The sequence below is a fragment of the Haemaphysalis longicornis genome, unplaced genomic scaffold (genome assembly GCF_048455015.1).
Source record: "Haemaphysalis longicornis isolate Haplotype H1 unplaced genomic scaffold, Haemaphysalis longicornis Haplotype H1 scaffold_1, whole genome shotgun sequence".
Lineage (NCBI taxonomy): Eukaryota > Metazoa > Arthropoda > Arachnida > Ixodida > Ixodidae > Haemaphysalis > Haemaphysalis longicornis.
In genome coordinates this window covers 378,455,096-378,527,184 of record NW_027526203.1, presented here as the reverse complement: position 1 = coordinate 378,527,184, position 72,089 = coordinate 378,455,096, and positions in this window count along the sequence as shown.

The window sequence follows — 72,089 nt, the reverse complement described above, 5'->3', positions numbered from 1 at the left end:
TTCACCGCATCCTGCTGCAACTTGATTAATCTTGGCCCCGGGAAATTGCCGCCGCACCGTAGGCGCATTAGCCGGCCCGCGCCTCGGTGGCCCGGACGCCGGCGAGCGAGCGACGTCACCTCTGCGGCAGCGCGGCGCAGGGTCAAGGGTTCGGGCGTAGCGCATGCAAATAACCGAGGCGGCATCTGGCTTCATTATACACCCCGGCGCTTGCCAGTCGGCCCGAGTCCGCTTCCCGTCCCAGGGGAAGGAAGCAAGAGCGCCAATTAGAATCCAAGAGCGGGCTGTCCCGCGCCAGAGCGGAGTCCGACTAAGTGGGCCTTAATCGCGTCCCTACTAGTCCGGGGCAGGTGTTTCTACGCCGATGTACACGAAGCATCTTCGGCCACTTCGCATTTCACGGCAGAGTCTCGCCTGTGTATACGCGCATTATTCATCACGTTCACATGCTGAAAGCTCCGGGGGTGAATTCTCATAGCCGGTAGCCGCCAGCTGCGCCATCGCTCCTGCAGGGCCGCTCTCTGTGATGCCACGACGTCTGCCACTCGGCGGCGATGCGCTCTCTTCGTGGCGCCGTCTGCTGATCAGTGCGCTTTATCGCAATGGCGGAGGGTGCATTCCACGCGCCATGGTCACTGGTATGCGACGCTCAGCCGACGCACAGTTACAACGACGCATCCAGGCCATTCACGCTGTCGGAAGATAGTGTGTCATAGCCCGCAGAGTGTTCGTCACATGACTTTAATCAGGCGTTACCTCATCCCCTTAGTCCCCTTAATGCCCTTTATTTGCCACATTAGCAATTTGATACCAAATTATCAAGGCCCTAAGGCCTTTTATTGCATACTTCCATAGGGCATCATCTCTCCCTATAAAGCTCCACATAGTACCAGTACCGAGCCCCATTGAAGTTGCCTTTACGGCTATGCACAACAGCTTTTCCGGAAGTACTTTTCTTTTTCAGGAGCAACGTACGGTGCTTTAAGTGAAGATATGAAGGCCCTAGCACACTTTAATAAATACCTCCGTAAAACCCCATGCATTCCTGTGGAGCGACATTCACTGAACCCCTTTAGAGTCGGCTTTTTATGCACTGTTTTATAGCTGAGACTATAATTTTAGGGTCAATATAAGAAGCGTAATGTCAAGTAATGATGACGCAAGGGATTTTTATGAAACACCTCCATAGCCCCTGATCTATCCCTATGGCGTGCTATACAACGAGCCCTTTTAAAGTCGATTTCACTATTATAAACAAATACTTTGCTGAAAGGACTTTTTTTTTTCTTTCAGGGGCAGTATAGGAGGTCTGATTCGAAAATATGAAGGCTCTAGGGCCTCCTATTAAATACCTCCATACAAACCCATGTATCCCATAAAGCTCTGTGTACTGAGCCCCTTTAGAGTACGCTTTACGGCTATACACAAGTGCATTGCTAAATAGACATTTTTCTCCGAGGAATATAAGGTCTGATGTCAAAGCATGATGGCAAAAAGAGTCTCTTATTAAGGCGGAAGCCTTAGGTGCCCCATTATGCGAAAAGCCATCGTCGTTGTTGCTTTCCGGCCAAGACAATGGCCGGTTACTGAAAAGAGCAAATAAAAACACAGGTGGGATCCGATGAGATTTGAACCAGGATCTCCACAGTAGCGGCTCAATGCACTATCACTGAGCTATCTCCGCACTTCTTTTGTTTATTACATGGTGACCATACGACTTTTATACGCTTACAAGGCGCGCTCTGTAAGCAGTCTAAAAACATTCACCGTTTAAGAAGCGGTACTAGTAAATACAGAGCCCTTCCACTCTGTGAAGAAGGATGGCCAGCAAAGCTGTGGTACCGAGTCTCAACGTGAGCGACAATATGCCTTTCCCGGGCCGTAGTCAAAAGGGTGCACGAAGAAAAACACACTCGTTTGTAATTTCCGATTGAGTATGCTTTTTGGTCAATTGCCTCAATGGGACTTTGACGAACTAGAGTTTTATTCCAGTGAACAAGTATGGAGCTGTCCGCCGTTCCCCTCCCGTAGAAGCCCATCTATTGACAGCAGATGAGAATTCCCCGATATATACCACTTCACTGTGAACTATATAATTTGCAAAAGTAAATAAATCACGGCGCCATGCTAGAGTCGTCTTAGCGGCTAATTGTCATGTAGATTTTTTGGGGATTGTTTCAATAAAACAAGGTGTAGAGCCACTTTCTGTAATGATACTCCCTCCGAAGATGGACGTTCTTCACTGTGCAACACTCATGTGGGAAAGCCATCTTATAAAAACCAAACTTACAATGATCTTTTTAAAGTCTGCTTCACCTATGAACACTAATGCAATGCCAGAAAGACACTTTTTAAAAGAAATATAAGCCATTCGACATTAAAAAGTGAAGGCCCACGGACTTTTTTTTTTTATTTTCATGAGTTTTTCCATACGCTGAAGGTATGACGCACAGTTTTACGATCCCGTGGATTTGAGTGGGCACCGCAACGTGGCGCTACGCTCGCATGCGATTCTTGTCTACACGTGTTGTCGGAGACGATCTGCTGGATAAAAGTTCGAACTAAAATTCCGGAAGGCACACACACGCACCAAGAAGGTAGAGCTAATATGGAGGCTCACTTTGGGCAGAATGCACGTTTCGTATAGTCAGACACTTTGACAGCAGTGGTACCGCAGTTGTCGTTGTTCCTTTCATTAGGGCACATACCCATTTGGGCAATTCGCCAGGAATTGGAAGCTTCGGAACAGTGTCTTTTGGTGAGTTGCTGCAACATGTTCCATTGCATGTGCCGCAAAAGTATACTAGACGACATGATACATTCTTTAATCCCAAATGCCTGCGTGGCTTGTGCCCTATGTTTCGATTGCAGTGTACATACAATCAGTACTCTGAATATTTAAATATATATCATCATTCGCCAACTCTGTTCCGCAAACACGTCTGTAAGCTTGTCATGTAAGCGACCATTTTTTATCATTTGTCATGCGCTGTCGCTTGTGCATAAAATTGTAACAAAGAAATCCTTTCTATTGTTTTCAATTCACTTGCCTTCTCCACATTTATATTCATTATATACCCTGCTTCTCACATATAAGCTGTACCCGCCGCGGTGGCTCAGTGGCTAAGGCGTTGCGCTGCTGAGCACGAGGTCGCGGGTTCGATTCCCGGCCGCGGCGGCCGCTTTTCTGATGGAGGCGAAAAGCAAAAACGCCCGTGTGTACGAGATTTCGGCGCACGTTAAAGATCCTCGGGTGGTCAAAATTAATCCGGAGCCGTCCACTACGGCGCGCCTCATCGCCTGCGTTGCGTCGGCGCGTTAAACCCCTACAACCAACCAATCAATCAATCAATCATATAAGCTATCTTGAGTGACTCCGTTTTCGCACAACTTATTGTTATCATCTATGTATATTTTTGCAATAGGATACATGTACGTGCGGTGTCTCATGCCATACTGCCAGGTGCTGTAATTGTGTTTGTGTGTGTGCATGTATGTGGTTGAATGTACATTTGGGTGTATGAGAGCGTGTAATTTTTTCTGCGTAAGCAACGCTGTCCCAAATCGCTTTACTTCTGAGGTGTGTGCTCGTTTGTTGCTTGTGTTTCTTTTTCTTCGTGCGCCAGCACAAAGGCCCTCCGGCTGTTCCTGGGCACGTTAATAAACGACTGATTGATTATTATTATTATTATTATTATTATTATTATTATTATTATTATTATTATTATTATTATTATTATTATTATTATTATTATTATTATTATTATTATTATTACTAGGCGCCGCATGATGGCGCCTAGTAAGGACAAGTGTCTCCTCTGCTGCCTCGCTTTCTTCGGCAGGCAGGAGTTTTTTCGATGTTCTGCGTGTAAACGCCGTGCGCACGGAAAGTGCATTGTTCTTCCGGACGAGGAACTGCAGTGTTTGATCTCCGGTGAGCAGCCGTTCGTCTGCAATCTCTGTGGCTGCGGCGTCACCCGCTAGGCCTAGCGACCCCGGTGACCGAACCAGCCAAGGCGGTCAGCCAGCGGGCGTCCCGGCCGAACGAGTGGCGTCCCCTGTCGGAGCAAGCTTCGTCCCTTCGGCGGGCCTACGCGCAGAGGTAGCTGCCCTGAAGAACCTTCTGTCCGAAGCCTGCGCCAGCCTCTCTTTTCTCGGGGATGTTGTCACGGAGCTGCGCGAGGAGAACCGGCTTCTGCGACGGGACAATGTGGCTGGGCTCGCCCTGCAGGCTGCAATCGTCGCTTCCCTGCGTGATGAGGTTCGCTGCCTGCGAGGGGAGCTCGCCCGTCCGCCGCCTTCCCCGCCTGCTTCCCCGAAGCTTGCTGACCTTTCCACGCTACCGGTGACTTTACCGCACTCCGGCTTCCCCATGAGGTCGTCGTTCGCCGCAGCCGCCGCCGACGCAGCTCGCGAAGGCGGCCCCCTCCTGTCCTCGACGAACGCTTCGGCATTCGTAGAACGCTTCAGCAATCAACCAGCTGCGGCGTCGAGGGATTTTGGTTCCCCTTCGGACTGCCCCTTGCCTGCGCCTCTACGGTGCAGTCGCGCCTCTGCGCGACTACATGTACCTCTTTGCCTTTTATTTGTTTCGCTTCGTGGACTTGCCGGGCCCAGTCCCTCAAGCCAAATCGGCTTTGACGGGCCCGCTACTCTGTATAGTCACAACTAAGGGCAATAAGTATTTTTTTCCCCCTCAGCCCCCGCCTCCAAGGTCCGACACTGCGTTTAATGGCCCGCCGGCGAGCTTACTGAAGAAAAGAAGCCCTCCTCGCGTTGGTGCATCGGAAGCTTCCGAGTTGGTTGTGGTGCGCCGACCACCGAGCACCAGGGCCATCTTTGTTTCGAAGTTGTCGGCTAGCACGACATCTGGGCAACTGTTGGCCTACTTGTCGATTGTGCAAGTCACGCCATTGTCGTGCAAACGCCTTAAGACCAAGTATGACTCGTATTCCTCTTTTCGCGTAACTGTTGACGCAGAGTGTTTTAGGCGCCAAGGCGACCCGTCTATGTGGCCAAAGGGCTGCCTCTTCAAGCCGTTCCAAGGCAAGGTCCACCCTGGCATGGTGCACAGCTGTGAAAGTACTGACCATGACCAATAAGAACGACACTCTCGACATCTATTATCAAAACGCTCAGGGTCTACGTAGTAAGTCCTCCGAATTTCTTAGAAATGTTGTGTGCTCCAAATTTTTTTTTGAAACTTGGCATTGCAATGATATCTCGTCTTCCGACTATTTTCCTCCGAGCTATGAAATTTTTAGAACCGACAGGAAGTTAAGTGGGCCTAAGCAAAAGGGTGGCGGGGTTCTCATTGCCATCGATCGCTCAGTGCAATTCGTGCGGCGTGCAGACCTCGAGACCCTAGAGGAATCAGTGTGGCTTGAGGTAGGCCTCAAGAGGGGCGAGAATCTGCTCATCGGTGCATTCTATATATCCCCGGATGTATTACCTTCTGAATTTAATCGAACACTCACATCCATAGAAAATGTCTCAAATCCACACTCCAACCATAAGCTCATTATACTTGGGGACTTCAACACCCCAGGTATTAAGTGGAACAGTCTTTCATTTCAGCACAAAAATCATTGTGTAGAGCAGAAATGCAGCATGTTATTAGATTTTCAATCGTTCACCGCCTTGCAGCAGTTCTGCCACATAGAAAACTTATGTGGCAATGAACTAGATGTGTGCTTCTCGAACTTGAAAAAAGTTCAAGTGTGTGCCTCCGAAATATCCCTTGTGCACACCGACAAGTTTCACCCCCCTCTTATTGTCTCTGTCTCGGTCGCGACCCAGCATCGCTCCGGCGGTGTTGACAATTGTGCAGTCCCGCGATATGCTTTCAAGCGTGGAGATTATGCTGGGCTGTATCACTTTTATTCATCTGCTGAATGGTCTAGTGTTTTTGATGTCAATGATGTTGACGAACAGGTTCGACGTTTTCCCGAAATCGTCAGGAGTGGCATGGAAAAGTACATCCCTTGTTATAAGCCTGTTCATTCCAAATTTCCCCACTGGTTTTCTAAAGAACTTCGAAGTTCGCTTAAACTGAAGGACAGCGCCCACAAAAAGGCCAAGCGTTCTGGGCTTGACAAGTGGAAGGCGGAGTTTAGTCGGTATCGCTCACTTTGTAAAAGCCTCTACCGGCGTGACCACCAGCTCTGTATAGAGTCGTTAGAGGCTGCTGCGTCTCAGAAACCGGCTGAATTCTGGAGGTATGTACGCGGCCGTTCTAAGGCGTCTAAAGAATACGTTAGCCTGCTTGATTCCGATGGTGAAGAGGTTGAGGATGTTGCCACCAGTTTAGCTCTGTACTTTCATTCTGTCTTTCAACTGCCAGATGGTAACGATGAACGCCTATCGTTTAATAATATGTCTAATTTTAATACACTTATGTTTGATAAAAAAATTGACAATGATAGCCTTAAACGGATGAAACCATCATTTTCCTGTGGTGCAGATGGAATTCCAGCAGCCCTCATGAAGGCTTACGGCAACATTTTTGTGCCTGTCTTAACTTCCATTTATAATAACTGCTTACTTTTCGGCAAATTTCCTCGTGCATGGAAGATCGCTCGAATTTTTCCAATATTTAAGTCTGGTGATAAGTCAGCCGTTTCTAACTATCGCCCGATCTCCCTCCTTTGTGTCGCCTCAAAACTCTTTGAGTCAGCTCTGCACAAAGTTCTTGCTGCCTGCGTCAAGAACGTTGTGATACCAAATCAGCACGGCTTTTTCTCGGGTCGATCGACGGTCACAAATCTTGCAAGCTTTATGACACAGGCTTCGGCTGCAGTTTGTTGTCCAACTATCTCCTTGACCGGTCCTTTTACGTAGATGTAAACTACAAAAAGTCCAGTGTTTATATATACCCTGCAACAAGTGGTGTACCTCAGGGTTCCGTGCTGGGTCAATTATTGTTTTCTATCTTTATCAATGATGTGTCAACAGTGTTAACAAACTCTTCTTTTCTTCTCTGTGTTGATGATGTCAAACTATTTAGGCACATTAGCGGTGTTCCGGACTGCTGTGCCTTTCAGAGGGATGTGTCGGAATTATCGGTCTGGTGCAGGAAAAACTGCCTAATTTCAAACCCCGCTAAAACAAGGGTTGTCACTTACAGCCGGAAAACCCACCGTCTGCTCTTTTCCTACAGTATTGAGGGAGCTCCTCTGCAAAGGGTTAAGGAGATTAGGGACCTCGGGGTTCTTTTCGACAGTACCCTCTCTTTTTCTCCTCATATTAGGAATTAGAATATCACAAAGGAATTCTCTTCTCCAGATCTATTTCTAATGCTATACAATGCAATATGTATACCTCAGTTAGAATATGCTTCTGTTGCCTGGAACGGCATCTCCAAATCTAATAGTGAATTAATAGAACGTGTGCAGAAGAAGTTTTTATCCATATTTAAGCACCGTCTTCACAATCACAGTTTTCATCCTGATTCTGACTTACCCATAGTTCCTTCCATCCCTTCCTTGAACTGCAGGCGTATGCGTGCAGATCTTACATTTCTTCACAAAATTGTTCATGGTGACCTTTCTTGCGCAGACCTACTTAACTGTTTAGAGTTTAGTGTACCACAAAGGTCCACCAGGTCGCATCGCCCGTTCTTGACCGCTGCGCGCAACTCCAATCATTCTCCTGTGCGCAGAATACAGAATTGTTACAACCGCTTCTTTGAACGCCTTGACATCTTTCAAAAATCCTTTACAGTTTACCGTACTGCGCTGTTGAAAACAGTAAGTTAAAAATCTGTGATATCTCTGTCGTTCGTTGTTTTTTTTTTTTCTTCTGGAATTTGGTCTCCCGGCGGTTGTGTCTAACCAACTGATAGTTGCCTATTTTTCAAACTGTTTACTGTCATATATTCGTCTTATCATTTGGTTCTACGCTCTTGCAGTTCTTTTTGTTGTATTACTGTCAAACTTTGTTGCTCTGCTTGTTGTGTGGCCTTTACAACAAGCAGAGCAACAAAGGTATCTTCTTTTTTATCTTTTTACCTGTACCCAGGCTCCGCCTGTGCTTTATTTCTGTCATTTTCACTACTTCAATTTGTGTGTGTCTTGTCGCTTGTTTGTTTCTTGCAATATGTTTCTTGTACTTTGTTTTTATGTAACTACGTGTGCGCCAGCACTCAGGCCTCTGGCTGTTCCTGGGCAGGTAAATAAACATGATTGATTGATTATTATTATTATTATTATTATTATTATTATTATTATTATTATTATTATTATTGTTGTTGTCTTTTAATGTGAAAAACGCATTGAATAATAATCAACATGGATTTGTCCCTGGCCGCTCAACCGTCACTAATCTTGCCAGTTTCATGACGCAAATATCTACACCTGTATTCCAGAGAGGACAGGTCGACACCATTTACTGTGACCTCAGCAAAGCGTTCGATGTAGTCAGTCACTCAATGCTTATGGTTAAACTTGCTCATTTTGATGTTGACACCGCTGTTGTGAATCTATTGCATAGCTACCTTCGTGACAGATCATGTTATGTTGCCGTCAATGGCCAAACGTCCTCCTTTTACAAAGTGACCAGTGGTGTACCTCAGGGTTCGGTATTAGGCCCACTCCTCTTTTTAATGTATGTTAACGACGTTTTTTCTGCCATTCGCAATTCTTCTTTCCTTTTGTATGCAGATGATATAAAGATATTTAGGGAAATTCATTCATTTAACGACTGTCGCTTGTTGCAGTCTGATTTGTGTTCTTTTTCAGAATGGTGTAAAAACAATAACCTTTCTCTCAATATTTCAAAGACAAAAGTCATGAGTTTTACTCGCAAATCATCTAGCGTATCTTTTTTATACTCTGTCAATTCTGCGTCTTTATGTAGGGTTTGTGAGATCAATGATCTCGGTGTTCTCTTTGATAGCACCTTGCATTTTTCAGCTCATACTAAGCGTGTTGCTATGCGGGGTCTTCGTTCTCTCGGCTGTGTTTGTAGAATATCGAGAGAATTCAATTCTCCTATGCCACTCCACAAATTGTACACCGCAATATGTCTTCCTTAACTTGAGTATGCATCTGTGATCTGGAATGGCATCTCTAATTCTTTAAGTAACGTATGAGCGTGTCCAGAAAAAATTTCTAAGCGTTTACAACCATCGCTTCGCTAAAAATGACTCTGGCTCGTGTTCTAACACCATTCAACTATTGTCACTGCCTTCACTTCGCTGCCGGCGAAATCGCGCCGATCTCTTCTTTCTTTTCAAGCTCGTTCACGGTACTATATCCTGTCCTATACTGCTCAATAGTATTAATTTTCGGATTCCGCGGAAGCAAACAAGAGAGAGCAGGCCGTTTCTTGTAACTACCCGCCTCTCTCAGCACTCAACCCTCAACAGGATACAAAGTCTTTATAATTTTTATTTTCTTGACCTTGATGTTTTTGATGGGTCACAGTCATCGTTTTCCTCCAAGGTTTCTACCGTTATAAGATAACAGCACATGTGCAATTTGCTCTATCCTTCTCTTTTAGTTTATCTGGCGCATTGTTGTATGTATCTATGTATGTATTTATGTATGTATATTATCTGACTTTTCGTCATTATCATTAGCTATTTCTCATACTGTGTTAATCTACTTTTGTCCTGTCATCCTAATATTTCTGTGCGCATTGTATCTCTGATAGTTTACTTCTGAACAGTCATCTTGTTCTATTGTGTTATTCTTAGTTTTTTTTTGTTTCTTTTTTTTGTGCGCCAGCATCAAGACCTCTCGGTTGTTCCTGGGCACGTTAAATAAATGATTGATTGATTGATTGATTGATTGATTGATTGATTGATTGATTGATTGATTGATTGATTGATTATTTAGAAGGGCCCGGGTGACACAAGCTCTAGTCTGAAATGGGGAAGGCGGCAAAGGAGCTGAAGGCGTCTACATCCTCTTGTGTATCCCCATGGTACTTGCGAAAGTCTACAGGGACGTGACAGTCTCTTCTGGGTGAGCCCGGCCCGGAGGGGGCGATGCCCACTCCTGGACCGTCTTGCTGTTCGGCGGAAGATGGGCCGCCGTGAGCGCCGACCACTTCCACGGCATGTGGGCCATTGTGGGCCTCGTTAGTGCGTAACCCGAGGAGCAGGTCACGATGGTCGCCTGTCTCCCTGTAATTCTCGGGGAGGGGGGACACTCTCAGGTGTCTTGAGCGGCGGGGAAAGCATGCCCACCACTTTGCGAGCACGTCCTCAGTATAGGGCAGCCCCGTCTCTCATTTGGCGTACCGGGACTTGGGCCCCCTGGGAAGTCCTCCTGGCAGTGGTCGTGGGTCATAGGGTGTATCACTACGGATCTTCACCCTGCTCTCTTGTTGGGCAGAGGCTCTGCCGTCCGCAGGGTCAGGGTCATGCCGCGATAGGGGAACCGGGTGTGACGGGTGCGCAGCTAGAAATACTTCACCGCGAGTGCCTGCGAGCTATTACGGGCCGGCCAACCTAGGCACACCAGAATCGAGGAACCGAAAACATAAAAGCTGTAGAATAGTGCGTGTCGCGTGACACCTGAACGTGATGGCACGTGAGTAGTACAGGTGCACAGCAGCCGCGCAGAACCATGATTCTAAGGAAGCTGTGGCGTGTGCCAGTCTGCTTGCTGGCGTAATTTGCATCTTAAGAAGCAGAAACAAAAGCAACGAAAGAGACGCAAACACGGTGTAGAAGAAAGGAACCGGTCGAAGTTCTGTGCCAAAAGGCAAACTAAAGCGAAGAAAGGGACGCAAATACGACATAGCAGTGAAGAAGTTGTTAATAAGTTACGCCAGGCTTCCGCCTTCAAGGCACGTAAGCATACTTAAGTACCTTGAGACAGAGAGCGAGAGAAAGAGAGAGGGAGATATATATATATATATATATATATATATATATATATATATATATATATATATATGCTGCTCTGTGTGAGGGAATAGGAAGGGGGAAAAGAGCATACATAGAGGGTGACTGTTATGATGATTGAGATATAAGTGACGATATACAACTACATAAAATGCCTATAGCATGTACACTACATGTTCAATCGTTCCCCACAAGGAGGCCTGGGCTACAGCTTAGCTGCCAAACCACTGCCTTTCAGAAATGCCACCACTGCCTTAAAGGCATTGTTTGAACGCTGCGGGTCTGGCCTGGGTGCCAGCAGGACGTCTTCACACCATACCCGATTGTCTAACCGGCCCAACGATATGGCCAACTTTTCTCTGTGATACGCGTAGCAGACAGTTGCATAGAACGTGTTGAATAGTCTCTGGTATATGAAACACTTTACAGGCAGGGTCACTCGCACTACCTATGAGCGATGAGAAAAAGCTACGCAGAGCCGCAGTGGGCGGAACAGCGAAGTGCGGCTTCGCTGAGGCCCGGTGGCAACAGGAACCTGCAATCATGATCCACTCGATGGAGCCTTCTATGGCGGTCGTCAGGGTGGACCCGACCCAGTAGTTCACCCTGGCGCCGCGGAGAATCGGTTGGAAAAGCGATCGTGTCCGGTATTGCAAAGGAGAGGCGCACGATTACTGCGCCTGCTGAAGCCTTTTTTGTCGCCGCGTCAGCCCATTGATTGTCGGTCGACCCCCGCTGGCTTGACCCACTGAATCGTCAAAGCATGACCTTGCTGCCAGGAAAAAAGCACAGTTCCACCCCGTCTACAGCAAGTATATAATAAGGTTCTTGCCTCGTAACACGATCACCTGGAATACTGGCTCTGTGTCACAGAACATGGTCCACGCTTGAGGTGGACCACTAGAGATAAAACGAATCGCCTCCCGGATGGCTACCAATTCGGTTGTCTTGTGGTCCAGCGTGAAACGTTCGATGACTCCCAGGCTTGGAATCATCACAGCCGCGCTTGACCAGGACTCAGTCGTCGAGCCGTCGGTGTAGACGTCTGTACTTCTGTCATGTGTGTTTGTCAAAAACGCTAAAGTCAATTGTTTTAGAGCCACTGACGGCAAACAAGACTTCTTGATTAAAATGTGGACGATATGTTCTTGATTGCACCCACAGAGGACCAAGGAATTTTTATATACCTCCATAAGACCCCGTGCATTTCTCTGGAGCTATGTGCAGCAACTCCCAGCAAAGTCGGCGTCACTACTAAACACAAATACATTACTGGAAAACATTTTTCCATGGGCAATATAAACGAGAATGATCTGTTTAAGCGGGTACAAATTCTACCAGGCCTAAACTGAAGTAACTGACTGATGATGGAATGCGAAGTTGCGCTTTAATTCCAAGAAACAAAACACTTTAAACGTTGAGTAAATTTTTACTTCAAGTTTACGTATGCAAACCGTAAAATATGAAAAAAAAAAACTGTTTCTTGATCTTCCACATGAAACCCCTTTTTTAAAATGGAATCAGTTCTTGGTGATGATGAAAACGTTAAAGAAACTTCTCACTACTCTTACCATCTAGAAGGTCCCGACGATAAGGAAATAGCCACGTGCACTACTGGCTTGTATGTCTTTACGTATCCCCTGGCCGAGACAACGCCAGTCGGAGACCCACCCGAAGTGGCGGCGCAACGGGCCTCTTCAGCAGCAGCCCCGCTCGCCTCCGCGTCGACACAAAGAACACGTGTGAAATGAGCGAACGTTGCACGCTGGCAGCTGAAGACGCGGCCAGAGCACGTGATAAACGACCTCAAGGCATCATCGTCGGCGGCGCTCCCCCACTGCGAACTTGTCCGGGGGGCACATGTGTGTGGCGAAAGGGTTGAGCCACGGGGCCCCCCGAGTTCCCACGAAATCGCCCTCCGGCGGTAAACTTCTTCACAATAAATCGTAACAACGCCTAACGACTATGAAAAAAGAAACGCCTGTTCGATCGAAGCAACCAATAAATGCCCACCACCGCTCTGACTTCCCGCACCACTTCCCCGCGGCCCCTTAAACGATCGAAATATGCACGTTATAAAAGACCTCCTCACCTGTTCGCTGCGCAAGAGCTTCGTCTTCGACGCCACACATCAGTAAGCATGGCGTCATATGTATATTTTTTTTACCCGCAATTCCTTAAAAGCGGCGCTCGTATGAGGGCGCGCAAAGCGTGCGTGCGTGCGTGCGTACAGAGCTCCCCTTGGTTTGTGCGCGTGTACGTGCGTGCGTGCGTGCTCGTCATTCGGTTGCGCGGGGGGCGAAGAAGTTTGAGCAACCTTGACCCCGCGCCCCACCGATGCGAGCGAAGGCGCATCGCCCCGAGCGCCATCTGCCGGCTGGAACGGCTAGACGCTCCCTGTTACCGCCACCCTTCTTAGAGGAGCTAGGATAAATAAATGAACACGCACACGACGCTGCAAAAGGGGTTGTGCTTTTGAAGCGCACGCTCGCCGCTTCCCATCGACATCTTGCGCGCTCCCACGAAAGGTGATGCGAAGCGAAGATGAAAGAAAAAGCGCTGAGCGTTAGAAGGGGTCGATGCACAAAGTAACGAAGTTAAAAGCCAGTAGGCAGGTAGATAGCAGATAGACGGATAGATAGATGCACACACACAGAGAGAATGAAAGTAAAAGGGAGGAAACTGAGTGTTTCATCTCGCGTTCTCACCCTCCCCCCCCCCCCCCCCCCCCTCCGAAGGTGCAAGCAACACCAGGCTGTCGATTCAGAATTTAAAATAATACTATTAAAAAGGAGATGATAAGAATAAAGAACACCGACGCTTTTTTCTTCCCTGAGGACCGTTGGAAAATACCGGCGAGCGTTGGGGGGGGGGGGGGGTGCCGAACACGCTCGCGAAATGTGCACACTGACGGAAATGTATAGGTAAGTACCCGTACCCCACTTGCCCCTAACCTTGACGTCTTTCTATAGTAACCGCTGCGCCGAAATGCTTGACATTTCATTAGGCCCCTCTTGGCTCCGCATCGGTCACGAATATTCTAGATGGAAACATCGCAGTTCAGCTGCAGAGCCTTCTGTCTTCTGTATCACGCTCCCCTCAAAGCCGCCCTTCCCACACACACAGACGAACGGACGGGCGGATGGATGGCCGGAGGGATGGATGCACGGGCGGACGGACGGACGAATACTTCTTTTGTGTGTAATGTGTGTACTGTCAGAGGTCGAACTGAACTAGTTGGTAGCCTAATTGCGGTCGTGAAACGTTATGAGCGCAGTGATGCTTGTTCAGCCGCCGCCGCAGTCGGCGGCGAAAGTTTTGCCAGATACCGGGGCCCTTGGATTTATAGTCTCGGACTCACCGCGGACTCCCCGAAAAGCAGTCCGGCATTCGATTTTCCCATGTATCCCTATGGTTTCGGGGAATCCTCGGACTACCCGCGGACTATCCACGGTGAGTCTGAGACTGTAAATCGAAGAGCCGCACTGACGCCTTCTACTCCAACAGATTATTCCCACTGGCTTCCCTGTCCGATCGAGCTCCTGATTATCACGCTGACCTGGGTGACCTGCTGACGCCTGCAACACTTCGGGGCTTCTTCGGCGGCACTTTTCGTGCCTGCTCTTCGGCGGACCAGCTCATTCTGCTCCTTTTGGCGGCTGTTCGGCGGCACAGTTGGAAACCCGGACCATGTGACCACCGTTAAAAGGGGGCGTATTTCATCGATGCCTCGCAGTCGGCGGCGAACGTTTTGCCAGATACTGACGCCTTCTACTCCGACAAGTACTCACTGTTCTCTGTTAAGTTGGCATCTTACTGCTTGGTGTTGGCCGCTGACTGCTCTGGTATTGCGTAACGTTGAAGTTGTTTTTCACAATGACAGAACCTGACAGTTGTATTGTGTGTCAAGAGCCGGTGCCGGGTGATGGCAGATTTATGAAGTGTTCCGAATGTGGCCACTGTTATCATATCAGTCAAACCTGCTCCGGCATTATTGCTGCTAACACTTTTACAACCATGGGACAAGCAAAAAGGGATGTGTGGGTGTGCAAGACATGTCGTACCAGTAAGAAGCGTCAGGGAGCGGCAGCGGCCTCTTAGTCTGGCAATTCTCAGATCGGCGAGTGTCCTGTCTCTGAGGCTGACTTGCTCACCCAACTTCGCGAGATTATAAATAGTCTGCAGTCCCTGCCAGCGCTGCATGAAAAAGTAGATTCTCTGCTCTCGCTCAAAGCGGAACTCGCAGGGCTGTCTGGGCACGTTCAGGAATTGCAGGAGTCGGTTGATTTCACATCGAAGCAGTACGATACTGTACTACGTCAAGCGAAAGCTAACCAGCTGAAAATTTCTAAAGGGGAGGAAGAACTGAATGGTTTCAAAAAGTCTGTGTTCGAGCAAGCCATTCAGATTCAGCGACTGCAAGAAGAGGTAAATGACGCCGAACAGTACAGCCGTAGAGCAAACCTTGAGATTTATATACTGCCGCTCGAACCAGATGAGTATTTGGAAGAAAAAAATTTCAGAACTAGCAGTCGCACTAAAGCTACAAAGGTTCTCCACCACTGACGTGGTGACAGTTCACAGACTTTCTGCTAAGCTTGAAACGACTCCAGTAGTTCTGGTGCAGTACGCGTCAGTTTCGCTCAAGGAGACTGGGTTTGACTGGGTATGGCACGAAGATGCGTTTACGTCCCAAAAATGTTTAATGATTTGCCAGATGAAATATTTGCTGCATCCTCTACAATGCAACTTAAGAAAGCCTTGATTGTGTACGCTGTACAATCTACTTATTTATTCAGTGTAAATATTGAAACTAGGTGTTTTTTTATGCGTGCTTATCTTGTTTATTCGGTGCGTTCTTCTGAGTTTCAGGTAACTACATGTACCTCTTTTGCCTTTTTGTTTCACTTCGTCGACTTGCCGGGCCCAGTTCCTCAAGCCGAAGTAGGCTTTGACGGATGACGGACCCGCTACTCTGCTTTGTCACAAACAAGCGCAATAAATTATTATTATTATTATTATTATTATTAAACGCCTTAGGACTAAGTACGACTCCTATTCTTCTTTTTGCGTAACTGTTAACGAGGAGTGTTTTAGGCGCCTGAGCGACCCGTCTATGTGGCCAAAAGGCTGCCTTTTCAAGCCGTTTCAAGGCAAGGTCCACCCTGGTATGCTGCACAGCTCTGAAATAACTGAAAATGATCAGTAAGTACGAGAGTTTCGACATATACTATCAAAACACTCGAGGTCTACGAACTAAGTCCTCTGAATTTATTAGAAATATTGTATGCTCTAAATTTTCTGCTGTTGTCATTACTGAAACCTGGCTTTCCGATGATATCTCGTCTTCCGACTATTTCCCTTCTAACTATCAAATCTTTAGAAGCGACAGAAAATTAACTGGACCTAAACAAAAAGGTGGCGGGGTTCTCGTTGCCGTTGATCATTCAGTGCAGTGCATGCGGCGTGCTGACCTCGAGACCCTAGACGAATCAGTCTGGCTTGAGGTAGGCCTCACGAAGGGCGAGAAGCTACTCATCGGTGCATTCTATATATCCCCGGATGTATTACCTTCTGAATTTAATCGAACACTCACATCCATAGAAAATGTCTCAAATGCACACTCCAACCATAAGCTCATCATACTTGGAGACTTCAACACCCCAGGTATTCGCTGGAACAGTCTTTCCTTTGAGCACAAAAACCATTATGCAGCGCAGAAATGCAGCATGCTATTAGATTTTCAGTCGTTCACCTCCATGCAGCAGTTTTGCCGCATAGAAAACTCTTGTGGTAATGTTCTAGATGTGTGCTTCTCAAACTTAAAAAACGTACAAGTGTGTGCCTCCGAAATATCCCTTGTGCACCCCGACAAGTTTCACCCCCCTCTTATTGTCTCTGTCTCGGTCGCGACCCAGCATCGCTCTGGCGGTGTTGACAATTGTGCAGTCCCGCGATATGCTTTCAAGCGTGGAGATTATGCTGGGCTGTATCACTTTTATTCATCTGCTGAATGGTCTAGTGTTTTGGATGTCAATGATGTTGACGAACAGGTTCGACGTTTTACCGAAATAGTCAGAAGTGGCATGGAAAAGTATATCCCTTGTTATAAGCCTGTTCCTTCCAAATTTCCCCACTGGTTTTCTAAAGAACTTCGAAGTTCGCTTAAACTTAAGGATAGCGCCCACAAAAAGGCCAAGCGTTCTGGGCTTGACAAGTGGAAAGCGGAGTTTAGTCGGTATCGCTCACTTTGTAAAATCCTCTACCGGCGTGACCACCAGCTTTATATAGAATCGTTAGAGGCTGCTGCGTCTCAGAAACCGGCTGAATTCTGGAGGTATGTACGCGGCCGTTCTAAGGCGTCTAAAGAACACGTTAGCCTGCTTAATTCCGATGGTGAAGAGGTTGAGGATGTTGCCACCAGTTTTGCTCAGTACTTTCATTCTGTCTTTCAACTGCCAGATGGCAACGACGAACGCCTATTGTTTAATAACTCTAATTTTAACACACTTAGGTTCGATGAAAAAATTGTCAATGATAGCCTTCAACGGATGAAACCATCATTTTCCTGTGGTGCAGATGGAATTCCAGCAGCCCTCATGAAGGCTTACGGGAACATTTTTGTGCCTGTCTTAACTTCCATTTATAATAACTGCTTACTTTTAGGTAAATTTCCTCGTGCATGGAAGATCGCTCGAATTTTTCCAATATTTAAGTCTGGTGATAAGTCAGCCGTTTCTAACTATCGCCCGATCTCACTCCTTTGTGTCGCCTCAAAACTCTTTGAGTCAGCTCTGCACAAAGTTCTTGCTGCCTGCGTCAAGAACGTTGTGATACCAAATCAGCACGGCTTTTTCTCGGGTCGATCGACGGTCACAAATCTTGCAAGCTTTATGACACAGGCTTCGGCTGCAGTTTGTGAAAACGGCCAATTGGACGTTATTTATTTTGACCTCAGTAAGGCGTTTGATGTGGTGAACCATCAGTTATTAATTAACAAGCTTGCTAAGTCCGGTGTAGACGCAAGCCTTGTTGCCTTGTTGTCCAACTATCTCCTTGACCGGTCCTTTTATGTAGATGTTAACTACAAAAAGTCTAGTGTTTACCCTGCAACAAGTGGTGTACCCCAGGGTTCCGTGCTGGGTCCATTATTGTTTTCTGTCTTTATCAATGATGTTTCAACAGTGTTAACAAACTCTTCTTTTCTTCTCTATGCTGATGATGTCAAACTATTTAGGCACATTAGTGGTGTTCAGGACTGCTGTGCCTTGCAGAGGGATGTGTCGGAATTATCGGTCTGGTGCAGGAAAAACTGCCTAATTTTAAACCCCACTAAAACAAAGGTTGTCACCTACAGCCGGAAAACCCACCGTCTGCTGTTTTCCTACAGTATTGAGGGAGCTCCTCTGCAAAGGGTTGAGGAGATTAGGGACCTAGGGGTGCTTTTCGACAGTACCCTCTCTTTTTCTCCTCATATTAGGCTCATCACCCGGCGAGCACTCCGAAGCCTTGGAAATGTGTGTCGGATTACAAAGGAATTCTCTTCTCCAGATCCATTTCTAATGCTATACAATGCAATATGTATACCACAGTTAGAATATGCTTCTGTTGCCTGGAACGGCATCTCCAAATCTAGTAGTGAATTAATAGAACGTGTGCAGAAGAAGTTTTTATCCATATTTAAGCACCGTCATCACAATCACAGTTTTCATCCTGATTCTGACTTATCCATAGTCCCTTCCATCCCTTCCTTGAACTGCAGACGTATGCGTGCAGACCTTACATTTCTTCACAAAATTGTTCATGGTGACCTTTCTTGCGCAGACCTGCTTAACTGTTTAGAGTTTAGTGTACCACAAAGGCCCACCAGGTCGCATCGCCCGTTCTTGACCGCTGCGCGCAACTCCAATCATTCTCCTGTGCGCAGAATACAGAATTGTTACAACCGCTTCTTTGAACGCCTTGACATCTTTCAGAAATCCTTTACAGTTTACCGTACAACGCTGTTGAATACAGTATGTTAAACACCTATGATATGTCTGTCGTTCTTTTTTTTTCTGGAATTTGATTTCTCTGCGGTTGTGTCTATCCAACTGATAGTTGCCTATTTTTGAAACTGTTTACTGTCATTTGTTCGTTTTTTCATTTGTCTCTACACTCTTGCCGTTGTTTTTGTTGTATTCCTGTCAAACTTTGTTGCTCTGCCTGTCGTGTGGCCTTTACGACGGGCAGAGCAACATAGGCATCTTCTTTTTTTATTTTTTACCTGTACCCAGGCTCCGCCTGTGCTTTATTTCTGTCATTTTCACTACTTCAATTTGTGTGTGTCTTGTCGCTTGTTTGTTTCTTGCTATATGTTTGTTGTATTTTGTTTTCATGTAACTACCCGTGCGCCAGCACTCAGGCCTCTGGCTGTTCCTGGGCACGTAAATAAACATGATTGATTGATTGATTGATTGATTGATTGATTGATTGATTGATTATTATTATTACCACTATTATTATTATTACCACCACTTTCAACAGAAGGGTAATAGGTTACTAGATTTTTCATCTTTCACTTCCATGGCACAGCGTAATCACATAAAAAACTGCAGTGGAAACATTCTGGACCTGTGCTTTTCAAACTTCGATGGTGTTAGTGTGTCGCGTTCTGATTGTGCTTTAGTAATACCCGACAAATATCATCCTCCTCTTTCTATTTCCTGTTGCCTTCCTACAATACTCCACCGTTCTGTAATTTCAAGCAATGCGCAACCTCGCTACACTTTCGCCCGGGGAGATTACGTTGGGCTGTATGGCTACTTTTCTGCTGCCCCTTGGTCAACAGTCATTGACCTCTCTGATGTCAATGAACAAGTTGACCGTTTTACTGAGATTGTGCTTTTGGGTATGAAGAAATAAATCACGCAATATTTACCAAAGAAGTCCAAGTTCCCACACTGGTTTTCTTCTGAATTGCGGGATGCCCTGAAATTCAAAGAACGTGCGCACAGAAAGATGAAGCGCTCTGGTGCGAATCAGTTCGCTCAGGAGTTCCGGCGCCTACGTGCCCTATGCAAAATATTGCACAAGCGTGATCATGCTTTGTACCTGGCGTCAGTTGAAGCTAAAGCAACTCATCAGCCGGGTGTCTTCTGGAAATACATTCATTCTAGATCTAGTACAACGAAAGAATCTATTCGTCTTCTGGATTCCAACGGCGATGAGGTTGCAGATGCGGCCGACTGCTTTGCTCGTCAGTTTTCTTCTTTGTTTGGGCTTAGCGGTGGTAGTGATGACGGCAGCGTCTCTTGTCACCAGGACGGTAACTCCGCTTGTTTCCATTTGAATGAGAACATCGTGCGGACCAGCATCAAGCGGCTAAAGCCCTCGTTGTCTTCTGGGCCAGATGGTATTCCTGCTGCAATTCTAAAAACGTATGCAAATATATTCGTTCCTGTGTTCACCTCAATATTTAATAACTGTCTCCGGTCTGGCACGTACCCTCGCTCATGGAAAATTTCCCGTGTATTCCCTGTTTTCAAGTCAGGCCCAAAAACTGACCCCATGAACTATAGGCCAGTGTCGCTCCTTTGTTCTGCCTCTAAAATATTCGAGTTATCTCTTCATGCGGTCTTGTCTTTCTCACTTAAACACGTCCTCATTCCTAATCAACATGGCTTCATGCGTGGTCGCTCAACTTCCACAAACCTCGCATGCTTCATGGAGCAGGCTGTCCCAGCAGTCGTTGGTAGAAGCCAGCTTGATGCGGTCTACTGTGACATGAGCAAGGCCTTTGATGTAGTCAACCACTCGTTATTGCTTGCCAAGCTCATTCTGTTAGATGTTCACGCTTCTTTAGTGGGTCTTATACGTTGCTATCTCCAGGAGCGATATTGCTATGTAAGTGTTAACGGTCAAACATCATTTAGATACAAAGCAACAAGTGGCGTACCCCAGGGCTCCGTTCTGGACCCCCTTCTTTTTTTCCATTTTCATTAACGATGTTGCTTCTGCCATTCAAAATTCATCTTTTTTGTTGTATGCTGATGATATGAAAATCTTCAGAGAAGTGCGTAATGTTCAGGACTGTAATTCTCTTAGGCTGATATCGTGTCATTCCATCGTTGGTGCACCAAAAATGACTTAATTTTGAACCCCTCAAAAACTAAAGTTGTTTCCTATAGTAGGAAAACTCAACAGCTGCAATACTCCTATAAAATAGCAAGCACTGCACTGCCGAGGGTGACCGAAATTCGGGACTTGGGAGTACTATTTGATTCTTCTCTGACTTTCTCTTCCCATGTTACACAAATTACCGGACGCTCTCTTCGATGTCTGGGTGCTGTTTGCAGGTATTCTAGAGAGTTTAAAAGCCCTCTTCCTTTCTTAAAGTTGTATTCAGCTCTCTGCTTACCTCTTCTCGAATACGGTTCTGTTGTTTGGAATGGAACTTGCAAGTCCAATAGTGACCGCATTGAAAGGGTTCAAAATAAGTTCCTTTCTATCTTTAGGCACCGTTTCCGTCATGTACAAGAAGACGCAAATGGCAGCATGTCTTGTCTCAAAAGTATTCCTTCCCTTTGGTGTCGACGAATGAGAGCTGACATTATCTTTCTTTATAAACTTCTTCATGGTGATATTTTGTGTGATGACTTGGTTGTACTTATCAATGTCAACTTGCCGAACAAACTTTTCCGAAGATTTCGAACGTTCAGAACAAATGCTTTAAGTAGACGACGCTCGTGCATCTGCAGAATACAATGTGCATATAATGAATATTCTGATCGTCTTGATATATTCCAGAGCTCTTTGTCTTTGTTCTCTAATGAATTGAAAACTGTTGTAGCTTAAGTGCCTTTATGTCATTTATGTGGCGTATTTCTGTTCCGTATTTATTCTATGCAAATCATCATCTTGCTTGTTTGTTTTTCACTTTTCCTGATTTTGTGTTGCTTGAATTTCTGTCGGTTTAAGTGTCAGTGCTTGTAACGCTGAACTTCGTTTTTCCATTTTGAAACCTCCTAAGATCTTGTTACAAAACCTTTGTTTTATGTGTATAATCTATCTCCGTCATGTTAATTGAGTATTTGCTTGTGTATTTTCAATTTTTCACATGCCCTCAACGTTTTGCTGGCCGGGTGTCATGGCTTCTAACACTAGGCTTCCTTTTTTTCTTTTTTTTTGCTGTTTTGCTTTCTGGGATCTCTGTAACTATTTTTACTTTATTGTTTCTTTCATATATATGGTTTTATGTGTTGTGTTGTCTTGATTTTAGTTTGTTTTTATGAATGCTTGTATATGGTGTGCCAGTACCAAGACCCTAGGGTTGTTCCTGGGCACCAAAAATAAAGGTTGAATTAAGGTTGATTATTATTATTATTATTATTTTTTTTTCGCCGCGTGATGGCGCCCAGTAAGGACAAGTGCCTCCTCTGCTGCCTCGCTTTCTTCGGCAGGCAGGAGTTTTTTCGATGTTCTGCGTGTAAACGCCGTGCGCACGGAAAGTGCATTGTTCTTCCGGACGAGGAACTGCAGCGTTTGACCTCCGGTGAGCAGCCGTTCGTCTGTAATCTGTGTGTGGCCGCGGCGTCACCCGCTAGGCCTAGCGACCCCGGTGACCAAACCAGTGAAGACGGTGAGCCAGCGAACATCCCGGCCAAACGAGTGGCGTCCCCTGTCGGAGCATGCTTCAACCCTTCGGCGGACCTACGCGCAGAGGTAGCTGCTTTGAAGAATCTCCTGTCCGAAGCCTGCGACAGCCTCTCTTTTCTTGGGGATGTTGTCACCGAGCTGCGGGAGGAGAACCGGCTTCTGCGGCGGGATAATGTGGCAGGGCTTGCCCATCAGGCTGCAATCGTCGCGTCCCTGCGTGAGGAGGTTCGCTGCCTGCGAGGGGAGCTCGCCCGTCCGCCGCCTTCCCCGAAGCCTGCTAGCCGTTCCACGCTACCGGTGACGTCACCCCACTCCGGTCTCCCCATGAGGTCGTCGTTCGCCGCAGCTGCCGCCGGTGCAGCGGGCGAAGGCGGCCCCCTCCTGTCCTCGACGAAAGCTTCGGCATTCTTAGAACGCTCCAGCGGTCAACCAGGTGCGGTGCTGAGTGATTTGAGTTCCCCATCGGACTGCCCCTTGCCTCCGCCTCTACAGTCCGACACTGCGAGTAATGGCCCGCCGGTGAACTTAGTGAAGAAAAGAAGCCCTCCTCGCGTTGGTGCATCGGAAGCTTCTGAGTTGGTTGTGGTGCGCCGACCGCCGAGCTCCAGGGCCATGTTTGTTTCGAAGTTGTCTGCTAACACGACATCTGGGCAACTGTTGGCCCACTTGTCGAATGTGCAAGTAACGCCATTGTCGTGCAAACGCCTTAAAACCAAGCATGACTCCTATTCCTCTTTTTGTGTAACTGTTGACGCAGAGTGTTTCAGGCGCCTGTGCGACCCGTCTATGTGGCCAAAGGGCTGCCTCTTCAAGCCGTTCCAAGGCAAGCTCCACCCTGGCATGGTGCACAGCTGTGAAACTTCTGAGAATGACCAGTAAGAACGACAGTCTCGACATCTATTATCAAAATGCTCGGGGTCTACGTACTAAGTCCTCCGAATTTCTTAGAAATGTTGTGTGCTCCAAATTTTCTACTATTGTTATTACTGAAACTTGGCTTTGCGATGATATCTCATCTTCCGACTATTTTCCTCCGACCTATGAAATTTTTAGAAGTGACAGAAAGTTAACTGGGCCTAAGCAAAAGGGTGGCGGTGTTCTCATTGCCATCGATCGCTCAGTGCAATGCGTGCGGCGTGCAGACCTCGAGACTGAGGAATCAGTCTGGCTTGAGGTAGGCCTCAAGAGGGGCGAGAAGCTGCTCATCGGTGCATTCTATATAACCCCGGATATCTTACCTGCTGAATATAATCTCAAGCTCACATCTATTGAAAATGTTTCCAATTCACACTCCAACCATAAGCTAATTATACTTGGGGACTTCAACACCCCAGGTATTCACTGGAACAGTCTTTCATTTCAGCATAAAAACCATTATGCAGCGCAGAAATGCACCATGTTATTAGATTTTCAATCATTCACCTCCTTGCAGCAGTTCTGCCACATAGAAAACTTCTGTGGTAATGTCCTAGATGTGTGCTTCTCGAACTTGAAAAACGTACAAGTGTGCGCCTCCGAAATATCTCTTGTACGCCCCGACAAGTTTCACCCCCCTCTTATTGTCTCTATCTCTGTCGCTGCCCAGCATTGCTATGGTGGTGTTGACGATTGTGCAGTCCCGCGATATGCTTTCAAGCGTGGAGATTATGTTGGGCTCTATCACTTTTATTCATCTGCTGAATGGTCTAGTGTTTTTGATGTCAATGATGTTGACGAACAGGTTCGACGTTTTACCGAAATTGTCAGGAGTGGCATGGAAAAGTACATCCCTTTTTATAAGCCTGTTCATTCCAAATTTCCCCACTGGTTCTCTAAAGAACTTCGAAGTTCGCTTAAACTTAAGGACAGTGCCCACAAAAAGGCCAAGCGGTCTGGGCTTGACAAGTGGAAAGCGGATTTTAGTCGGTATCGCTCACTTTGTAAAAGCCTCTACCGGCGTGACCACCAGCTCTATATAGAGTCGTTAGAGGCTTCTGCGTCTCAGAAACCGGCTGACTTCTGGAGGTATGTACGCGGCCGTTCTAAGGCGTCTAAAGAACACATTAGTCTGATTAATTCCGATGGGGAACAGGTTGAGGATGTCACCACGAGCTTTGCTCAGTACTTTCATTCTGTCTTTCAACTGCCAGATGGTCCCGACGAACGCCTATCGTTTAATAATATGTCTAATTTTAGTACACTTATGCTCGATGAAAAACTTGTCAATGATAGCCTTAAACGGATGAAACCGTCATTTTCCTGTGGTGCAGACGGAATTCCAGCAGCCCTCATGAAGGCTTACGGCAACATTTTTGTGCCTGTCTTAACTTCCATTTATAATAACTGTTTGCTTTTCGGCAAATTTCCTCGTGCATGGAAGATTGCTCGAATTTTTCCAATATTTAAGTCTGGTGATAAGTCAGCCGTTACCAACTATCGCCCAATCTCACTCCTTTGTGTCGCCTCAAAACTCTTTGAGTCAGCTCTGCACAACGTTCTTGCTGCCTGCGTCAAGAACGTTCTGATACCAAACCAGCACGGCTTTTTCTCGGGTCGATCGACGGTTACAAATCTTGCAAGCTTCATGACTCAGGCTTCGGCTGCAGTTTGTGAAAACGGCCAGTTGGATGTAATTTATTTTGACCTCAGTAAGGCGTTTGATGTAGTGAACCATAAATTATTAATTAACAAGCTTACTATGTCCGGTGTTGATGCAAGTCTTGTTGCCTTGTTGTCCAACTATCTCCTTGACCGGTCCTTTTACGTAGATGTAAACTTCAAAAGGTCTAGTGTTTACACTGCAACGAGTGGTGTACCTCAGGGTTCTGTGCTGGGTCCACTATTGTTTTCTATCTTTATCAATGATGTGTCAACAGTGTTAACAAAATCTTCATTTCTTCTCTATGCTGATGATGTCAAACTATTTAGGCACATTAGCAGTTTTCAGGACTGCTGTGCCTTGCAGAGGGATGTGTCGGAATTATCGGTCTGGTGCAGCAAAAACTGTCTAATTTTAAATCCAGCTAAAACAAAGGTTGTCACGTACAGCCGGAAAACCCATCGTCTACTGTTTTCCTACAGTATAGCGGGAGCTCCTTTGCAAAGGGTTGAGGAGATTAGGGACCTCGGGGTTCTTTTCGACAGTACCCTCTCTTTTTCTTCTCATATTAGGCTCATCACCCGGCGAGCGCTCCGAAGTCTTGGAAATGTGTGTCGGATTACAAAGGAATTCTCTTCTCCAGATCCATTTCTAATGCTATACAATGCAATATGTATCCCCCAGTTAGAATATGCTTCTGTTGCCTGGAACGGCATCTCCAAATCTAGTAGTGAATTAATAGAACGTGTGCAGAAGAAGTTTTTATCCATATTTAAGCACCGTCATCACAATCACAGTCCGGGTCCTGATTCTGACTTACCCATAGTTCCTTCCATTCCTTCGTTGACCTGCAGACGTATGCGTGCAGACCTTACATTTCTTCACAAAATTGTTCATGGTGACCTTTCTTGCGCAGACCTGCTTAACTGTTTAGAGTTTAGTGTTCCACAGAGGCCCACCAGGTCGCATCGCCCTTTCTTGACCGCTGCGCGCAACTCCAATCATTCTCCTGTGCGCAGAATACAGAATTGCTACAACCGCTTCTCTGAACGCCTTGACATCTTTCAAGGCTCCTTTACAATTTACCGTACTGCTTTGTTGAACACAGTATGTTAAACATCTATGATATCTCTGTCGTTCGTTTTTCTTTTTTTTATTGCTGAAATTTCGTTTCTCTGTGGTTCTGTTTAACCAATCTAGTTGCCTGTTTTTGAAACTGTTTACTTATCATGCTTGTCTTATCATTTGTCTCTATACTTTGTCATTGTTTTTGTCGTCTTACTGTTAAACTTTGTTCTCTGCTTGTTGTGTATTCATTACAATAAGCTGAGCCACAAAGGCATCTTCTTTTTCTTTTTTACCTGTACCCAGGCTCCGCCTGTGCTTTATTTCTGTAATTTTCGCTACTTCAATTTGTGTGTGTGTTGTCGCTTGTTTGTTTCTTTCAATATGTTTCTTGTATTTTGTTTTCATGTAACTATCCGTGCGCCAGCACCCAGGCCTCTGGCTGTTCCTGGGCACGTAAATAAACATGATTGATTGATTGATTGATTGATTGATTATTATTATTATTATTATTATTACTGTTCTTTTGCCAGCTGTTGATGCATTTCATTGCTGTCTTATACCTTGTCTGTGCGCCAGCACGACTTGATTGTGTAAAGTCGGTTGGATTGCACTATTTTATTTCTAATCTTCTTTGCCGTTTTTGTAGGTCTTTCTTTCTCTTTTTTTTGCTCACTGAGTGTTTATTAGCAAATTGTTGATGTACTACAGTGCTGCATTTTTCCCTCTGAGTGCTCCAGCACGAAGGCCTCCGCTGTTCCTGGGCACTATAATAAACATTGATTGATTGATTGATTATTATTATTATTATTATTATTATTATTATTATTATTATTATTATTTTTCTGAGATATGCACTTTTCTTTCTTTCCGCACCAGCACATCGTTCCTTGACACACTAATAAACAATTAATTGGTTGTTTCATTCATCATTTTTATTATCTCTGCGATTTGTTGGTCTGATCATTTATGTCTATACTCCTGCCATTGTTTTTTTCGCTATTGTTCTGTCAAACTTGTTGCTCTGTTTGCTGTGTGTCTCGACAAGATGGGACATCGCAAAGGCATCGCTCGTTTTAGGGTAATACTTTATTGCAGTGTGACTTTTCAAAAATCTAAACTCTCGTTTTATATGTACACTCTGTCTCCATCATGTGCACTGTGTATTTTGTTGTATATTTCCTTTTTTCAAGTGCCTTGAAAGTTTCGCTGGCCGAGTGCCATAGCTTGCAACGCTGTTTTTTTTTTTTTTTGCTTTTCTGTCATATCGGGGATTTTGTGTGTTGTGCCGTGCTGTCTTACGTTTCTTTTAATGATGTGTTGTATATGGTGTGCCAGCACCAAGACCTTAGGGTTGTTCCTGGGCACTGAAAATAAAGGTTGATTGATTGATTGATTGATTGATTGATTATTATTATTATTATTATTATTATTATTATTATTATTAAATCATGTTATGTTGCCGTCAATGGCCAAACGTCCTCCTTTTACAAAGTGACCAGTGGTGTACCTCAGAGTTCAGTATTAGGCCCACTCCTCTTTTTAATGTATGTTAACGACGTTTCTTCTGCCATTCGCAATTCTTCTTTCCTTTTGTATGCCGATGATATAAAGATATTTAGGGAAATTCATTCATTTAACGACTGTCGCTTGTTGCAGTCTGATTTATGTTCTTTTTCAGAATGGTGTAATAACAATAACCTTTCTCTCAATATTTCAAAGACAAAAGTCATGAGTTTCACAGCAAATCATCTAGCGTATCTTTTTTATACTCTGTCAATTCTGTGCCTTTATGTAGGGTTTGTGAGATCAATGATCTCGGCGTTCTCTTTGATAGCACCTTGCATTTTTCAGCTCATACTAAGCGTGTTGCTATGCGGGGTCTTCGTTATCTCGGCTGTGTTTGTAGAATATCGAGAGAATTCAATTCTCCTATGCCACTCCGCAAATTGTACACCGCAATATGTCTTCCTCAACTTGAGTATGCATCTGTGATCTGGAATGGCATCTCTAATTCCTTAAGTAACGTAGTTGAGCGTGTCCAGAAAAAATTTCTAAGCGTTTACAACCATCGCTTCGCTAAAAATGACTCTGGCTCGTGTTCTAACACCGTTGAACTATTGTCACTGCCTTCACTTCGCTGCCGGCGAAATCGCGCCGATCTCTTCTTTCTTTTCAAGCTCGTTCACGGTACTATATCCTGTCCTATGCTGCTCAATAGTATTAATTTTCGGATTCCGCGGAAGCAAACAAGAGAGAGCAGGCCGTTTCTTGTAACTACCCGCCTCTCTCAGCACTCAACCCTCAACAGGATACAAAGTCTTTATAATTTTTATTTTCTTGACCTCGATGTTTTTGATGGGTCACAGTTATCGTTTTCCTCCAAGGTTTCTACCGTTATAAGATAACATCAGACGTGCAATTTGTTCTATCCTTCTCTTTTAGTTGATCTGGCGCATTGTTGTATGTATGTATATATGTATGTATGTATGTATGTATGTATGTATGTATGTATGTATGTATGTATGTATGTATGTATGTATGTATGTATGTATGTATATTATCTGACTTTTCGTCATTATCATTAGCTATTTCTCATACTGTGTTAATCTACTTTTGTCCTGTCGTCCTAATATTTCTGTACTCATTGTGTCTCTTATAGTTTTCTTCTGAACAGTTATCTTGTTCTGTTGTGTTATTCATAGTTTTTTTTGTTTCTTTTTTTGTGCACCAGCATCAGGACCTCTCGGTTGTTCCTGGGCACGTTAAATAAATAAATAAATGATTAAATGATAAATGATTATTATTATTATTATTATTATTATTATTATTATTATTATTATTATTATTATTAAGGCATTTGATGTAGTGAACCATAAATTATTAATTAACAAGCTTACTATGTCCGGTGTTGATGCAAGTCTTGTTGCCTTGTTGTCCAACTATCTCCTTGACCGGTCCTTTTACGTAGATGTAAACTTCAAAAGGTCTAGTGTTTACACTGCAACGAGTGGTGTACCTCAGGGTTCTGTGCTGGGTCCACTATTGTTTTCTATCTTTATCAATGATGTGTCAACAGTGTTAACAAAATCTTCATTTCTTCTCTATGCTGATGATGTAAAACTATTTAGGCACATTAGCAGTTTTCAGGACTGCTGTGCCTTGCAGAGGGATGTGTCGGAATTATCGGTCTGGTGCAGCAAAAACTGTCTAATTTTAAATCCAGCTAAAACAAAGGTTGTCACGTACAGCCGGAAAACCCATCGTCTACTGTTTTCCTACAGTATAGAGGGAGCTCCTTTGCAAAGGGTTGAGGAGATTAGGGACCTCGGAGTTCTTTTCGACAGTACCCTCTCTTTTTCTTCTCATATTAGGCTCATCACCCGGCGAGCGCTCCGAAGTCTTGGAAATGTGTGTCGGATTACAAAGGAATTCTCTTCTCCAGATCCATTTCTAATGCTATACAATGCAATATGTATCCCCCAGTTAGAATATGCTTCTGTTGCCTGGAACGGCATCTCCAAATCCAGTAGTGAATTAATAGAACGTGTGCAGAAGAAGTTTTTATCCATATTTAAGCACCGTCATCACAATCACAGTTCGGGTCCTGATTCTGACTTACCCATAGTTCCTTCCATTCCTTCGTTGACCTGCAGACGTATGCGTGCAGACCTTACATTTATTCACAAAATTGTTCATGGTGACCTTTCTTGCGCAGACCTGCTTAACTGTTTAGAGTTTAGTGTTCCACAGAGGCCCACCAGGTCGCATCGCCCTTTCTTGACCGCTGCGCGCAACTCCAATCATTCTCCTGTGCGCAGAATACAGAATTGCTACAACCGCTTCTCTGAACGCCTTGACATCTTTCAAAGCTCCTTTACAATTTACCGTACTGCTTTGTTGAACACAGTATGTTAAACATCTATGATATCTCTGTCGTTCGTTTTTCTTTTTTTTATTGCTGAAATTTGGTTTCTCTGTGGTTCTGTTTAACCACTATAGTTGCCTGTTTTTGAAACTGTTTACTTATCATAGTTGTCTTATCATTTGTCTCTATACTTTGTCATTGTTCTTGTCGTCTTACTGTTAAACTTTGTTCTCTGCTTGTTGTGTATTCATTACAATAAGCTGAGCCACAAAGGCATCTTCTTTTTCTTTTTTACCTGTACCCAGGCTCCGCCTGTGCTTTATTTCTGTAATTTTCGCTACTTCAATTTGTGTGTGTTGTCGCTTGTTTATTTCTTTCAATATGTTTCTTGTATTTTGTTTTCATGTAACTATCCGTGCGCCAGCACCCAGGCCTCTGGCTGTTCCTGGGCACGTAAATAAACATGATTGATTGATTGATTGATTATTATTATTATTATTATTATTATTATTATTATTATTATTATTATTATTATTATTATATTACTATATTATTATTATTATTATTATTATTATTATTATTATTATTATTATTATTATTATTATTATCATTATTATTATTATTATTATTATTATTAATATCTCTTGTACGCCCCGACAAGTTTCACCCCCCTCTTATTGTCTCTATCTCTGTCGCTGCCCAGCATTGCTATGGTGGTGTTGACGATTGTGCAGTCCCGCGATATGCTTTCAAGCGTGGAGATTATGTTGGGCTCTATCACTTTTATTCATCTGCTGAATGGTCTAGTGTTTTTGATGTCAATGATGTTGACGAACAGGTTCGACGTTTTACCGAAATTGTCAGGAGTGGCATGGAAAAGTACATCCCTTTTTATAAGCCTGTTCATTCCAAATTTCCCCACTGGTTCTCTAAAGAACTTCGAAGTTCGCTTAAACTTAAGGACAGTGCCCACAAAAAGGCCAAGCGGTCTGGGCTTGACAAGTGGAAAGCGGATTTTAGTCGGTATCGCTCACTTTGTAAAAGCCTCTACCGGCGTGACCACCAGCTCTATATAGAGTCGTTAGAGGCTTCTGCGTCTCAGAAACCGGCTGACTTCTGGAGGTATGTACGCGGCCGTTCTAAGGCGTCTAAAGAACACATTAGTCTGATTAATTCCGATGGGGAACAGGTTGAGGATGTCGCCACGAGCTTTGCTCAGTACTTTCATTCTGTCTTTCAACTGCCAGATGGTCCCGACGAACGCCTATCGTTTAATAATATGTCTAATTTTAGTACACTTATGTTCGATGAAAAACTTGTCAATGATAGCCTTAAACGGATGAAACCGTCATTTTCCTGTGGTGCAGACGGAATTCCAGCAGCCCTCATGAAGGCTTACGGCAACATTTTTGTGCCTGTCTTAACTTCCATTTATAATAACTGTTTGCTTTTCGGCAAGTTTCCTCGTGCATGGAAGATTGCTCGAATTTTTCCAATATTTAAGTCTGGTGATAAGTCAGCCGTTACCAACTATCGCCCAATCTCACTCCTTTGTGTCGCCTCAAAACTCTTTGAGTCAGCTCTGCACAACGTTCTTGCTGCCTGCGTCAAGAACGTTCTGATACCAAATCAGCACGGCTTTTTCTCGGGTCGATCGACGGTTACAAATCTTGCAAGCTTCATGACTCAGGCTTCGGCTGCAGTTTGTGAAAACGGCCAGTTGGATGTAATTTATTTTGACCTCAGTAAGGCGTTTGATGTAGTGAACCATAAATTATTAATTAACAAGCTTACTATGTCCGGTGTTGATGCAAGTCTTGTTGCCTTGTTGTCCAACTATCTCCTTGACCGGTCCTTTTACGTAGATGTACACTTCAAAAGGTCTAGTGTTTACACTGCAACGAGTGGTGTACCTCAGGGTTCTGTGCTGGGTCCACTATTGTTTTCTATCTTTATCAATGATGTGTCAACAGTGTTAACAAAATCTTCATTTCTTTTTTATGCTGACGATGTCAAACTATTTAGGCACATTAGCAGTTTTCAGGACTGCTGTGCCTTGCAGAGGGATGTGTCGGAATTATCGGTCTGGTGCAGCAAAAACTGTCTAATTTTAAATCCAGCTAAAACAAAGGTTGTCACGTACAGCCGGAAAACCCATCGTCTACTGTTTTCCTACAGTATAGCGGGAGCTCCGTTGCAAAGGGTTGAGGAGATTAGGGACCTCGGGGTTCTTTTCGACAGTACCCTCTCTTTTTCTTCTCATATTAGGCTCATCACCCGGCGAGCGCTCCGAAGTCTTGGAAATGTGTGTGTTAAACATCTATGATATCTCTGTCGTTCGTTTTTCTTTTTTTTATTGCTGAAATTTGGTTTCTCTGTGGTTCTGTTTAACCAATATAGTTGCCTGTTTTTGAAACTGTTTACTTATCATGGTTGTCTTATCATTTGTCTCTATACTTTGTCATTGTTCTTGTCGTCTTACTGTTAAACTTTGTTCTCTGCTTGTTGTGTATTCATTACAATAAGCTGAGCCACAAAGGCATCTTCTTTTTCTTTTTTACCTGTACCCAGGCTCCGCCTGTGCTTTATTTCTGTAATTTTCGCTACTTCAATTTGTGTGTGTGTTGTCGCTTGTTTGTTTCTTTCAATATGTTTCTTGTATTTTGTTTTCATGTAACTATCCGTGCGCCAGCACCCAGGCCTCTGGCTGTTCCTGGGCACGTAAATAAACATGATTGATTGATTGATTGATTGATTGATTATTATTATTATTATTATTATTATTATTATTATTAAGAGATCAGCGACCTCGGCGTGCTTTCCGACAGTGCCTTAACTTTTTCACCTCATGTCACTCAACTTACTAGGCGGGCGCTACGCTCTCTTGGGGCTGTATGCAGGTTTCCTCGAGAATTCCGGTTTCCTTCTTCGTTCCTAAAACTATTCAGAACGCTTTGTATTCCGCAACTAGAATATGCTTCTGTCGTTTGGAATGGAACCTGTAGTTCCAACTGTCAACGTATAGAGCGTGTACAAACCAAATTTTCATCAATATTTAGGCATCGTTTTCCTTCGGAGCCTATCCCTATAACTGTTTCTCTAAGTTCCCGGCGGACCCACTCAGACCTTCTTTTCATGTACAAATTGCTTCATGGTATTATTTTATGCCCGGAACTACTTGAATTAATCAGTTTTCGCGTTCCACAAAAAGCTACAAGGCTCGCCCACCCTTTTAAAGCAGCTGGAGCTCTCAGCACACGTTCTCCTCTTCAAAGGATGCAGCATCTGCATAATGTTCACTCCGAGAAGCTCGATATCTTTCAACGTCCTCTTCGGGAGTTTTTGGCCGGGTTGTCAGCTCTGACACACTAGGTTCATCTTGGCAGTGCTCTTTTTCTTCACTTATCGTCCTGACGTGTGCATTGACTTCACCGAGCTTGTTCTTGTTCCTGGTTATTCGTGTATTGTGCTGATACTGCGACTGTAATTATTGTAGAATTTTTCTTTTTCTGCCGTTTTTATCATTAAAAGTTGCCATATTCACTACATGCGTCCATTTGAAACTGAAAATGTACGCTTCCCGAATCTTGTAAAAACTTTCTTCTTTTCACTCACCCTTCCGTATAGTTACGCTTATTGTAAGATGTCTTCTTGCAATTGACCAGACATTACAGTTTCTATTGATTGTGTAATGTTGCCTAAAATTACACTATGGTATTTTTATTCTTCTTTGAAGTTGTAGTTTCTTCTTATTTTTTGCTCACTCACTGTTCTTTTGCCAGCTGTTGATGCATTTCATTGCTGTCTTATACCTTTTCTGTGCGCCAGCACGACTTGATTGTGTAAAGTCGGTTGGATTGCACTGTTTTATTTCTAATCTTCTTTGCCGTTTTTTGTAGGTCTTTCTTTCTTTTTTTCTTTTTTTTTTGCTCACTGAGTGTTTATTAGCAAATTGTTGATGTACTACAGTCCTGCATTTTCCCCTCTGAGTGCTCCAGCACGAAGGCCTCCGCTGTTCCTGGGCACTATAATAAACATTGATTGATTGATTGATTGATTGATTATTATTATTATTATTATTATTACTATTATTATTATTATTCTATTTTTAGGCACCGTTTCCGTCATGTACAAGAAGACGCAAATGGCAGCATGTCTTGTCTCAAAAGTATTCCTTCCCTTTGGTGTCGACGAATGAGAGCTGACATTATCTTTCTTTATAAACTTCTTCATGGTGATATTTTGTGTGATGACTTGGTTGCACTTATCAATGTCAACTTGCCGAACAAACTTTTCCGAAGATTTCGAACGTTCAGAACAGATGCTTTAAGTAGACGACGCTCGTGCATCTGCAGAATACAATGTGCATATAATGAATATTCCGATCGTCTTGATATATTCCAGAGCTCTTTGCCTTTGTTCTCTAATGAATTGAAAACTGTTGTAGCTTAAGTGCCTTTATGTCATTTATGTGGCGTATTTCTGTTCCGTATTTATTCTATGCAAATCATCATCTTGCTTGTTTGTTTTTCACTTTTCCTGATTTTGTGTTGCTTGAATTTCTGTCGGTTTAAGTGTCAGTGCTTGTAACGCTGAACTTCGTTTTTCCATTTTGAAACTTCCTAAGATCTTGTTACAAAACCTTTGTTTTATGTGTATAATCTATCTCCGTCATGTTAATTGAGTATTTGCTTGTGTATTTTCAATTTTTCACGTGCCCTCAACGTTTTGCTGGCCGGGTGTCATGGCTTCTAACACTAGGCTTCCTTTTTTTTTGCTGTTTTGCTTTCTGGGATCTCTGTAACTATTTTTACTTTATTGTTTCTTTCATATATATGGTTTTATGTGTTGTGTTGTCTTGATTTTAGTTTGTTTTTATGAATGCTTGTATATGGTGTACCAGTACCAAGACCCTAGGGTTGTTCCTGGGCACCAAAAATAAAGGTTGATTGATTGATTGATTGATTGATTGATTGATTGATTGATTGATTGATTGATCATTATTATTATTATTATACCCTCGCTCATGGAAAATTTCTCGTGTATTCCCTGTTTTCAAGTCAGGCCCAAAAACTGACCCCATGAACTATAGGCCAGTGTCGCTCCTTTGTTCTGCCTCTAAAATATTCGAGTTATCTCTTCATACGGTCTTGTCTTTCTCACTTAAACACGTCCTCATTCCTAATCAACATGGCTTCATGCGTGGTCGCTCAACTTCCACAAACCTCGCATGCTTCATGGAGCAGGCTGTCCCAGCAGTCGTTGGTAGAAGCCAGCTTGATGCGGTCTACTGTGACATGAGCAAGGCCTTTGATGTAGTCAACCACTCGTTATTGCTTGCCAAGCTCATTCTGTTAGATGTTCACGCTTCTTTAGTGGGTCTTATACGTTGCTATCTCCAGGAGCGATATTGCTATGTAAGTGTTAACGGTCAAACATCATTTAGGTACAAAGCCACAAGTGGTGTACCCCAGGGCTCCGTTCTGGGCCCCCTTCTTTTTTCCATTTTCATTAACGATGTTGCTTCTGCCATTCAAAATTATTCTTTTTTGTTATATGCTGATGATATAAAAATCTTTAGAGAAGTGCGTATTGTTCAGGACTGTAATTCTTTTCAGGCTGATATTGTGTCATTCCATCGTTGGTGCCCCAACAACGACCTTATATTGAACCCTTCAAAAACTAAAGTTGTCTCCTATAGTAGAAAAACTCAACAGCTGCAATACTCTTATAGAATTGCAAGCACTGCACTGCCGAGGGTGACCGAAATTCGGGACTTGGGAGTACTGTTTGATTCTTCTCTGACTTTCTCTTCCCACGTTACACAAATTACCCGACGCTCTCTTCGATGTCTGGGTGCTGTTTGCAGGTATTCTAGAGAGTCTAAAGGTCCACTTCCTTTCTTAAAGTTGTATTCGGCTCTCTGCTTACCTCTTTTCGAATACGGGTCTGTTGTTTGGAATGGAACTTGCAAGTTCAATAGTGACCGTATCGAAAGGGTTCAAAATAAGTTCCTTTCTATCGTTAAGCACGCTTCCGTCATGTGCAAGAAGACGCAAACGGCATCATGTCTTTTCTTAAAAGCATTCCTTCCCTTTGTTGTAGACGAATGCGAGCTGATATTATCTTTCTCTATAAACTTCTTCATGGTAATATTTTGTGTGACGATTTGGTTACACTTATCAATGTAAATTTACCAAATAAACTTTTCAGGAAATTTCCAGCTTTCAGACCAGTTGCTTTAAATAGCCGACGCTCGTCCATCTGCCGAATACAATGTTCATATAATGAATATTCCGTTCGTCTTGATATATTCCAGAGCTGTTTTACTTTGTTTTCTAATGAGTTGAAAACTATTGTAGCTTAAGTCCTTTATGTCATTCCAAATATATGTGCCGTATTTGTTATATGCAAACTGTATTCTTGCTTGTTTTTCACTTTTTCTTGTTTTGTGTTGCTTGAATATTTGTACGTTTAAGTGTCAGTGTTGGTAATGCTGAAGCTTTTCCCCCTTTTTTTTTGGAACTTCCTAATATGTTGTTAGAAAACCTTGGTTATATACGTATACTCTATGTCATGTTGATTCAATATTTGCTTGTATAGTTCCTATTTTTCACATCAACTGAACGTTTCGCTGGCCGAGTGGCATGGCTTGCAACACTAAGCCTGCCTTTTCTTTTTTGACTTTCTGTTCTTTTTTTTTCCTTTTTTGCTTTCTAAGATTTCTGTAACTATTTTTACTTTATTGTTTATGTCATACATATAGTTTTTGTGTGTTGTCTTGTCTTAATTGTAGTGTTTTTTTTTGTATGGTGTACCAGTACCAAGACCCTAGGGTTGTTCCTGGGCACCGAAAATAAAGGTTGATTGATTGATTGATTGATTGATTGATTGATTGATTGATTGATTGATTGATTGATTGATTGATTATTATTATTATTATTATTCAGCATTTTTCTTCCTGTTTTAACTGCGATATTCAATTACTGCCTAAAAACAAATAAGTTTCCTCGTAAGTGGAAAATTTCTCGAGAGCGCCCCATTTTCAAGTCAGGCACCAAATCTGATGCAAAAAAAAACTATAGAGCAGTTTCTCTCCTTTGTGCTGCCTCCAAGCATTTTGGGACAGCGCTGCACAAGGTATTGTCAAGTTCTGTACAGCAGTTTCTTACAAGTAAGCAGCATGGTTTTATGTCAGGAAGGTCGACAACAACTAATCTCGCCTGCTTCATGGCCTGCTCCGAGCGAGGCCAGTTGGAACCTGAGCAAAGCATTTGATGTTGTCTGCCACGCGTTGTTACTTGATAAGCTTTTGAAGTCGGGCATTGATACACCACTCGTGGCATTGCTGGGTAGATATCTAGACAATCGGTTCAGTTTCGTTAGCGTTAAAGGGCAGACGTCCTCTATGTATAGACCAACTAGCGGTGTGCCCCAAGGCTCCGTATTGGGCCCTCTCTTGTTCTCCATTTTTTTAAATGATGTGTCAGCCGCAATTATAAAGACTTATTTTCTTCTCTACCCTGACGACATCAAAATATTCAGACATATAAAGTCCATCGATGGCTGTGTTGCCATGCAGCAAGATATATTCTTCTTTGCTAAATGGTGCTCCGAAATAGATTAAATCTTAATCCTGCGAAAACAAAGGTCATGTCCTATACCCGAAAAACAAACCCCATTTTCTTTCGCTACAGTATTGATGACGGTTTTCTGTCTAGAGTCGACGAGATCAAAGACCTCGGTCTGCTCTTCGACAGCGCCTTAACTTTCCGCCTCATGTCACTCAACTGACTCGGCGGGCGCTCCGCTCACTTGGTGCTGTATGCAGGTTTTGACGAGACTTCCAGTCTCCTCATTCGTTCCTAAAACTTTTTATGGAACTTTGTATTCCTCAACTTGATAATGCCTCTGTCATTTGGAATGAAACCTGCCTATCTAATTGTCAACGTGTAGAGCGTGTACAGACCAAATTTTTATCAATATTGATGCATCGTTTTCCCTCTGAGCCTCTCCCGATAACTGTCTCTTTAAGTTACCGACGAACCCACTCAGACCTTCTTTTCTTATACAAACCGCTTCATGGTACAATTTCATGCCCGGAACTGCTTGCATCAATCAGTTTTCGTGTTCCGAAAAAAGCAACAAGGATTAACCACCCTTCCCACACAGCTGCGCAACTTAGCAGATGTTCTCCTCTTGATAGACTGCAACGCCTGTATAACTTTTACTCCGAGGAACTCGATAGTTTTCGCCGTCCCCTTCGGGGGTTTTAGGGCCGGGCTGTTAGCCGTGGCGCGCTAACTTCATTTCGGCAGCACTCGTGTTCTTCAGTTATTTTCCTCATGTGTGCGTTGTAGTTGTTTTCACAGAGTTTGTTCTTATTTGTTCGGGTATAATGTTGATGCTGTGGGCGTAATTGTTGTATGTACTATGACACACTTCCGTAGTCAACTCTTCATACACATTTTTAAGGGGCCCTGGCAGGCCACAGTAACAAATTTTTCTATAAATTGTCATTTTCTGTGTATAGTTACAAACACTTCCTTTATTTTGTTTCACACATTTTTGTGTAATTGATGCTTCATCCTAATGCTATGGTTATTGTACGATGCGTTTTTGCAATGTACCATAATTTGCAGTCTCTGTTAATCGTGTAATGTAGGTTGGATGCCACTTCTAATTTTATTATCTGTAGTATTTCGAGTTTTTTTATTGTCCTTCACTCACCCACCTTTTTTTACTAGCTGTTTATGTGTCAGCCGCTGATGTATTTCGATGCGGCCTTTTTTTCCCCATCTCAGTGCGCCAGCACGAAGGCTTCGGCTGTTCCTGGGCACTTTAATAAAGGTTAATTGATTTATTATTATTATTACTATTATTATTATTATTATTATTGTTATTATTATTATTATTATTATTATTATTATTATTATTATTATTATTGGAGGGGAAGCGGCCGGTCTTCGCGCACTCCTCATCGACGCGCTGGACGGCATTTCTTTCCTCAGCGACCAAGTGGCCCGGCTGCGGGAGGACAACGACCTCCTACGCCGGGAAAACGCGCAGGCTTTCGACTGTCTCCGTCAGGGGAGGGAGGGTGACCGCGCCCATTATGCGCAGGTGGTTGCTTCCTTGCGAGCGGAGGTGTCCTCCTTGCGTGCCCAACTACTTCACCACCCCGCCGTGTTGCCGGAAGGAGTGCGTCACAGATCAGGGCAGCCTTCTTTTGCCCAAGCTGTAAACAAGGAAGTGTTGCCTTCGGCTACGTCTGCTCCGCTGCAGTCGGTGTCTTCGGCTTCTCCTGCACTGCCTCCTACTCCGTCCCAACTTTCCCCGGTGCATCCTGCGCCTGTGCTTGACTGTCTCCCTCCTACTGTTGAGAAGAAGCGTCGAAGCCGGGCATGTGTAGGTGCATCGGACACATGTGGACTGGTAGTCGTTCCGCAGCCGAAGCGCCCCAAAGCAATGTTCGTTTCAAAGCTTTCCCCATCCACCACCTCTGCTAGCCTTAATGCCCATCTGTTAACCTTAGGTGTCTCGCCCTTGAACTGCCGACGACTGAAAACTAAATTTGAAACGTACGCATCCTTTTATATTTCCGTCAGTGAAGAGTTTTTCGAGCGCTTGAATGACCCCGCTGTTTGGCCGAAAGACTGCCTCTTTAAGGAGTTTCGAGGCATGTTTCGCGAAGGCATGCTTCACAGCTCTGAGCGCAACACATCAGAAAAAGAATAATGACTAGTTTAGATGTTTTTTATCAGAACGTGCGAGGTCTTCGAACTAAGGCGACTGAATTTTTTGGTAATGTTCTGGCTTCTTGCTTTCCGTTAATAGCTATATCTGAAACTTGGTTGTGCCCTAATATTCTATCCAATGACTATTTTCCTCAAAATTACCATGTATATCGTAATGATCGTGCCTTAACTGGATGCAAACAAAAGGGGGGCGGGGTACTTCTCGCAGTTAACAAATCTCTCCCGTGTGTGCTACGTAGCGATATTGAAAACGCAGGTGAGTCTTTATGGGTCGAAATTCATATCTCTAAAACTGAAAAACTTCTAGTTGGTGTTTTTTACGTTCCTCCTGATGTAGTTCCTGACGCGTTCAATAAGTTAGTCTCCTCCATTGAACAGGTGCTCACTACTCATTGCGACCTCAAGGTCCTCCTTCTTGGAGATTTTAACGCTCCTGGCGTTCAGTGGAGCCACCTCACCTGTTCCCACTACAACCACCACTTTCAACAGAAGGGTAATAGGTTACTAGATTTCTCGTCTTTCACTTCCATGGCACAGCGTAATCACATAAAAAACTGCAGTGGAAACATTCTGGACCTGTGCTTTTCAAACTTCGATGGCATTAATGTGTCGCGCTCTGATTGTGCTTTAGTAATACCCGACAAATATCATCCTCCTCTTTCTATTTCCTGTTGCCTTCCTACAATGCTCCACCGTTCTGTAATTTCAAGCAATGCGCAACCTCGCTACGCTTTCGCCCGGGGAGATTACGTTGGGCTGTATGGCTACTTTTCTGCTGCCACTTGGTCAACAGTCATTGACCACTCTGATGTCAATGAACAAGTTGACCGTTTTACTGAGATTGTGCTTTTGGGTATGAAGAAATACATCCCGCAATATTTACCAAAGAAGTTCAAGTTCCCACACTGGTTTTCTTCTGAATTGCGGGATGCCCTGAAACTCAAAGAACGCGCGCACAGAAAGATGAAGCGCTCTGGTGCGAATCAGTTCGTTCAGGAGTTCCGGCGCCTACGTGCCCTATGCAAAATATTGCACAAACGTGATCATGCTTTGTACCTGGCGTCAGTTGAAGCTAAAGCAACTCATCAGCCGGGAGCCTTCTGGAAGTACATTCATTCTAGATCTAGTACAACGAAAGAATCTATTCGTCTACTGGATTCCAACGGCGATGAGGTTGCAGATGCGGCCGACTGCTTTGCTCGTCAGTTTTCTTCTTTGTTTGGGCTTAGCGGTGGTAGTGATGACGGCAGCGTCTCTTGTCACCAGGACGGTTACTCCGCTTGTTTCCAATTGGATGAGAACATCGTGCGGGCCAGCATCAAGCGGCTAAAGCCCTCGTTTTCTTCTGGGCCAGATGGTATTCCTGCTGCAATTCTAAAAACGTATGCAAATATATTTGTTCCTGTGTTCACCTCAATATTTAATAACTGTCTCCGGTCTGGCACGTTCCCTCGATCATGGAAAATCTGTCGTGTATTCCCTGTTTTCAAGTCAGGCCCAAAAACTGACCCCATGAACTATAGGCCAGTGTCGCTTCTTTGTTCTGCCTCTAAAATATTCGAGTTATCTCTTCATAAGGTCTTGTCTTTCTCACTTAAACACGTCCTCATTCCTAATCAACATGGCTTCATGCGTGGTCGCTCAACTTCCACAAACCTCGCATGCTTCATGGAGCAGGCTGTCCCAGCAGTCATTGGTAGAAGCCAGCTTGATGCGGTCTACTGTGACATGTGCAAGGCCTTTGATGTAGTCAACCACTCGTTATTGCTTGCCAAGCTCATTCTGTTAGATGTTCACGCTTCCTTAGTGGGTCTTATACGTTGCTATCTCCAGGAGCGATATTGCTATGTAAGTGTTAATGGTCAAACATCATTTAGGTACAAAGCAACCAGTGGTGTACCCCAGGGCTCCGTTCTGGGCCCCCTTCTTTTCTCCATTTTCATTAACGATGTTGCTTTTGCCATTAAAAATTCTTCTTTTTTGTTGTATGCTGATGATGTGAAAATCTTCAGAGAAGTGCGTAATGTTCAGGACTGTAATTCTCTTCAGGCTGATATCGTGTCATTCCATCGTTGGTGCACCAAAAACGACTTAATTTTGAACCCCTCAAAAACGAAAGTTGTTTCCTATAGTAGAAAAACTCAACAGCTGCAATACTCCTATAAAATAGCAAGCACTGCACTGCCGAGGGTGACCGAAATTCGGGACTTGGGAGTACTATTTGATTCTTCTCTGACTTTCTCTTCCCACGTTACACAAATTACCGGACGCTCTCTTCGATGTCTGGGTGCTGTCTGCAGGTATTCTAGAGAGTTTAAAAGTCCTCTTCCTTTCTTAAAGTTGTATTCGGCTCTGTGCTTACCTCTTCTCGAATACGGTTCTGTTGTTTGGAATGGAACTTGCAAGTCCAATAGTGACCGCATCGAAAGGGTTCAAAATAAGTTCCTTTCTATCTTTAGGCACCGTTTCCGTCATGTACAAGAAGACGCAAACGGCAGCATGTCTTGTCTCAAAAGTATTCCTTCCCTTTGGTGTCGACGAATGAGAGCTGACATTATCTTTCTTTATAAACTTCTTCATGGTGATATTTTGTGTGATGACTTGGTTGCACTTATCAATGTCAACTTGCCGAACAAACTTTTCCGAAGATTTCGAACTTTCAGAACAGATGCTTTAAGTAAACGATGCTCGTCCATCTGCAGAATACAATGTGCATATAATGAATATTCCGATCGTCTTGATATATTCCAGAGCTCTTTGTCTTTGTTCTCAAATGAATTGAAAACTGTTGTAGCTTAAGTGCCTTTATGTCATTTATGTGCCGTATTTCTGTTCCGTATTTATTTTATGCAAATCATCATCTTGCTTGTTTGTTTTTCACTTTTCCTGATTTTGTGTTGCTTGAATTTCTGTCGGTTTAGGTGTCAGTGCTTGTAACGGTGAACTTCGTTTTTCCATTTGAAACTTCCTAACATTTTGTTACAAAACCTTTGTTTTATGTGTATAATCTATCTCCGTCATGTGCATTGAGTATTTGCTTGTGTATTTTCAATTTTTCACGTGCCTTCAACGTTTTGCTGGCCGGGTGTCATGGCTTCTAACACTAGGCTTCCTTTTTGTTTTTGCTGTTTTGCTTTCTGGGATCTCTGTAACTATTTTTATCTTATTGTTTCTTTCATATATATGGTTTTCTGTGTTGTGTTGTCTTGATTTTAGTTTGTTTTTATGAATGCTTGTATATGGTGTACCAGTACCAAGACCCTAGGGTTGTTCCTGGGCACCAAAAATAAAGATTGATTGATTGATTGATTGATTGATTATTATTATTATTATCTTTTTCTTCTTCTTCTTCTTCTTCTTCTTCTTCTTCTTCTTCTTCTTCTGCATTGACGCTACGACGAGCGGAAGAAAAAAAGTGAGGAAAGTACAAGGAAAGTAGGAAGAAACGAAGGAAAATACTGGAAGGATGGGAAGGAGTTATTTAAAAAAAGAAAGGCGATAAAAGAAAGCAAGAAAGAAAATGAAGGAAGAATTAACACGAAGACGTAAAGGTAGGAAGGAAAAGAAAATGGAAGAATTAAAAAAAGAATACAATGATTGAATAAAAGGAAGGAACGAAAAGAGAAAATGCATTCACGAAGAAAAACAAAAAGGAACAAACAAAACAAGGGCGATGAAAAAATCAAGGAACGGGCAAGAGAATAAAAGCGAAGAAGGAAAGTACAAAGCAAATAGAAAAAGAGTGTAAGAGAAAGGGAAAAAGAAAGCAAGTACAAGGGAAGTACAGAGGGAAGAAAGCAATAATCGGAAGACCTACACCTAAGCAGTGTAGGTGGAAAAAAAATCAGTGCCCTCTCACACTGTGAAGAAGGATGACCAGCGAAGCTTGGCGCAGTACAAGGAGTGCACAAAACAAAACACGCTTTTTGTAATTTGCGGCTGAGATGAATGCTTCCTAGTTAGTTAGCCGAATGAAACTTGAACGGACTAGAGGTTTATTCTGGCGGACAAACATGGGGCTGTCCGTTTCCTTCTCGCGTTGTAGGGATCTTACTGTCTGTGTAACACACCAACCTAAACCGCCCGATCACGTAAGACAGCAGTCAGGTCGCATCGGGCGGTGAGTCGTCCACGTTGATATCTCCCACCAGCACAATGGGCGTGTCATCGGTGAGCGCATGAAGCCTGGCTGCATGTGCACGCCCCCTCTCCAACCGTGCACGCGTGAAGGGGTGCCCCTGCTTAGACGGGAAAGACACCGGCATAAACGTCGCTCCGAAAGCCCTTGCAAGGCACTTGTATCTGGACGGATAAAATACTGGCCAGAACGTCTGGATCCCCTCTAGAAGGCAACACAAAACACTAGCTATGGAGACAGAAATATTCCGTTCTCTGCGATTTTGCTGACGGACACGATACGCGGAAACAGAGACGTTCACAGCTTCGCTGTAAAAAGGGAGTGAGAAAGAAGGCAAAAACAGGCATAGAAATACAAGGGAAGAAACGACAAAAACAAAACATAACATTGAATGGAAGTGGACAGAAAGCAACGAAGAAAGACACTAGAAAAGGGGGAAAGGAAGGAAGGAAGGTAGTATTTCTTTTTTTTCTTCAAAATTGGAGCACCTTGCTACATGCGTGATGCCGCTTCCCTTCATAATTCACAAAAGAACAAACAACAAACAACAAAAAGTGTAGTTTAAGTGCAACGACCGGTAGCAGCAATAGGCTCGCAGCTGCGGGAAAATTCAGAAACTTCCTGCCTTTTATTTATATATTTTTCCAAACTGACGTGCAAATTTTGCACTCGCAAGATACTCCAGGTTACCCGCCGCAGTGCCTCAGTGGCTATGGCGTTGCGCAGCTGAGCCCAAGGCACGAGGACGCGGGTTCGATTCCCGGCCGCGGCGGCCGCTTTTCTGATGGAGACGAAAAGCAAAAACGGCCCTGTGTACGAGATTTCGGCGCACGTTAAAGATCCCCAGGTGGTCAAAATTAATCATTAACCGAAGAAATTTTCTTGAGCTCAGCTAAGCGGTTCGAATTTTGTTCGCACTTGCAGCGCCAAAGGGGTTAGCCCTTGTAACATGTTACAGGGCGCAACACGTTAAAACTGAAATATTTTAACTGCATAATTTAAATACATGTTAAAAACTGTCCACCTTTTTTAGTGACCCACCCAGCTTTTAATAGCCGCTTTTTTTTTCGGATATAGCACAGTTAGCAGAGTTCCAGAGAAAATAAATTTTAGACTGCAGGGTGTCGTTATTATGTACCAACATGTTTAAAAGAACCTGCTTGGTTCGTTGCCAATTGTTTCGTTCCCGCTGCGATTATGTTCAGAAGAATGTACTAATTTTAATTTAGTGTAAACATTCATGGCTTCTCAGGGGCTACGCTTTCTTATTCAAACTTCAAATCATAACTTCAAACATCACTTCAACCTCACATCACATCACTCCAAATCATACCGGCAGTTTCGTTGGCTTATACATGGGGAATGGTCAACAAGATGATCAGTCTTGATTTAAATCGCGAAATGGCATGGCACAGCCCGACGAAACACTAGAGTAAAGCTATCCGCTGCTCACCTAATTTGTTCATTTGCGCCGCTAAGTGTGCCCAATTGGATCTTTGCTTGATGTCTTTTAAGGGATCATGAAGACAAAGCATAAGTTTGGATCATTGAAGAGACGGCTCTGTCCCGAACCAGGGATACCATTTATCGCGCAGTTAAAACGAATATTCTAGATAATAAAGAAAACAGTTAAAGCAGCGCTGACTACTCAGCAAGTAACCGGCGAGCTGTCTATAACGTCACAGAATCTTGTTTGTGCGATGAGTGGCCGCCGACCAAAGAAACCTCTGTAGTGTGTGCTTCATTTATTTCGGGGCCAGGAAAGAAAAAAAAAATTAAGTCGTTCCACTCAATGTGAAAGCTGTCGGAAGTGGAGAGTAGTGATTCGCCATAATGGGCTGCGGCGCCGTTATCCGCTCACTGCTACCACCCATCACGCTCTTCGCCCCTAACTAAATGGAAGCGGAGGCTTCCGGTTATATACACATATTTTGCCTCAAATGTAGCTGCAGTTTTCTTTGCGCTAAACCACCGGGAGATGTATGGCAAGCGCCAGCGGTTCAGTACTTTCGAACGGTTATGACTATATACCGCTTGTTTTTCGAAGCCTCTGCTCGGGTCCGTGGGACTCTACTTGGGTCCGTTATCTCGCTGCGCCTCCTGATTACGGTAGTCGCTAGACATTGTGACAGCGACCGAGCTACGACGACAAGGCGAGCCCCCTAAAGTGCTCTGCACTTTAGTCCCCAACCCGTCGCACTATACCACCGCCAAGAAACATGACGGGGCGATTGTTGTGGGGCCTCTCAGTTCTGAACTCTTCTATCATCGGCCTTCTACTCACCGCGGTCTCGTTTTTAAAGCGAAAGCTTTCTTTGTGGGACCGATGGCGTCCTGTCAATAAATAAACTCATGCATTTCCCCGTAGACTGCTTTTCCGACCGAAAGGCGCTCTTAAAAAATAAATAAAAGGTGCTAGAGCCTTCATATTTTTATGCAAGATGACTTAAATTCCTCGTGAAAGGATGTCTTCCCAGCAATGCATTTCTGTTTATAGGTGAAGACGACCTTCGGGGTATCGGTGTAAGCTTGGTTTTTGTAAGTTGGCTTTCCCACATTGCCTGTTGTGTAGGCTACGGCCATCTACGGAGGGAGTATGATTACAGAAAACGGCTCTAACTCCTGTGTTATCAAAAAGATCCCGAAACAAATTACATGACAATTACCCGCTAAGACGACTCTACATGAGTGAAACCGGGCTTCTATTACGTTAGAATTTTCAGTTGAACATCGCGGGACAAGACAATAGGTGCACCCATCATGAAGAAGGAGTACAATATATAGTATAACTTTATGTCATAAATCACGTATCGATATACATACAAATCGTTCGTAGATGCGTTTACTTCATCAGCCTGTCTACTCCCACTGCAGGGCAAAGGCCTCTGGCATAGAACTCCAATTATCCCGGTCCTGTGCTAATTGCGACCACTTTATCCCCGCAAACTTCTTGATCTCCTCTGCCCATCTAACTTTCTGCCGCCTCCTGCCACGCTTGCCTTCTCTAGGGATCCACTCTGTTGCCCTTAATGGCCAACGGTTATCTTGCCTTCGCATTACATGCCCTGCCCTTACATTCCCGTTTACTTAGTACACGACAAATCGTCGCTTTCGCGCTTCTCTCAGCTTTGTTTAGGAAGAGATGGTAAATTTTTCCCAGATGATATTTGTATAGCGTGGGGAATCTTCGAACTATCCGCGGTGAGCCCGAGACTGTAAATCGAAGAGCCCCTTTGTTTGATTTTATCACTTGAATGCTAACGTCCAGTAGACACACAAATAGCTATATTTTTAGTGTTTTCCTACATTTTCATGTCTGCTGCATTTCGTCTAGTTTTTCATTGTCCGCCACGAATTACGCGCTTTTATTAGAGAGAAATAAGGCAAGCTTTATAATTTCGGCTAGTACACGTCATGAAACGTCAAAATGACGAAAGCATCCACAACCCCTTTGTCAACCGGAAGCACGTGACCGAAATTTAAAGCCAATCGGAAAAGATTTCGGCTAATTCACGGTTCACGCTAAATTTTGCGGTCAGTCGTTTACTAGCGCCAGTTCTAAAGATTGCCTTAGTTCTCTTTACTGAAAGCGCATAATTCTTGGCCGGCAATGAAAAACTGGATTAAATACAGCGGACACGACAACGTAGGCCTGTCTTTGCTATTCAACAACAATACGACTTGTATGTCACGCCCTCTCTGTGCTGGGATTGGCTGAGAAGGCCTGACCCAATTTAAACAGTTGTCGGGAACGTTTGCGTCACACATTGGCAACTTCAGCCTGCGTAAAAGTGACTTGATGTTACGTAACAGCTTGAAAATGGCGGCTGCTGTCGTCGTGAAATAGGGCAAAATATTTCACCGACCTTCGACGCCGGGAAACCTTCGTGAACTTGCAACGAGGGCGCGGTTTCGCGTGACGCGCGGTTTAAAGCGGTTTTCTACCAAAACAAATAATAGTTTTGACTGTTTCCAAGTCAGCGATCACGGAGCGTGCAAATAACTTGCCGTATTTTGTTTTTATGCTCGGCAATAAAATAAAATTATTGGTTTGGCGTAACAGCGACATCATAAGAGGGCAGTACAAGCCTCTCCATGACAGAGAGCCCATTGCATGGTATTTGTCCACACACCCCCTAGTAAGCTGCTGGGTCACATGATCGAACTAAAGAGAAAAATAACAAAGAAAAGTGACTCTTTTGTTCATTACCGCGCTGATTGAAGTCGAGCTTGACGACTGAGGGAATCTGTGGCATCGATACGCTCCGCGGTTATCAGGCGTAGCGCTTCGCTGCCCTTATGTGTCATACAATCGATGGTCCCGGCCTTCTCTTTATGTAACCACGCCATAAACTTGTAACGTAGCAGCAGACGATAGCGTGGCGGCGGTGACGGCCGGGAAGGTGATAATGCAACAAAGCTTGCATTGAAGCAGAGAGCTCAACTATGTTACTAAAAGTGATTGAAAGAAATAAATGGACATGGTAAAAACGATTGTGTGATGTTATTTAGCTCAACATCCGCCTTTCGCTGACTTTCGAATCAACGCTACTCGATAGCCTTGTGGTGTTGACGCCAATTTTGACCGGCAAAAAATGTGTTTCCCTTGCCAGCCTCAGCTCCCGTCCTAATTTTTATAAAACATGTCAAGTGTTTTTACATCTCTTATGTATAATATTTGATACCTTGGTTGTGATCTTTATGAGTGAAGCGTATATTACACTGCATGTCATCATAGCTATACGTGCACTGATTGCTTACGTTGTGCTTACGCAAAAAACATAGCCAATTCTCTGTGAATTTATGCAGTCGAGAATATGGTCACAGGGCCCCTGAATCTGGAATACGCGCAGCACCAGCTGAAGTGGGGAAAGAAGGACAATGATATAACGGCCGAGAAAAAAAACCCGTACGCGACTTCAGCAGGCACCGCACCTCCGCAGTGAAGTTAATTCTACGCTCTGTCGGTGGTGGAATGCTCGGCAGCCCGTCGCCAACCGTGCCCGCAACTGACGCAATCACACCAGCGCGCCTCTACCATCGAAACTAATGCCGGCACCAACATTGTGTCACATAACAAAAACAAGGACAGAAGGTTATCAGCATTCTCTCAAAAACTAAGGAAGTTCTATATTATGAGCAGAAACAAAATAAAATGTATCCCAGTAAGAAATAAAGCCCAGTGCATAGCGCTAATTACACTTATTTTAATTTACTTTTGGAATTTTCCGCGGCTTTGTCGCCGCTGAAAGGTGCGTGGGGGGGAGGGGGAGATGATGGCGCCACGCGACGAAGATAAGAAAAAAAAAACACCCAAAAATCTTTAAGAATGTCTTCCCACAGAACACAAAAACAAGAATCCATGGCATGGCTCCACGGTGAAGCGTCAGAGCCGGCCTCACAATCGCCAAAATACAAAAAAATATTTAACGAATTAGGCCACGTTGTAAAACGCATAACCAGGGTAGCAGCAAGAGTGAAACAGGAAACGATAAGACTCATGCAGGTAATGATTATGCGCCGGATATCGTACACCCTGCCGTACCACAAACTTACCCTCACCAGAGAGAAGCAAATAAGCGTCTTCACCAGGACAACATATACGGCAGGTCTCGACATCCCAATTTTCACGGTCGTCTAAAAGATCCTGAAAGCGGGTCTTTGTAACATTCGATTTCAGGATAACACCTTTGTAGACATTAGGGAAGCAATTCTCATAGCGCAAAGGAAGCGGCTGTGAAAAAAAAAGTCGGGACGGGTGTCGAACGCAAAACATCCCCCCCCCCCTCCCCCACCCTGGACACCGTGATGGATATGACAGTGATCAAGCGAGTCCTCATAAAAACTTCCCAAGCGAAATCATTGTATCCAAACCTAAACAAGGACAAGTGAGAAGCCAGGATCAAATTCCTTCCATTAAAATCCTAAAACCATGCAAACACAGTATACAGCGACCTCGAACGTACCAACGTACTCAGGAAACAATTGTCGCAGTGGACTCGGCAATCTTTGTGACTGCATGACCCTCCCTCACACACAGGAGCGGAAGAAGCGGAGATTGGAGGCATCCTCTTGGCAATCAAACTAGCGAAATTACCAAATAGGAGCACAAATATCATTAGGGATCTGTCATTACAGCATTTCAAACATCATTGCATACCGATTACCTAAATTGCTTGCACACAATGCCCTGCTAGTTACGGTGGCGAGACCAGGAACTTCCCGGAACGCCTCCGGCAACACAAAAACGACGTTCGCAAGTCGGACACTCAGCGCAGTGAATTGGCCGAACACTGCGAAAAAGCTGACCACAGGATTAACTTGGACGGCGCCCAGGTGATTGGCACCGAAACCAATTACTCAGAAAGAATACTCCTCGAGTCCTGGCACATGCAGGAGAACCAGGAATGCCTGAATAGATCCCTTGAAGCCCTTCCCACCATCTACGCCCACGACCTCCGACGTGAAAGGCAAAATGCGAGTAAAAAGAAAAAGAAAAAAAAAGACAGCTTATATAACTGCTGCTTCTTGTCATACACACGTGGAAGAGCCGAGTGGGCTCCAAAACGTTTGGAACGCTTTCAATAAACGCCCTTGGTTGGTTTATTTGCCTCTCCCTCAAGTTTAACCCAGCCAGACAGAGTTCTTTCGAAGATGTTCACGTTTAAGATTACCTCAATGTTCCCGAAAGATTCCCCATTTCCAATGAAAGATGTTTAAAGTACATGGACACCCGGGCGCGAGGGTCTTGAATGAATCGAGGTTGCTGACCAAGAAGCACGTGAACTCACATGCCACATTCCTTGCGGCCACGTCCGCCACACTCCCTTCCCTGAAAAATACGGAGAACATCTCTTTCTATACCTACAAACAAGATCCTTCGCGTGCCACGAAGGGCTCCAAGGCTGAAGAATCGCAAACTCTGCGCTGGATACAAACCAATCGATATATTCAGAGATACCTTGGCAGGATACGTCCGATGGGAAATGAGACTGTGCTAAATACGGTAAACATGCACCACCTTCCACGCAACCCAGTCATTTCCAAGGACATGCTCAGGGAAGAACAACTCAGACGTTTCACGTTCCATTTGTGTGGAGAAATGGGAGGTAGCGTGGAGCAGCTCGTCGCGTGCAGATCAGCTTGAGCTGATTCAGGGTGTGGGGAACAAGCTGCTGCATTGGGGCTCTGGACTCCGCAGGTCCCCCTCTGCACACACTCCCACTATTTCTTACTGAACAAAGGTATTCTTTCAATCTCCCTCTAAGCAAAATCCAGAATGTTCAGACCGGCCACTACATAAAGGAATAAGTACTTTGAAACAGTGTCGCCTGTATGTGGAAATTGACCAACAACAAGCAGCCGCAGCCTTTCACGCCCACATCTTAAGCCACACAAGCATAGGTGGCGTATGTCTGTCCTGTGCCACAGCCACTTAAAGGGACCCTGCAACACTCTTTGAGCAGTGCAAGTAAACCTGCGCGACGTTTAGATTACACTGCCAGGAATACCTGAGCCAAATATTACACGTGCACGTGAAGCGGTGAGCGCGAAAATCGTTGTGAAAGACTCGGAAAAACCAACCGCTCTCTCTTCAGTATCCTCATTATGCAACCCCTGGCATGGCCTAAGGGACGTCACATAGGCCATGGCTGCCCGATCGGCTGTCACTGGTCAACTTCGCGGCTAGATTCTCCCATTTCCGTCGTCGTCATCGCTGTGTACGAACCTCTTCTATGCCTGAACCTGTAGGAACAGTTTTGCCGTTTCTTTTGTGTTTTGAGTGCGCGCGGAGTTTGAGTGATGAGCTCAATACTTCCCTTTCAACGGTACCACTCGACTACAAACGTTTATTGCTTCAAAAACGCCCTACCAGCCCGAGCGCGCACTTGCGAGCAGGCACCCATGCCTGCTTTTTTGTGGCACCAGACCGGAAATAGGCCCCTCCGCGTTGCGGAGAAAAGGAGATAACTACCCGGCATGTGGTATATCGAAGGCCGCCGAAGCTGCTCTCGAAAGGGGAGGGGGGGGGGGGGGGTTGACGTCATTCAAGGGCTGCGCATGCGTAAGGCTCGGCGGGACCCAGCAGTTCTCGCCCGAGACACCGAGTGCATGCATCAGGACCCAGCATTTGCCGCCAGAGAAGCCGAGTGCAAGCGACAAGCCCATCGAGACAACGGGGAACATTTCATACCTTCCTCGATCGGCATGCGTAGTGGTTTACAGCAGCTGCTCAGGACATCCACTTTCGCAGGGCGGGATGGAGTCCATTTTTTTGTAGCAGAGCTGTTTATCTCCAGCCTCTGTATACATCTCCCGCATCCATTCCCAGGAGGGAGGGGGAGGGGGGGGGTCATCTGAGCCAGGGAATGTCCGCAAATCCGCAAACAGAAATCAGGGTAGGGGGCGCGGGCGCGGCGCGGCAGCCGATGGTGAGGATGGACAAAGTGTGGCGTCAAGGTTGCATTAGAACCGAGAGAGAGAGAGAGAGAGAGAGAGAGAGAGAGAGAGAGAGAGAGAGAGAGAGAGAGAGAGAGAGAGAGAGAGAGAGAGAGAGAGAGAGAGAGAGAGAGAGAGAGAGAGAGAGCTGCTTTATTGGAAGAGAAAGGAGAGGTCGACTCAGCCGATAACTGCCTCTCGAAGCATTCTGACGGGCTAGTTGGTCTGACATGATGGAATAAAGTTGCGCCAGAAGGATGGGACGACAGAAGAAGACACACCACACAGAGCAGACCACACAGCCGATTCTGCGCTGTGTGGTGTGTCTTCTTCTGTCGTCCCGTCCTTGTAGCGCAACTTTATTTCCAACCTGCCTCTCAGTTTGAGGGCACCTCAATCAAGACTGAGCCTAAAGGGTTGATAGACAGGAAAGAGGGTAGACAGAAAAAGAGATAGAAAGGGACAAGAAGATGATGGTTTAAAAGCCGCGCAGCATGGACAGCACTGGCAGCATCATAGCCGGTCCGAGAGAGCCGTGTCCTTTAAAAATTCCGGAAGGGCACGGAACGCTTTTTCGCGATTAGAAGGGTAACATTTTGGAAACAACAGGTTTGGAGAGGTGCATGAAGGCAGTCCTAGTTTCGCATACGACGCTCTAAGCACTGACCGAGCGTGCGAATACTGCGGACACTAGCACAGTGCATGCGCGAGTGTTGCTATTGCAGGACAGTGTGGACAGGCGGGTGAAGTACCGATGCCAAGCCGGTGACTTCTTTCTGCGCAATGGTGACAGCCGATTCGCAGATGAAGGAGGTGAGCTCGGTCAGCTTGGGTCAGTCCCCTCGAAGGAAGCGGGTGAGATGGCTTGCCGGATGCAACTCGAGGTTCATTGGAGGTCCCGTCGAATAACGTGCCGCGCGACGTCCAGGGGACTGATTTCTTCACTCATCAAAGTGGATGGATGATGCGCTTCTTTTGCCAGAACCACGAAGAGGAAACAGGGCGCGGTGCAGCAACGGCGGAAACGCCGGGGAGGGGGGAGAATGTGGCGCCAACCGCAATACAGCCGCTCCCGCCGCCAATTACATAACACCGGCGCGTGCACACCTTGAACAGTGCACCGGTAAATCGTGTCTTGTTTTGTGAATGTGTGCAATCCGATGAAAGCAGAACCGCTTCTCTGTTATCCGCCACCATATGCACGATTCCACCCAACATTTTGTTTGTTTGTTTGTTTGTTTGTTTGTTTGTTTGTTTGTTTGTTTGTTTGTTTGTTTGTTTGTTTGTTTGTTTGTTTGTTTGTTTGTTTGTTTGTTTGTTTGTTTGTTGGTTGGTTGGGTGGTTGGTTGGTTGGTTGGTTGATTGGTTGATTGGTTGGTTGGTTGGTTGGTTGATTGGTTGGTTGGTTGGTTGGTTGGTTGGTTGGTTGGTTGGTTGGTTGGTTGGTTGGTTGGTTGGTTGGTTGGTCGGGTCGGGTCGGGTCGGGTCGGGTCGGGTCGGGTCGGGTCGGGTTGGGTTGGGTTGGGTTGGGTTGGGTTGGTTGGTTGGTTGGTTGGTTGGTTGGTTGGTTGGTTGGTTGGTTTACTTTTGCAATCAGAAGTATCTGGCCCCGAATCAAGCTAGATTGAATACTAACAGCCAAAATTTAAAACTATATGCATTCTTATTGAAAACATGCGAATTATCCTCAGATTTCAGGATCTCCGAGGAATCGCTCGTTAGCTATGGCATTGCTTCGCTATCAATACAAACGGAAGCCCGCCACATTCCCCCACGATAAGAGGTTTTGGACTAATCAAACATCACCATCCCTAGGGTTACGTTTACATTCGCGACTGAGTCGACAGGCGGCGACAGTGTGATTTATGTGAAATCCCTTGAGATGAAGTTTTCAGTAAACACGATTCGTAAACGCCATGTGTTGCTCAGCTCATGGAGACCCGATCCCCATCCTCCGCTCCCCACGCCTCCGGCCCCAGTGCATCGTTTGCCCACGTGGTTGGGCTTAGTCCGGTTGGTGTAAGCTGCCATTTGGCCACCGGCGCTGTCGCATGCGTATTAGCTTCCTTGCTACCCAAGCGTGGCACGCCGCTCACCACTTTCCATGTGATGGGAATGAGGACGCTGAAAGGCCGCCTCTGGCTGGTCTCCCGCTGGTGCATTCTTTAACGGGCCAACCTCGATACATTATCCACTGGGCGAAGTTAAGGCGCGCGTGGAATGGCGGGGACTGTTCTCGGGAATGACGAATCCCCACGACAGCTGCGAACCGCATCAGCTGAGCCCGCGCATATGACTTTCCAATTTATGCCGACGAAAGGATTTCGCAACGTATACTCTGTTAAGAAGCTTGCCTTGTCGTGGGCAAGCAGGCATTACGAATCAGACTGAGGATATTACGGGCTTTGTTTACAGCGGACCCCAGGTAGTGCCTCACTCACAGGGAATGAGGTGGCTCACGGCGCTGCGCGCGGTATACTCCGGGCATTGCCGTCGGGGACGGGCGACTTGGCAACCTTTCCATTCTCATTCGCTGCACCAATATCCGCGTATACACTATCGCCGGAGCCGCCTCCGTAGCCCTTCCCCTCATCCGTTCCTCGTCCTCCACGACGCCCGAATATGGCGCAGACCCCAAACCCGAACATAACTTCAGCACCCCTATCCTTCATTACACATCTCCCACTATATACCATTACAACGGCCCAACCTGCCATTCCCAACACGACCTTCCATCTCGTAAATGGGCATGCCCCGACGGGCCCGGAGCAGTGGGAGCGCAGGTTGAACAGCTCTCAGCTCGATGATTCAGGAACGCCTGATCTCCCGGGCTAGAGTGACAGCTTTCGCCCGCGGCTTTCTGAACTTCGAGGCTACCCAACTTCTGTTATTTCATTTTCATCGCTCAAATGAATGCTTTTACAATAACAACAAGCCGTAAGGGGTACGTCTGTAGGTATCTTTCGTAACCCCGGACACGTCGATCATCGTCCATCGTTCTGCCCATTGGCAAAATGAGAAAGGCTCCATAGCGCGTGGTTCACAAAAACTTGGCCACCATGTTCGCGTCTCTGCGCTTTTCTTCCTGTCTTCGTGTAAAGACCGCAGAAAATTGATTATGGCGCTTAACGCTCGGGCGCTACTCAGCCGATGAGGCGCGCCGTAGTGCCCCAGATTAATTTTGACCATCTGGGGGTCTTTAACGTGCCCCGAAATCTCGAACACATGGACGTTTTCGCTTTCGCTTCCATCAAAAAAGCGGCCGCTGCGGCTGGGAATCGAACCCGAGACCACAGAAAATTAAGCCACGGGTATGCATTATGGTAGTTTCATTAAACCAGCAAGCCACGTACGCGATGTAATAGTAAAGAAGAATTTGATACGTATCGCTAGGGGAAGCCATAATGTTTTCACTTTCAAAGCACGCAGGCAGACCCAGGTGCCCCGAGGATTTTTTTTTTTCCAACAGTCGAGCTGTAGTACAAGCTGTAAGTTCAGTGTTGCAGAAACAAATACCACGAAAATGCGCATCGCTCGTGAGCGCGTGCCTCGGAGCCACAACCGAGCGTTCGCGGCACGCGCAGTGGGTTTAGAAAAAAAAAGAACTGGCAAGAACCGCGAGAAGCGAGAAAATGCCGAGCGCTGGTGAGAGAGAGAGAGAGAGCGATCTTTAATGAAGTCTGGCGATGTTAGCTAAGCTAAAATGCCTAACTTGCTACGCCAGTTGATGATGTGATGAAGATGATGGGGATGATGTTTAAGAACTTGATGCGCCCAGAGACGGCAAGCTATTCCCAGCGACTGGTCTAGACCTGTGTGTTGCAGGTACTCTATCAGAGCTTTGGTAGCCCGTAAAGCACGTTTGGGACAAGTCCATTGTCCTAAAACTTCCTTTAGCTGCATGTCCACGGAAAGCGGCAGTCGCAAAGCCACTGCGAGGGACACTCTTTGAGCACTGAATCGAGCACATTCACAGAGCAGGTGCTGCAGGGTTTCTCGCACATCACAGTGTGGGCTGAGTGGCGACGTAGCCTGTTTTATCTTAAAGAAGAAGTTGCGCGTGTATGCGATATTCAACCGCATGCGATGTAAATTGCTTCTACCCGCTTGGAAAGTCCTGGTGGCATTTTAAATTTGCAGTTGGGATCGTTGAAAGATAGTGGCGCGTAATGACATGATACGTCATCCCAGGCTGCACGCTGGATGTTCCATGCCCCGCTGGATGCAAGTACAGATGCATCTTTCCTGGAGAATGGTATAGCTATTGCCGATGCACGATGCTTATGCGCAACGGATGCAGCAATGTCCGCCTTCACATTGGCAGTTATCTCACAATGGGCTGGAATCCACTGAACTGCAATGTGATGGTGCGCTTGTAGAGCTTGAAGATGTAAAGCGTGTATGTCAGACACAAGCTGGTCTTTTGGAAAAGACGCTAGACATTGAAGGGCAGCCCTTGAGGCTGTGAAGATGGCTCACTCGCATGCGGGTTGCTTGACGATATGAGCGAAAGCCACCCTCAGAGCTGCAAGTTCGGTAGCCGTAGTTGACGTTCTGTGACTGAGCATGGCACTGATGGTGGTACGTGATGACGGTATCCACACCCCGATAGTGGATGATGTTGATGACACCGACCCATCAGTGTACACATGAGTGTGGCCCCTGTATATCCGCGAAATGTAGTCCAGGGCAAAGAACTTTAGTGCGGGAGCCGGATTATGCTCCTTCTTCGTGATACCGGGCACAGTAGTCGTGACCGGTATGGGCAGGAACATCCAGGGCGGGTGCTCAGGAGGAGCAGGCTCTTGATACACCTTCGGCAGAAATTGGCGCAATTTTTTTGCCCCAGATTGTCGCTAGAGGATGACCCCGCTTTGCCACAATCCGCAGACGCGCGCGAAGCAACTCCTGCGTGCTTAGAGCGAGTGGTGAGAGCCGCCTGCATTCTGTCAGCGTTCCGATGGTAGAGATTGTCTTTGGAACGCCAATTCAGACCCGCATGATTTGTGCGTGCATGCTCTCTAGCGCTTTGACAGTTCCTTTTGATAGAGGGACCAAAGCAGGGAGGCTGTAACTCATCAGGCCAACGCAAAGCGCTTTGTATACCCGTAGAAGAGAATTGACTGAACAACCGCCAGTGTTGGTGGAGAGCATGCGGAATATGCGGGCGAACGAAGTAATCTTGCCCTTGAGGTGGCTAACATGAGGCGACCAGGTGAGATTACTATCAAATGTCACTCCCAAGAACTTGTGGGTCGGGACGTATGGAATTGCGGTCTCTCCAACAGTGAGGCCGTAGCGCGTAAGGTCACGCTTTGTAAAGGCTATCGCAGCACATTTGTTTCCTGAAATCACTAATCCTCTAGTTGCCAGAAATGCCGCAATGGAGTCAATTGCTCGCTGCAGTCTTGACCGTAACACTCGCCTATTGCGGCCAGAACTCCATATGCAGATGTCGTCGGCGTACAGAGAGATTTCTACCGACTGTGGCACGCATTTCTCCAGGCCAACTATGGCAGTGTTGAAGAGTGTAGGGCTCAGCACCCCACCCTGGGGAACACCTCAGGTCTGCCATGGAGAATGCCATGGAGAATGGCTCGTCCATCGGGGATACCGGACCTGAGCATGTCTCGTTGGGGGTAGAGTGTGGCGGAAAAAGAGCTGCTGGCGCTGCAGTAATTCTCCTGCAGAAGGTGTCAGCGACTTGGAGGTCACTGGTGTTCGTGCTCAGTGAGATGGATTTGAACGAAGTGGAATATAGGCGGCGATTATCGTGAAGGACAACCCAGTGCCGCGAACTGTGGCTACCACGTATTCATTCCGTTCATCCGGTGAAAGACCATGCTCTATTATGGTGAGGTCATTTCTCACGGCCATTAAAGCTCTTGACATTTCCACGCCAATCAGCAACCGCAGAACTGTGTATCCAGAAAGGCGTATGTCTTCAATCAACCGTGATTCAGAAATAGCCATCACCGGAAAACGATGTTTTCGTGTGAATTGGCGTAGGTCCAAAGGCGCTGCTTGAGTCCGCAGGTGTTCCACTGTAAGATTGTAGCTTTATCCCGAATTTCTTCTACTCTGCGAACTGTGATTGCACCAGTAGTTGCAGCTAACGCCATTGCATAAGGAGAGGTGAAACATAGTCCAGGAGTGTCAGGATAGCCACGGCTACCGGTGATGAAAGGGGGGCGAGGAAGAGGCGCACCGCCTCTACTACAGCTGATATCACAGAACGCAAGCCCCCGGAGCTCTCGTGATCCTTTGGCTCGCGATGCTCTCGCAGAGATGTTCGACGAGCAGGCTTCGAAGTTCGTACAGCTGGAGTCGGAGTCTCGTCTGATGGACGAGCAGGCGCGGCTGTCGATGCAGGCGTGGCGGCATCTTGTGAGGGAGAGTCAACCGTCGCTGCGGTAGCTCGTACTGGCAGAGCTGCTGTAGGGGGATGCTTCGGCTGCGATTCGCGATGGAGGACTGGCAGAGCTGGGAAGTCCTCCTCATTGTTGATGAACCCGAGACCCGCAGATGTGTACCCTTGCTTTCTCCCGTGTTCCTTATGCCCAGCCTTACGGCGTTCCAGTAGAGCGCATTTCGCTGACTTGTAGTCAGTGTTGTTTCTAGTCTTTATTTTGAAAATAGCCTTCTCACCACGGTGAACAGAACAATGAACAAACGTCGATTCATGCTTTTTGCTGCAATTCGGGCATTTAGGATTTTCAACTGAGCAGGATTCTCGGTCATGAGTGCCACCGCACCGTGAACACCGAAGCGGGAGTTTGCACATGTTCGCCACGGGCCCGAATCGCTGGCCATTTTTGCATTGTATCGGTGTCTCTACATAATCATACACGCGATAGCGCGTGTAACCGATGACTACATGCTCTGGTAGTTTCTTTGGCGAACACAATCTGCACACTCTCTGATGATTTTCCCAGTCTCCGGGCTGATTTGACAGGCGCTCTGACTCGTAACGCACTAAGGATTTCAGGGTCGGAGAGCTCCTTAGCTACTCCCCTGATCACGCCCACTCCTTAATTGCTCGGTCGTGGTTCATAGGCCTGGACTTTCACGCCAGCAATGGACGAGATTTTTAGGAGACACTCTGTGGAATCAGCGTTGCGAGTGTAATGGCAAGCAGGTTGAGACGATAATTTGGACGTACTTGTAGCACTCAATCTGGAGCAAGAGTCTCTAATCCTTCCTTGACAGCAATGGGGTTGTAGCGAGTGATATCCTTCGAGGAGTTGACAGGTTTGATCACCACAACGACGCCATGTCTCAGGGGACTTGCGATTGTGGTGACATCAAGTGGCCTGTAGACACGCTTAGAGCCACGGCCGCGCTTTGCAGGAATCACAGGCTCAAATGTCTTTGACTTCTCATGTGAAAGAACGGTTTCATTTCCGTAGATGACCGTTGCAGATGATGAGTCGGAAAGATCAGACATGTCGTCTGCGTCATCTGGCAGAGGTTGATCGGATGGTATCACCATCGGCCTCACTTGACCCCGAGGAAGCAGCGACGACCCCGGAGGACCCAAGATCAGAACAGGGGTGACCGGTAGCTTGCGGTGGGCCTGACGAGGCTACGAACAGCGGGGCGGCCGGAGGTTCGGGATCCATGACAGGGCCCGGCGGTTGATCAGGCGGTTGACCGATGCACGGCGTGGAGGGGGCAAGCCCGGGGCCGCGGCGGTCTCGGGGAGCATCTCTGACGCTCAATACACTAGATAACCAGAGATCTGATTCATCTGAAACCCAGCAAGAACAAAATTAACACAGTAAGAGACGATCGAGGTGAGCCAGTCGTTGACTCTTCGTCTTCGTCTTCCGAGCGGTGGTGAGCGCGGTGAGCGCGCACACGCACACTTCGAAACTGCGTTAGAACGCTGGTTTGGGCTAGTTGGTGCATACTGGTGCATACTGGTGCACACTTCGAAAGTCTGGGCTTTTCTCTGATCTCTTCTTGGACAGCGCAAAACAAACAACAGTGCCGCACGGGTCGCACTTCGCGAAGGTGTGAGCGTAAACGAGCTGGCCGAAGAAGCTGCCGCCGCCTTTTTCCCTCAGACGTCTCACCCTTCTGCAACTACCTACAATCTGGACGATACATCTGCTGATGAGGAAGCTTACAACGTCCCCTTCACAATGACAGAATTACACCATGCCATCGAACGAGCGAACACTCGCAGCATGCCGAGGATGACAAAGTGTGCTTTGCCCACCTGCCAAACCTGCCGGATAGCCACAAGCAAGCCTTTCTTGATGAACTAAACCACATCTGGGACAGTGGCGAGAAACCTAAGACCTGGAAGTTCTCAATCGTAAAACCCATCCCGAAGCCAGACAAGCCACCTCTTTCTCTGTCCAACCTTCGACCAGTCTCCTTAAGATCGTTCGTGTGCAAAATTATGGAGAGCATGGTAAACACACGATTAATCTGGTATCTGGAGGAGCGCCAGCTGTTGCCACCAACGCAGTATGGCTTTAGATCTGGACCGTCTACTCAAGACGTGCTACTTCGCCTTCGAGAAGACGTGCTTGACAAGCACTCAAACCAGCCTCGTGCCGTGGTCGGCGTCGACATCAGGAAGGCTTTCGATTCGGTTCCGCATGACACCGTGCTGACCAAGAGCCGAGAGCTCCGCATACGCGGGAGGCATCGCAGCCTTCTTGCAAGACCGCACCTATCAGGTCCAAATAGGCCAGGTGACTATAGTGCTATATATCAGAACAACGTCGGGGTGCCTCAAGGCTCAGTTATTGCGCCTACCTTGTTCAACATTGCCATGCACGGCCTTCCGTGCAAGTTGGAAGCGGTAGCTGGGCTTAAATACGCCATTTATGCCGACGACGTCACCGTGTGGACGCACCAGGGTTCGTTGGTGCACAAGAGGCCACGCTCCAACAGGCTCTGGACATCATACATGATCACATGTGCGATGTCGGCCACCCTATATCACCAGATAAGACCGAATTCATGGACATTCACGGGGGAAGGCGTACAACGGTGAAACAGGCGGAGAAGGAGGCATACAGACTGCGGATTGGAAGCCAAGAGATTTCAAGAAAACCGTCGCTCAGAATTCTGGGCATGCACCTGGACGAGAACTATACCGCCTCTACCTGGTTCCAAAGGAGATTAAAGACGTGCAAGCAAATTCTTCACGTTCTCAGACGCATTTCAAACCGTACGAGAGCTGTCAAGGAAAGGGAGATGCGGCAAATTATGCAAGCATTGCTAGTATCTCGTATTGTGTACGGACTTCCTTACCACCAGTCAATCGCACCCAGAAGCTTGCACTCGAAAGGCTGCTCAACGAAGCACGACGCATTGTCACGGGACTTCCCCGCTACACACGCCTCGAAGCGCTGAAGAGCTGCAGCCTTATTAACGACTTGCCCGAGATTAAAGACACACACCGGCACACGCAAGAAAGTCCGGCTTCCTTCGACAGAGGCTGGCCGTGACACCCTTCGCCGTCTAGGCTATAACACTAGTGGTCTACCATTACTCCCACGACGCACACCTCCGTGGGAGTACATTACCATTACAGATGGCAAGCCACTAAAGCGGGATTCACACGACGGAGAAACCCTCTCTTTTTGGCCCGCGGGACCCGCTCACGTGACCGGTTTTAGGCTCCGCCCCTCGGTGGGGATAGCCCGCGGTGGCTTCGCGAAAGAAAATGCCTCCGCATGTTTTCGCTCGACGGTGGTGGCCCTCGGCGGGGAATGGAACCTGTTCCTCGGCGCTGTCGTCTGCTGTCGGCCGGATAATCCTGTCACGTGCTGTTGACGTCACATATCTGTCCGCCTCCGTGAGAAGGTTTCTCCGTCGTGTGAATCCCGCTTAACCGTCCACATGGGACCTCATCACGGCGGTCGAAGAGCAGCCCATGCGAAACGTCACGCTCGCTCCTCACAGGCAGCATTTAGACACGAGCGTGTCATCTACACGGACGTGGCCATGCCCACTAAGGTACACTCGCACATTGTGCACGTCACGGCCTGGTTCGACGAAACTACTGGACTTCAAGGTCGCCGTCACCACGTCAGTGTCACTCCGGCCCACAGCACACAAGTTGAACTGCAAGCTATCTGTGACTATCTCGACGCAGCTCTCCAGGAAGACCTAGCAAGCTCCCCTGTACATCACCATTACACAGACTCACAGGCAACGTATCGAGCCTGTACCAAGGTGCAGTTCACCAGCCCCGTTACCGAAGCCATTCGCCGCAACGTTCTGAAACTCTGAGCATCGGGTAATGGCTTCACACTTCACTGGGTTCCAGCACACTGCGGCATCCCTGGAAATGAGGAAGTGCACCGACTAGCACGCGCGCATTTACTCTCCGTGCTAGCTCGGAGCCCCTCCCCACTCGTTGCTACGGAGTCCTTGCCCGTCCCTCAAGAAGAAGCCGATCCCACGGCTGAACGGCAGCTTAGTCAAACCCGCCGGACAGCTTACCTCGTAGCCATGGCCAACCCTCTCCAGATCCCTGCAGTTCCTTCCCGTGAGTTCTCACGGCGGGAAACTGGGATCATCCGACGGATTCAGACGGGAACACTGCTCACACCGTTTTTGCTCCACCGTTTTCATCGCCGTGGGGCCGCTCCCAGTGTCCCGAGCACCTGCAGCACTTGCCATACCAGGGCAGACTTACAACATCTAGTGTGGGACTGCTCCCGCTACAGTATTCCTCGGTACCGTGTCCTCACCAACGTGCGACTTGGACCCTGGCCCACGTCTCTCCAGTCCTGGTCCTGTCCGCCACCAAAAGCTCCTCCTGGGTACGCTACTAAAGGTGCACCTTTAGGCGAGGCAATACCACTGCCATGGTCATTGACCTCAGCCTGGTGTCAGCCGGGGTCGAGGCCACCTGGAGGCGGCAGCCCAGCACCTGGGGCTCAGATCACTACCCGCTGCACATCGCACCAACCGGCAAGCCGGACAGGCGACCCACACAGCACCACATCACCCACTGGCACCACTTCCGGCGCTGCCTTGCTGAGGAGGACCTGGGGAGGGAGAAGAGATGTTCGCGGGCCTGGTTCGCTGCTCCAAGCGAGCCACACGGAGCTGCTCCATTGCTAAGGATGCCACCACGCCAGACCTAAAGCTGCTGCAGCTGCGAGCGGAACGGAACCGGGCTGAGAGGAAGGCGCAGCGCACCGGAGCCAGGACTGACTTGACGGCATACCACCGTGTGGACGCGGCCTGTCGACGGCACTTCAACCGCCTCTGCAGGCAGCGTTGGGCCGAGCTATGCGTTAGCTCGGAGGCCAACCCACGCTGCCGCCGCCTCTGGGGCATTTTCCAGTCGGTCCTCAAGCCCCGTGGTAACCGCAACCCCTGGCAGCCCGGGCCATCAGGAGGAACGCCAGCTACGAGGAGCTAGCCGAGCTCTTCGCGGAGCACTTCCTGCCACCACATCTGGCTGGGCAGGTGGGCAGGGCAGGTGGTTGCAGCCCCAGAGGAGTCAGAGGGACGATATCCCCTCAATGACGCCCCCATCACGGAGGCCGAACTCCGTGGGGCGCTGCGCTCCTGCAAGCGGAAGTCAGCACCAGGGGCCGACGGCCTCACCTACTAGATGCTGCGAAACCTGGACGAGGTGGGGTTCGCGAGGCTTCTGGCAGCCTACAACCGCATCTGGGCGACAGGGCGGCTGCCTCCCGATTGGCTCCTGGCCATCCTGCACCCCCCCCCCCCAAGCCGGGCCGTGGTTTCGGGTCAGTTACGGCCTACCGCCCCGTTGCCCTCACCTCCTGTGGCTGCAAGCTGCTGGAGCGGGTGGCCCTGCGCAGGATGGAGGCCATCACGTCGGAGGATTTCATCCCGGAGCAGCTCACAGGCTTCTGGAGGCATAGGGCTGCGACGGACTCCGTTGCCGACGTAGTGGCAGCACTGGAGCATGCCCGGGCCACCAGGCAGGTGGCAGCCCTGGTGCTGCTAGACGTCAAGGGTGCCTTCGACAACCTGCAGCGCCCTGCGACCTCCCTGGCCATGGAGGAGGCAGGTATCGCGGGCAAGCTGCGGGGTTTCATCGAGGCGTTCTTGACGGGCCGCACGGCGCGGGTGCAGGTGGGCAGCACCCTGTCGGCGCCCCGGCATGTGAACGTGGGCACCCCGCAGGGCTCAGTCGTCAGCCCCTTCTTCTTCAACCTAGTCATGGCGGCACTACCAGACTGCCTGCCGAGAGGGGGGGGCACACAGGGTGTACATGTCTGTGTATGCCGACCACGTGGCCCTGTGGGTGCTGGGCCCCAAGGGGAACTGCCGAAGCATCGTGCTGCAGCTGCAGGCGGCCCTGGATGCGGTGCGGGCGAAGCTGGTCAATGTTGGCCTACAGCTGTCAGCAGGCAAGACAGAGGTGATGATGCTGGTTCACCCGGATGCCCAGTCCCGTCGCAGGGCTAGGTGCCTGTACATCGATGGCGAGGAGCTCAGCTGGAAGTCCAGTGTGCGCTACCTGGGGCTCACACTGGACCACTGCGTCAACTTTCGGCAGGCCACCAGGGAGCTCCGAGCCAGGGCACAGATGGCAACCACGGCCGTGCGAAAGATGGCTGCCCGGGACCGCGGGACCGCGGCTGCTCGCAGCGAACGGCTCTGCGGCTCTACAATGCTGCGGCTGTGGGTCTGCTCATGTACGGGCTACCATTGGTCACCCTCCGCAAGCCCAGCTGGCAGTAGCTGGAGGGAGCCCACCTCAGGGCGTCCGCACCTTCCTTGGTCTTTCTCGAGAGTCCCAGTGTGTGAAGACGCTGGCTGAGGCGGGAGCATGGACGCTCCAAATGACGGCGGACCAGCGCGCCCTGGGTCACATTGACCGGCTGCGGCGGGCTGAGGGAGGCAGCCCCCTGCTGCAGCGGCTGCGCACACACCGCCACTCGCGCATGGGGCGCATGTTGGCCCTGTACGAGGAGGTGGTGGCCCCCGTGGAAGCAGGCCCTCCCTCCACCCGCCCCCCTGCTCTGGAGGCCGAAGTGCACACGGACATCCCGGGCCTGCGTAGCAAGCGGCGGACGTCGCACTGCGGGCAGCTGCAGCTGGCTCGGGGCGTCGTGTGGGGCGACCTGGAGGACCACACCCTGGTATACACGGATGGCTCCGTGCGGCAGCAGCAGGGTTCGGCCACGGCGGCGGCAGTGCTGGGGGAGGCCACCAGGCAGGCCTGGCTGCACTACGCCGCATCATCCGCCACGGCCGAAATGGTGGGCGTAAGCCTTGGCCTGGACCTTCTACCGGATCTGGAGCCACCCCCCGAGCGCTGCGCCCTGCTGTGTGATTCTCGAGTGGCCCTACTACGGATGCAGGAGGGCGACCCGCGCTCCCTCCTGGTGCGGGCCGTGCGGGACAAGGTGGCACGGCTGGCCCAGCGGGAGACTCGCATGCGGCTGCAGTGGGTGCCAGGCCACATTGGGCTGGAGGGCAACGAGAGGGCAGACGAACTGGCCGCCGACGCCCACGAGCTGCCCCCTTCGCCCACGGCAGCCCACGCAGCTGCGGATGACGCCCGCCTGCTGATACAGCGACATGTACGGGCCCAGCACCCGGACCCGAGGTTGGCCGCTGGAGAGGCCCCACCACCCGTCCGGGCCACACGGATGCCCAGACATCAACGATCGGCTGTCCTGCCCCTACGCGTGGGGTGCGTGTGGACAGCCGAGCGAAAAACACCGCTTAGCGCTCATGGATGACCCGTCGTGCCAGCACTGCCGGGCGGCTGTCCAGACCCTGCCACATCTGGTCCTGGAGTGCCCCCAGCTTGTGGCAGGGAGAACCGAACTGTTGGCCGCCTTCGGGGGAAGGGCTCGGCCCCTCGAAGAATTTCTGTGGCCGCCAGGTAGTGCCAGAGAGCGGGACGGAGTCTATGAGGCCCTGGGGTCCTACCTGGATGCCTCAGGACTCCTCCCGGCTTTCCGCTTTCTCCCCACATAAAACTAAACGGTGTGTGTGTGGGTGCTTTGTTTTTTTTTTCTTGTTTTTTTTAGCTTTTTGTCTTCGTGTTTTAGTGTTTACCTTGTATATATTGTACATATATGTCCTGTTTGACCAGTATATTTGTATATATGTATCATCTCCTTCTCTCTATCCTCCCTTTCCTGTACAACTGTTTTCCCCATTCCCCACACCCCCCACACCAGCAGGCGTACCGTTGTCCACCCTTAGGTGAGACAAACTACGCCTGCTGGTGGCCTTTCCTTTCCTTGTTTACAATAAATTCATTCATTCATTCGCTACTAGCTTGTGGCGCGCCCTGCTGCTTTTTCTGTTGGACCCCGCAGCACCAGTACTTGGTGACCGCCTTTGCGGCGACGCGCAGGACAGTGCGGTAGCTATGACTCCACGTGACCACAGTGTTGCGTCCAGGCCGCTGACGCACTAAATGGCGGCATTATCCTTTCCCACTTTCCCCTTCCCTACCAATCCCCTACCGACCCTTATCCATAGCAGCGCCCAAGCGCAAGAACATGGAATAAACGTGTCTTCAATCAATCAATCGACGACAGCCCAGTCCGCGAATCGCGCAGTGGGTTTAGCAAAAAAAATTCCCGCGCCTTCCCGCGAGGGGAACACGAGTAAATGCAGAGCATTGGGGCCTCAGTACTGATTGAAGGCAGTGTTGCTTCCATCGCTTCTTCCGTGATGCTGGAGTAGCAGACACGAGTAAACGTGGGCACGAGCGTCAACCAAGGAAGGAAGGAGCAACGCAGTGACTGAAACACGAGCGACCGCTAGCCGCGAGCGCGGCCTGTAGGGGCGCCACTGAAATCCCCCTAGCGGCCCGTTTCGAAAGCAGGCGCGGGAGTCGGCGTCCCGCTCCCCAGTGCCGCCGCTGCTTTTGCGTCACGTCCACGACTGAGATTTATCGTGTGCGGGCGTTTGAAATCCATGTTTATGTGGAGCAGTCTTTCTGTTCGCAAATGAGGTGTGTTTTCGAGAGTGTAAATATTTCTGACGCGATCTTAGTGTTGTATATTCGATCTGTATAAGCGCCAGGTGTGTGTCACAGGCCAGCGTCGCGGAACCGGCGTGTGATGGAGCCGATTGTAGTTACACTGACCTGAATTTGCTAGCAGTGTCTCCGTAACCACCGGTTCCTCAGATGTTCATTCTACGGCTATACACTACGATTTAAATTGGTTTTGTGCGCTTACATAATCAGCGGGGCTCTCATACCTGACAGCACGCCAGTTGCGTTTGCCAATATTATAACTTTGATATTGATCACCACCATTTACAAGCCAGTCTGTGTTAATTTCGGGAATATTCAACAAAAGTACGATGGACAATGCATACGTAATTATACTCGGGGATCAGCACACGACAAAGTCTTCTTGTCGTAAGGTGAGCGCCCGCAAACATTCATCTGCTCCTCTGCGAGCAGCGCGGAGACGGGCTTGGAATATAATCCGCGTCCGCGACTAATGCTTCTTCGAAATATCGTCACATGGCACAGGGAGCCAGCAGAATAAAGCAGAAACTGAAATCAGAGGGCCTTATTACAACCACTCTCTTCCAACGACACCTTTCATCGCTTGTTGAACAGCCTACCCTGTATACTTCCAAAAATGCGGCCGCCGCATGATCAGCTGTTCGTTGAAGTATAAACACAAAAGGAAAGTGAACGCGAGATTTGTGTGTGATTACTAAAACGTAGTTGCTTGATTCCGCTCCGCATTTTTACACAGCGTCCCCCTCCCCTCCCCCCCACCGATGTCTCGCGAAATAGCAGTGCCTTTCGCGTATAGTTGGTCTAGTGAACCCTGGCTTCAGTTTCGACGAACGTCTTTAGCATGTCAGAAGCTGCACTGTTTTCTTTATTTCCGTTAGAGAATTATGTTTCTTAATTCCGCACTTGCACAGCATTTATTTTTCCGTGGTTTCATTAACTTGCCTTGGTTTGTGGGCACATATTTAACGACGCACAGCTAGGCTTGGAATATACTTAACATTTTCGCATGGTTTATATGCTTATAACAGGTTGGCGCTTAAGAATTTACTTCATTATTTTACGTCAGCTGCGTTTGCTATGCCGGCGATGATCACGAATTAATGCTATGCGAGAGGTAGCGGAGCGTTGTGGCGGAAAGCGTGTGGTTCGGTGTTACATGCACATCACGTCTTCCAAACCCCGGCAGTCCGGGATTTGGTAATCACATCCCCGAAACATATTTTTCTGCAACGTATATATTCGAAACGAAGCCGCATTCGTTGTCGACGCTGCAAAATGAAGCCAACCTCTCATTGTGCCAGTATCAGGTCTAAACGAGGCGACAGTAGAATTCATTTGTGCCTGATGTTTTGGAGGTGACAGGGGTGATATGTTGCTACCGTCGCCGACGCCCGGAAGAGCGGCGACGAAGCACGCAGAACCGCGTCCCCGGGTAGCTCTTGCAGGCGATCGCGTACTCTACGAAGACGCGGCTGCTTTTTAAGTGACCTAAACATACTCTTTGCCTATAGACGTCACCATAACAAGTTTTTTACAGGGCGCGGAAAGGCGAAAAGAAGCGAAACAGAACCTAAACACTGCACGCGGCCCTATCAGCCACGCAGCGCAAATCCCGTCAACGCCGCGGAGAAGCGGCGGCAGGCGGCGCAGCGATCGCGAAGCTCGAGGCGTATATTTGCAGCGCGCGCAGTAGAGGGAGAGCAGTACGGGGGAGAGGGGGGGGGGAGAGCGCGCATGCGCAAGCAGCGCGCGCCCTTCCCCGACCCACCGCGCTGCTATCACGCACCTGTTAGGCCGAGACCGCGACGGAGCGAACGGGCTGACTACGACGCATGCGCGCGCCAGCTGCTGTTGAGAGAGAGGAGGGAAGGAGAGGCGCACCTGCTGCGGACGCGAAACTGTTGACACCGTCCGACGCAGGAACAGGCGAGGCTAAGAAATGCTCTGCATTTAAAAGAAAGAAACCTCCAGAGCTGTCGCCAAGCGCTACAGCGCATGTAATGTCTGGCATGAGGAACACGACGATACCGATGCATATCACGATGATTACTGCTAGCACAGTGCAAGGCAACGACGGAACATGTAAATAAGCAATTTCAAACTTGTGCGAATGCGTGGTGTTGTGTCCTTCAGTGCTCATGTAGAAAAAAATCCTGCAGCTTCGCTATGGTTAAAGCATTGCTCGACTTAGTTGAGCTGGTGGAAGTTTAGAATGCTGAGGATGCCTTCGCATCCATCATTCGCCTCGAAGAGAACGACGACCTCTTCGATGCATATGACGACGATTACTAGCACCGCAACTATGCAAATAAACAATGACACTGAAACTTAACTATGTGACCGGCAATGCTCACCTACAACAGCTTCGCCATTCAAGTTTTGCACGTGAGTGCAAGATTCCCTGCATTTTTTTTTTTTGCTTCCCTAAGCCAAAAATACAAAAAGTAAATAGTCGTTAGTCCAGATGGATAGTTCCACACGCAGTGTAGTTCCGGCTAAAGCGCAGAATGAGCCATTAAAATGAAGCTAGCATATTTTGCTGCGAGCCAACTTGAAGCGGGCAGGATGACGATGATAATTAATGACTTCTACTTTAATGCGGGCTGGTGGTGCCCAGCAACCTTACTATAAAACATATTTTATAGCAGTAACGCCGGTTCACATCGCTTCTTCAAATTTACAGCGAAGCTGTTCTAGGTTACCTCCCCCGTTTTATTATCATGTTTTGCGTGAGTGGACCGAGAAAAGCCGCTTCAATCTCTTGAATTGTTGTATGCGTGCCGATACTCCCCTGTGTCAATCTCTACGTTTTGAATGGGTCCAGAACTAGCCGAAGGCTAAGGACCCAGACGTTGTTGCTTGCAGGGCCGTAGCCAGAATTTTTTTTCGGAGGGGGTTAGGGGTTATCGGAAGGGAGGAGATTTGCCTAAAGGGACACTAAGTGTTGCTCGCGGGCTGCCCGGAAAAAAATTTCGGAGGGGGTTCGAACCCCCAAACCCCCCCTCTGGCTACGTCCCTGGTTGCTTGTGTTTTGTACCTGTGGAAGCTTCACAATAAACAAATTTCAATTTCAATTTCAATCCTCCTCACTTCGGCACACCCTTTCCCTTTGTATTTTGATATAAGATGGCGTAATTATCCCTGGGGAGATGTCTTCCCAGCAATGCATATGTGTTGAGAAGTGAAGCCGGCATTAAGAAGATCGGTGTGAACTTGGTCTTTGAAAGCTGGCTTTCCCACATGGTGTGTTGCACAGTGAAGCCTACTCATAAAGAAAAAAAATAGGTGGCGATGGACACGAACGCGCCGGAAGGAGGTCACCGACGACAATCGGGCCGCGAACGCGAAGCCGAATACCGAGAGGCGGAGAACTCAAAAATTAGGCGTCTATCTACAATCCCGAAGAACGCTTCCCTGGCGCGACGACGCCGTTTCAGCGGGAGTTTGTGGCCAACCAATAACACACAAACAGCTCCGCTGGTCATCCACCTTCCCAGAGTTGAATGGCGCTAATTTCTTTTATGAAAAAAACTGCTTACACTTTGTCCTACTTCTAGACTAGTCCTATCTATGACGTGAAGGTTCCTTCCCAATTTTTTCTCTACTTTCTACCCACCAACATTCTGACCTTCCCTTACACGCTTACTTTTTCACCCAATTTCACCCTCAAACCTTCCGTAAACCTTCGGATACCATAGATGACCGGTAAAGCGCGCAAAGGCTTATGGGTACTTTGTCTGCTCCCGCGGAGTCCCGCAACTTCCGGTTCGAGAGCTCTCCTGGGCTCCCGTACGCCGGCGGCTTTCGCGCGCATGTGTTGGTGTTGTTGATCTGTTTCCACCGAAAAAAAAAACGTTCCTGCCACTCGCCTTTAATGAATAACAACGATTAAACCTATTAGGGGCTTCTCTGAAAGGTACGCACTCCGTGGAAAATAAGCAACACGCACATACGCACGTGAAAGCCGCCGGAGTACAGGAGGGAAAGAGAAATCTCGAACCGGAAGTGGTGGGAGCAGACGGCGTACCCATGAGCCTTTGCGCTTTTAGCGGGCGCCTATTACATACTCGCATGGTTTCTGGTGCCACTCCTTCCTGCGCCTGCCCGCGGTTACGAGCGCCCCAGCTTGTCCACAAACTACCGTCTCGAGCTTCGAAAAGCAATACACTCCTTTTATTATTATATTAGCACAGAACTTTCCCTCGTAATATCCCCCTCCCAATTCCGTATGCGCAAGGATTTTTAACCTGAAAGCCTTAAACGCCCCATTCGGCTAAAAATCCCCGTTACTGTTTTTGTCCGATCAAGAAAATGGCCGCTGCTGTAAAGCGTAAATAAAAAACACGCGTGATCCGATGGAATTTAAACCCGGGTCTGCTCAGCATCAACCCTGTGTTCCACCAACTGTGCTATCTCCGCACGTTGCCAGCGTAGAACAGAAGTTGTCGTTGTTGTACCTTCAAGGGCGTCCGCAGAACTTTTTGCAAGGGGGGGCATCCATTAGAGGGGGAAGGGGGGGGGGTGTACGGTCGGATAGCACCAAAAAGGTGCTATTTGTGGTTACAAAAATTACGAACAGCGAATTAGAACCAGACTTGGAGAATATACATTGGATTTTATTACCGAACAAAGAAATAAAGTTAATAAAAAAAATTCGAAACGTTACTGTCACTTTGTAAAGAAGAGTAGTCGGTCTCGCTTCGTGAGGGTTCTCGACTCACGCTAACTGATCGCCAGCATACAGCATAATACGTTCTCATACATACAACTGCAGACGCCTCGAGTT